Source organism: Schistocerca americana, chromosome X (genome assembly GCF_021461395.2).
Source record: "Schistocerca americana isolate TAMUIC-IGC-003095 chromosome X, iqSchAmer2.1, whole genome shotgun sequence".
Lineage (NCBI taxonomy): Eukaryota > Metazoa > Arthropoda > Insecta > Orthoptera > Acrididae > Schistocerca > Schistocerca americana.
The window spans coordinates 910378179-910450267 of NC_060130.1; the positions used below are offsets into that span (position 1 = coordinate 910378179).

Here is a 72089-nt window from a genome sequence, read left to right on the forward strand (position 1 = left end):
ACTGACCTCTCAGTTATGTTGCATAATTGTTCAATGGCATTTGTGTCAAGCAATCTGAGTTGCCAAATCATTTGCTCAAATTGCCCAGTATGTTTTTCAAACCAGTCACGAGCAATTGTGGCCCGGTGACATTGTACATTGTCATCCATAAAAATTCCATCATTGTTTCAGACTCAATGGTTGCAAATGATCTCCAAGTAGCTGAACATAACCATGTCCAGTCAATGATTGGTTCAGCTGGACCAGAAGACCCAGTCCATTCTGTGTAAACACAGCCAACACCATTATGGAGCCACCACCAGCCTGCAGTGCCTTGTTGATAACCTGGGTCCATAGGTCTGTGGGATCTGCACCACACTCAAACCCTACCATCAGCTCTTACCAACTGAAATTGGGACTCTGGTTTTCCAGTCGTCTGGGGTCCAACTGATATGATCACAAGCACCGGAGAGTCGCTGCAGGCAATGTAATGCTGTTAGCAAAGACACTGCTGCCACAGCCCATTAATGCCAAATTTTGCTACACCACGCTGATCTGATGGATACGTTCTTTGTACATCCCACATTGATTTCTGTGGTTATTTCATGCATTGTTGCTTGTATGCAAGCACTGACAACTCTATGCAAATGCCACTATTCTGTCATCAAGTGAAGGCTCTGTGCACTCTTGACACTGGGGATCTCTGAATATTGAATTCCCTAAAGATTTCCGGAACAGAATGTCCCATGAGTCTAGCTTCAACTATTATTCTTCGTTCAAAGTATGTTAACCCTTTCACACCAGCACCGTGATTGTTGCATCATGCGCTGTGGACGAGCGCCAATCCCACCCAGCTGTGACCGCTGTATGGTGCATTTTTCACGCTGCCCATGGTGCTACTCTGCCCTGCTTTCGCACTCTTACGAGTATCGCTATTATTGGACTTTATATTATATATTTATTCAGGAAAGTATTTACACAAATCAAACATGTTTTTGATATTGTGTCATGTCTGTGCACAAATCCGTCTGGAGATGTCAATGGAACAGCTGGAGTAGCATGTATACCTGATGCAGAAGCAGCTACAATAGGTGTTTCAAGTTCATCATCAGATTCGGATGATGATTCGCTTTCATCTTCAAAGTCATTATCCAGTATGAGAGAAAAACCTTCCTTCACAATATATTGCTTATCTGCCATATCACTTCTAGTACAAACTAATTGAGGTTAACAACACGTCACTTCAGATTCAAAATGAGGCGGGAAATGAGCAGCCAACTCAAGCCAATACTTTGAAATTGAATGCAACTGCCGTCTGGTGACTCCGTTGCTAACTACAGATGTTGAACAGTCACTAGATGATGCATAGGTCAAACTTCCACAGAAGTCGAGCGTAGTGAAGCAGAGAAATATGAAGTTAGGCGGAGCTGCTACAGCAGTTCACTAGTTGGGTGGCACGAGCTGCACTCGACTGCTGCAGTAGTCCACCGGCTGAGCAGCACATATGCTCCAGACTTCTACAGAAGTTCACCATAGTGAAAGGGTTAATTCAGGTCATGCAGCCTTAATCATGTGATAAACCTTGTCACGTGAACCCCCTGAGTACAAATGACAGCCCCACAAATGCACTGCCTTTTTATACCTTGTGTATTCAATACTGCTGCCATCTGTATATTTGCATATCACTATCCTTGGCTTGTGTCACCTCACTGTATATGTACCATTGTTCAGAATTGTAGTAGTTTAGATCACAATTGAGCAGCACCTGGCTATTGTCCCCATACTTCAGCACCAACTGCCCATTTGTACGATTGTCACATAGTGATACGTCATGCCGTTCTGCACCAGGGCTATGTTGTTGGTCATGACCATGATGTTGAGCTATTACAATAAATCTCAAAGAGGACACCAGTGTCATGTCTTAGAGGTAATCTCATATTGTAGGGGCAAATCAACACAGAAAAACATACAGAAGTACTGCATTTTATTTTGGTACTGAAATATTTACTTAGTGCATCTCCAGTATCATCTAAACCCACTGCTTTACCATTTAGTTCAACTTCTTAATGACTTTTCAGGGTTTTCTAGTAATATCAGTTGCAAGATCACTAGTTTCGGTGCTTGTTTGTCATTCTGGTTTTGCTCTATTTGTACAGACTCAAAAACTTTCATCTGAACAAGAGCTACTGTGCAATAGTATCTGGAGAAAAGTGAACATCTCCATGAGCTGCTTAGAGGCTTTTTGACTAGTTTGAGACATGTGCAACACTTCAAGGGTTGGGATTCAACAATTTTGTCTATCTAGCACTGGTGATCCTATTTGCAACATGCCTTCATCAAAGGGATCAGTGGTTATCCTGTCTGCAACATCCCTTTACCAAAGGAATTTAGATATAATGGAGAATTATATTCAAATAACAGAATCTTTTACTGCAACCAGGTTCATAATTGATGAGAAATGACAAGTTGAGGGGGTTGAGATGGGGCATTTGGTGGTGTGATAGTCTGTTACTCTTGTTTATCACCTCCACACTGAGGTGACCATCTGCTTCAGCAAGAATTAAGTCATCTGCAGAAAGATGCATCATAAGGCAATTTCCACAAATAACTAACACATGATTCTGGGTGTAGAAGTTAAATGTGCTTCACACATTTTTCAGCCATCCTTTCACTGGCAGAAATTAAGTGTGGGCTATAATCCACCTTACAACAACTGCTGTTATGGAATGATGATAATTTAGCATAATGAATTAATATCATGTCCATAGTTTCCACACATTCCAACTCAACTCCAATCTGAATCATCCTATTTGTATTTCCTAATGTTGTTGTGAGGCACTGGGCGTAAATACCACTCCAGATTAAAACCTTCCTTTTTTTTCATTTAAGGACTTGGTGTCATTGAGCTCTTCGGCAGAGTATGTTTCAAAATATTTCACTAATTACCATTTACTGCAGCAGTCTCTAATAGTAATTACTTCTCAATGACTCTCATATAAATATAATGGCTTTGATGTGTTGTTAACATGAAACCATCAGTCAAATTAAGAAAAAACTGGACTGGCTGTAATATTTTGCATTCTAAATGCACCCCACATTCAGCTAAAAGAACCTCTTACTGCTATTGCCGTGTCTCTCTGTCACAAACTTAATGCAAGTTGAACTATTTATTCATCAGAATATTTTTGTTTTTATAGGCAAAGCATCAAGCAAGGATTGTTTTGCAACAATTATGGATAGGAGCTACTTTTAGTTCTTGTGATTAATATAGACTACTGTTAGTGTATTGCGTTCCTGTTTAGATTCCCTACTTTCAGTTTTTTATGACTGGTGCTCTTTCTTGGTCACTGTGCACTGTTTTATCCCACAGTCCACTTGAATGATTTGAGACTTTAAATTAAATGTTACTCGTGAAACCTTCCTGTGGGCACTCACATTTTACACTCAGTACTCTGCTATTGTCTTCTCATTTGTACTTTTCTGTTTTCGGAGGGTAGTACAAATAGCAGCACTTTCAAGAAAACTGTTTTTAAGTCTATAAAGATGTGTTACTCATAGGTAATGCTTACACTGTATTACCCTATAAACAGCACAGATCCTACAAAAGAGTGGATTGTCTCTGCTGAATGAGTTTTCCAGTTTACAGTATGCTTAAGAAAGTAAAGCAATAATAATTGTGACAGCTATTGATTCATTCTGTTCAGCTTGTATTCAGTGGGTATGCATCACATTCACTCGTGACTCAGAAGTGATGTCAGAATAGAACAATGAACTATGACGAAATCGATATGGCATCTGCAAAGTTGTCAACTGCACGCTCAGCTTACTGTACACATTATTTTGACATTTGACAGCAAGCCATGACTATGTAGCGCATCCCACAGTTGGTGTAACTGAGTATTATTAGTATCTGTGCTGTATCCCATAAGTCTAGTTTCAGAACTAAGAGTTAAAGTAACTGGCTTCTCTTTTGGTATTTTGGTCCTCGGTTAACTTGGCAGCCCCATCTTTGAGATACAAGCTGCACCCCTCACTTCAAACCCTATTCAGGAAACTATTCACTGTGGTTAATATAATTGACATCACTGCAAAATGTATTTAGCAACCACATGATCAAATTACTTCATTAATATGCTAAATTTACACAATATTTTCTTGTCATTTACATTGAATAATCTGAGTGATTTTTATGTAGAATGTGACAATGGGGTATTAAAAAAGATCGTCCCATGCAGAACATAATACTAATCTCGTCTCATTAGGGCAGTGATAGACTGTAGATCACAGTAATGGCTCGCTAGTTGAATGGTTAAATGACTGTCTTCTGAAACGATGAGTGTATTAGCTGTAGGTTCCAATTTGGCTCGAGGACAGGTACACTGTGTCAGCATTTTCTTCTTCTTTAAACTGCCAAACCAAAATCAGCAAGGAAATCTTAAGAAACCCTTTACATTGTACATCTCATAAAACTGATTCAGTACCTCACAGATCTGAAGGTGAAAAACGTATTAAATTCTTGAATTACACACTTGTTAATGCCAGCATTCTTCTGCTTCAGATAAGAAAATTTAAAAAAATTGTGAATACATAATTTAATTAATTATTCAATGACATTGAACAGTTTGTTTAATAGGTACCGTTAGATAACTATCATCTGTTGCAGAGTGAGACCTTGCTGTGGAGGTGACAATAGTTACAGACAAATACCGCACTTTCAGCCTCCCAGCATTGTGTAGTGGGACATAAGCTAATGTTGTGCTCCATGAGTATTGCTCTCTGTTTCAGCTAAACCCTCCGATAACGAAAGGTAGTTGAATGCTTAATGGGAGATAAGCAAAATCATTTGATTTTGACTTATAAGTGTTCAGTATGTCCAAAACCAGTCGAAAAGCTTGGAGGCTATTGTAAAGTGGAATAATGCCTTTGAGGTAAGTCCTGGGAACATCAACTTGTCTCCTGTTGTGACTGCCCATCCATCAGCTCATGCTTAACGGAAAATTTGGAAGTCGCATAAATATAACATGAGGGAACAAAAAATAGATTCCGAGACTAGCAAACCCGTAGCGGGAAGTCAAAATTGCTCAAGCAAAATGAAAATGGCTCCAAGCACTATGGGACTTAACATCTGAGGTTATCAGTCCCCTAGATTTAGAACTACTTAAAGCTAATTAACCTAAGGACATCACACACATCCATGCCTGAGACAGGATTCACACATGTGACTGTAGCAGGTGCGCAGTTCTGGACTGAAGCGCCTAGAACTGCTGGGCCACAGCAGCCAGCTGCTCAAGCAAAGGTTAACAAAATATGACAGTGGAACAGACCAAACATTTAGGCACCAGAACATGTTCATTGTTTGTTAGTTTTCCTATGTTTAATTGCCTCTAAATGACAAATTTGTAACGTGTGTCACAGATATATTCTTACTTTGGTAGCTCATGGTCGCAATAGCGTCAACGCAGTTGCAGTGCGATAAGGTGTGCAGTTTTGTAAAAGGCAACACTTGTCTATTAACAAAACAGTTTAGACAAGGGTCACCAGCCCCCAGTGACCCTCGGAACAAGAACAAAAAATCACCACGACCTATATATTATCAGCTCTGTAGCAATCTGATTACATTCCATTAACTTAATATTTTCTATCACTGAACCAGAAAGATTCCTCACTACCATGTTCAATTTAACCACCAAATGGAACACTGCAGCACACTATATTGAATTACAAAATTAGCAATTAGTCATCACTACTGGAAACAAAATTAGCACATAGTCATCAGCACCAGAAGCTGCCAGCAGGAAAGCTTGTACCTCTGTACTAAACAACACTTGCTTTTGAGAATCTGAAATTGCTATTGAATCCCTATGACAGCACTCGAAAATAATTTTTATTTTCTGGAATCTGATTGTAGCTGAAACATGTGACCAATGTCCACAATTTTTAAATATATGTGTGTGTGTGTGTGTGTGTGTGTGTGTGTGTGTGTTGGTGGTGGTGGTGGTGGGAGATGCTGCCAAAATTAATCACTGTGAAGTAAAGTTCAGTTCTTTCAAAAATCACTCTCCAAAAATTTATTTCAATGTTTGAATACTTTTCTGAAGTAGGACTCCATATATTTTTAAAAAAAACTTTTTGCATTGATCTGCATTCCAAGATGTGCAAAGTTCTAACTTCAATTTCCAAAACTTGAAGATAGGCAATTTTAGACTGAAGCATGTTGGTATAGTAGGACATTTTATTTATTTCCAATATGGCAGTTAACCCTGAATGGTAGATAGTGATCTTACAAAAAAATTCTTGAAAGTTTTGTAGCCTTCATTTCATATAAGTTGGTATTCAATTGCTATCCCAGTTTTTGAATGTTCAGTCACATCCATAATCTGTCTTGTACCCAGCAGGCATTCTAAAGCATGCTCTTATAGTCAGTCAAGTAAGCAATACTTTCACATGTGAAATGCACAGGTAAGAAGTGAGTGTCAGATACCTCTTGTTTCCTGAACCACTGATTCATTTTAATGTCAGATCCTGAAACATTTTTCTGATGGTATTGCCAAATGGAGGGAATCTTCTGCTGTTTTGTCTACAGTGGCCGAATTTTCTTCCTGTCGGGTGTACTTCTCTAACAGGAGTAGCTTTTATTGCTGTTAATCATATTGGTACAGATCTTGTGGTTTTTGAGAATAATTTGGTGCTGCAAGTTATTCGGACATGACATGTTATCACATTTTATGATTACCTTTTGCATACTGCCTCTTTCAAGTGTGTGTGTGTGTGTGTGTGTGTGTGTGTGTGTGTGTGTGTAACAACAATCAAACATTACTGTATTTCTTTTGAATCATAGCTGTACTATCAAACAGTCTCCAATTCCTTCAGATTCATGACATATGAACTTAAAGTAATTTCTAGTTACTTTTTTTATTCCTGGAAATCCATATTCACATCTTGCCCTCAATGGAAAACAATCACTTGCTCACTATTTGAATGGCATATTTTTTCCTCCATGCTTCACTAGTCTTAAAGGACTTTTTATTTACATTAATTTCTTAAAAGACTCACATGCCATTTTCCTTTTCAGCCTGGAAATATTCTGAGAATAAAAAATATGTTTAACCGGAGTGTCTAACTTTGTGACTTTTTAAGTCAAGAATGTGCAGGATCTTGTAAAGAGTTTTTCTTCCTGAAGTACCTTACATCTCAATGCTGCAAGATAGAGAGTATCTTAATTTCAAATACATACAAAAACCAGACAGCTGTTCAGGCAAGCACAGAGCTGAACTATTACAAAGTTTATTATTTTATTCATACAGACAGCTTTATGTCAACAATTAAAATCCATGTACCAACATTTAATATTCACACATACAATGTAAAGTTTTGCAAGGTTTAACAAAATTTGCACATACACAAAAATCAACCATATACACAAACCAACAATAGCATATTGTGGCATAGACTGCACCCTTAAGGTTCGTTATCAATTCACATGGTACAGAGTTTATTTTTACACAGTTGGAAGACCAATACTGTGGAAACAGCTTTAACATGTATTTGCATGAATGACTAATGCCATAATAAAAAGAAAAGAAAATTTTAAATTCAGGTACATGAGAATGTAATGTTTGAAACGATTTTTTCTGGCCACTGTATCTTACATCAGTAGTTTGCTCACCCCTGTAAATATCAGGAATCTGGGAAGGAAGCACCCATAGCATGTATGAACTTCAGAAGCCTATTAAAACAGCTGCCACATCATAAATATTCATTATATTCCACACACACTAATTTTATTTGGGCAGCTTGATTTCAAGTTCCATAGAAACATCTACCACAGAAACAATCATGCTGACTATCACAATGCACAAGTAACAAATACCATGAGAACAATTACAAGCATGGTACAAGTGGTAGGAATGGATTACTCATCTGATCTGTATGTCTACAGATTTCCGTAACAGTCAGCTGTGCACTGACAATTTATACTTCATATTATTCAATAGTTTGTGTGTTACTATACTGTCTGCAAGTTGCAACTGTGCGTAAAAGCTGAGAACATTATTACAACAATTATGTACAGCTACCAGGCTACATAAATTCAACCCAGGTTCACTTTGTTGCCAAAATCTTTCATTACTGACACTGCTGACTTGCATTTATCTACGAGATATGTTTTCTAAACATCAACTACCATTAAATATGTCGGAAAGAAATGACCCTACATACATGTGTACTGAAGTCCATTAATAAACAGAACTATAATTAATTGTTGATGTAAATAAACTGCAATTTTTACTGAACAAGTATTTTAAAAACCCACATTTCTCCCACAGAATGCATAATTTTAATATCTGTTCTGCCAAGACGCAGGAAAGTCTACTTATGCCCCACACTATCTATCTACTCCATATCACTAAAATATTGAGTTTCTAATTTGATCCTGGGTGGAATATGAACAAACACTCACAGTACAGTGGAGGAACTGAGCAGTTGATAGGAAACAAGAAGTTTTTAACCTTACTTCAGATTATAAACTTCATAGTTTCAATGTTTAAAATGATCTTGTACAAGTTTTTCATAATATACATTACATACTTTAACAATGAATAGTACTCTCACCTTCGTTATGCTCATATGAAATGCTTGCAGGGTGTATCATGCGAACAGGCCATTAATCCAAAATCATGAATAGGCATTTCATCTGATTATGGGAACAAAATTACGGCTCAAGTCTTCGTCTGATGCCTTTCACAAAGGGCTGTAAGTACATAACCCAGGTGACAATCTCTCTCACCTCTTTTTAGCTAGTTGCACAATCAATGAAATTTAAAACAAAGTAAATGCATTCTTAGAAATGTACTCATGAGGAAAAAAAAAAAAAAAAAAAAAGAGGATCATGAATGTGGAAATCGAAACATTCATAAAGTTTAAAAACAATACAGGTTGTACAAATTATTTTCAAACAAAGATTAACTGTGTCCACAGAATCTGTAAGAGATCAGACTACATTTGTATCTTCATTTTCAATTGTAGTGTGATCCGACATGATTTAACTAGGAACAAACGAATAAAAACTTCAAAAAACTAACAGCACAAAAAAAACAGTACCCCGTACATTTTCTGATAAAAATCAACTGAAAATTGTGGGGTACTTCATCTTCTCTTGTAATTCATGATGACTACTGTATATCACCATTCTTCTCTCAAACTATTATTTCATTGTTCTTTTCTCATCTACAGTAATATTGTTTTTACTTAAAGGATTGTCCACATCTACAACTGTCTGCTGACAAATTATTGTACATCCAGCCAGCTATATTTTACTGGTAACACACTTACAATCTCATGTGACAAATTGTACAAAAATTAATTGGTAGTCATACTAAACATGCTCCCTGTCAAAATTGCAAAACATCATTCCAACAACTTAAATCTGCAGTTCATATATTGAGAGAGGAAAAATAAATAAATTTAAGATCAAAGGGGGGGGGGGGGGGGGGTGGAAGGGGGGGGGTTACAATATATGAAATCCAAAATGTGCACAATGAACACCCGTTTTACCCTTAAATGCCTCTTTTTAATACTGTTATAAGGCAAATATGCACTAAAACAGTACTTCAGACTACTCCACACCCTACATTTTATTTACAGTGTGTGTTCTTTAACTTGCATAAAAAATGTTAGCATTGTGTCTTATATGCTACAGTGCAGTCAACACACCGCTAGAATTTTCAGCATCTCCTCCCAAATTACTTCTACATAGAATTCATTCAACAGGTAGTTATCCGACTGCAGCAGAAGGCCTCTGCTCGAAATCTCAATTTTCAAATGACATTTCCTTTGTATCTGGACAGTTCAGTATATGTGGAAAATGTCAAGTTGTACTACTAAAAGTTGCTTTGTGGGTAAGATATGCCATTTATATATCTTTCAATTGTGTCTATAACACTTGAATGCACAGCTTGATGATGATGATAAAAGTAACTTGTCACATGAAGCACTTATATCAAATTAGAAACTCATTTACCACATCTTTTCAGATATAATTATTACATTGTTTGTTCAGTGTGGCAGTGCTTTTTTTAATACATCCTTATGGTTTCAGCATTCATGTTTTCAAAAGTGAACTGTCACTAGGTCCTATACTTAAAATTGCACTTCAATTTTTTTCCCCCAAAGCAATTTTCAATTTCAGCATAACTTTTTGGAACACAAGCTGAAGGCAAGAATTTCATTTGCTTCCTGATTATCTTCATCTGAAGCAGCAATCAAGTTACTTAGAAGCCTAAGATTAAACACAAAATTACTAATAGATGCAAAGCTCTGAGTTAAGCTTGGCAAAAATGGTTATTCTTACAATGTATGAGACAACATGCAACGTCAAATAACAAATTTCATTGATGACAATATTCTGTGGATGGCACCTACATGGTAGTACAGGAAAAAAAGATACACATAATCTTGACACCAAATACTGATATTGTAGTTTGAGAAATACATAATGGACAGTGAATCAGTACAACAAATAGTTCATGTATATGAGCACTATAAATAATATGCAGGTGACAAAACTTACAAAATAATGAATTCTGTGCAAGATAATATTTAACATCTGAATATGCAAGCAGGATAGAGGAGTGATTTGATAAAATTAATACAGGCGGACATTTGTAATGCCCTCTCATTCTCAACCCTGATGGAAATGAACTATATTAATTGTCCATTCCTCTATATCCCTACCACATCATCTTGTCATCAGCACACTGTGTAAAAAAACAATTTCATGTATGTCTTGTTTCCATTTACTTGTTTGCTCTAACAACCAAGAAAGTTACAGTTTGAAGAGCCTGGACAACAGTTTCTGCCTTAATTGTGATCACACCGCAAAATATTTAATACTGAATGATGCTCTAATTACAATGTGTATACTTCAACAATTATTCACACATTAACTATATTTCATTACCAAATCACCCCACATACTTCACAAGTATAAATTACACACACTATTCCGAGCTAGATTCATTAAATTAACACAAATTTATGAAATATTTCTGGTATAAACACTAGGTTCTTCTAAGCATAATTATGTATACAAAGTGAGACAGAGAGACTTCAAATTTGAAAACTATGTACATATGATACAGTTTATATCAGGAGTAACAATCACGCATCTATGTAATTGATTAAAATAATGTAATAACAAATAAATTTTCATTACATAATACTTATCTTCTCTACACCCACTTTATTTTTTACAAATATACAAAGCACATTCACACTTCTGTACACCAGCACCCCTAATTTATACATGAAGTCTCTGTACAATCCAAAAACAGCCATATTTCTTGTCTGCTGAAATGGATCACTTGTTTACTGCTTGTCCCCCATCTTTACTTTGGCAGTCTGAAATTAAAAATATACATAAATATATATTTTGAAATTCAAATTAGCTTTGAAGTGAGACAGATATACAGGTAGTAGAGCTTCAAAAAGGAATGCATTAAGTGAGACACTCTTCTGCATCTATATTCCAACTTATCACACAGACTGTGACAACACCTGGCACCAGTATTATTATCATCTTTTCTAGAAACATGTAATATTTACCCCTCTATTATTGGTGAAGTTGTGCACATGTGAAAATGCTTAAATGAAACACAGATTGGAGCAATATGTTCCTTTCTAATGAAAGTGTGCCTCAGATTTAGACTAATCTGCTTCCATGGTTTCACAAGTATTCCTGACATCTGAGCTACCTTAATGTATCAGGAAACTTTTAAGAGAAGATACATCCTCAGCTCAAAGACCATATCCAAAATAAACTACACATTGCACAATTCTCACATCACATAGGGAACCAGCCACAACCTCAAACAATACTGATCAGCTAAGCTACCCAGTTTAAATTTTTAATCAATCCCAGGTCTGTGTAACTATTCCTAACAATATTTTTATTCAAAATTAGCAGAAGAGCATCTTTGGAGTAGTAGTAGTAGCATTTGTTGACAAACTTTGACACCTTTCAGTCAAATGAGATGTGACAAGTATCATGAAACTACTACTACAACAATTTTATTCTTATAATCTTGTATGCACCACAAACACTAAGTCCACACAGAATTTCTGAACAAAGAGAGAGTGGAAAATGAAGACATTCAAGATTTACTTCAAACCTACACTATCATGTATAAGCAAGCAAAAATTTTCTATTATTGCTGGCAGTGTGTGTGTGTGTGTGTGTGTGTGTGTGTGTGTGTGTGTGTGTGTGTGTGTAGTGAGCACCTAAATGTTAATGCAACATGATCCTATGGAGTTAATCTTGTTTATACCACTATACAGTGGATTTTAACAGGAGTTGTTCATATTTGAGATCAATGCAACACTTACAGTATCATACTTTTAATGCCTGATTGTTGCAAAAAACTTAAGTCATTGTCCACATCAACTTCCTGAAGAAAATCATTTTCAGCAGTGGTATTCCCCTTCAAATGAATGGCTTCATCAGTTATGAGGAGAAACTCCCAACTGCTACAAAAAAATATTTGCACCTACAGAGGATGGCAATATACTGTAGACTATGGGTCAAAAGAGTTACTAAACTCCTATTTAATACAGATAAGTAGTGTGGCGACAAAAGGATGCTGCATCATGTTATGTAAAACTACTGAGGCATTACATGGGAGTTTCCTCAAACTTCCCACAAATCCTTACACCTAACAGTGAGAGCTTTATGGCCTCCTCCTACTTTCATAGGATTACCTGAAAGGGTAATACCGAAACTAAGAAAATTACGCGATATTTCCATTGTCAAGTTACCATGAGTTTGTAGTTTTGCACTGGTGGATCTGAAAGATGAAGTTTGTTCTAAACTTAGGAAAACCACTACAGAAATGAAGGAAATGTTGACACAAGATTTTGGAAGACACTTGCCTGGTATAACCATTTCAGAAATGTGTAAATATCAGCTTCTGATGACAATGCCTCTTGTCTACTTCATCAGGAGAATTGAACATGAGAAGGATTATGGCTCAAGTTTGTGCCACAACTACTTCAAGACAATCTGACGCAGCATTGTATGGAACTCTGCAGGGAACAAACAAGTACAAGACAATCCAAATTTACTTTGAAAGGTTCTAGAGGTGACAAAAGTTTGGTTTATGGCTATAGCCCTGAAACCAAGCAGCAGTCATCGTGAAGGAAGAGTCCTTCGCCATGACCAAAAAAGCTCAATATGTCAAGAGTAACAGAAAATCCTTGTTCATACACTGATGGGATTGTTCAGAGACAGATTGACACTAAAGCTCAAGAGAGTTCAATCATCATGTTCTTCCACAAATGGCTTGAAACATGAGAAGTAAAGTCCACAGACATCGTGGACAAATGACTGGTAGGCTTGTATGACATTATAGGACCACAAAGTCTAGCTTACTCAGGAATATTTGACAAAGAAAATCACCAGACTTAGCTCTGTGCGACTTTTTCCACTTCCACAAGATGAAAATTATGTTGAAGGGCTGAAGATTTAATACATTTTAGGAATGTCAAGCAGTCACACAGGGCACTAATCATAACAACATAAGCCTTTCAAAAGTGGCAGACTGCGACAAGTAGAACAGGCTATGGACTGCATTAATGTTGTTCATGTTTAGTGTTGCTGCAAGCCCTGGTAGCCTATATAAGGAGTGTGAACAGCATCAGATGTTGATTGATTACTGTGAAGGACGCAGATGCCTTGTATTGTGAGGTACAGTCTTATCAGCACCCATCAGTGTTGGAAAAGGGGGGGGGGGGCAGCAGCACATCACTGAATTTCCATTTGCACAGCTGGTCAAATCATGCAATATCCATGTTTGCAGGCCATTTGGATTTGACAGTGACTCAGTGTTGGACTCCATGTGAATGTGAGGGCATGCATACTCATCTAGGTTCCAGTCAACCACAACCACCGGAAGAGGGGTCACCATATTGTGCACCAAGCACATTGTAACCCCTTCATATTGGCAGCTGCCATCCGAGAACAAGTAATTGACTCCCTGTACCATCCCACACCATTGGTCAGAGACTAGCAGTAGCCAGACTAGGGAATTACCATCTTATGTGTAAGCTGTCGTTAACCAACCACAACACAAACAGCCAGGTTAGGAGTGATGCTGTGACCAGGGAGCATGGAATGCTGACGAGTGGCATTGCACTGTGTTCAGTGATTAACCACAGTTCTGCACTACCCCACATGACCATCATCTGGGAGTATGGCGACAAGCTGGGGAGAGGTCCCAATCTTCCTATGATTTGAAACAGCACAGCATCATTACTCCTGGCGTTGTGTGAGGAGCCATCAGGTATGGCTTTATGTCATGGCAGATACTGTCTGAGTGAACTCTGATGGCACAACAGTACATCAGAGACATTTGGCTTCCTCGTGTGTTGCATCTCGTGACAGGGTACAAAGTTTTAAGAGCAGCCTAGAAGAGGTAGAATGGGATGAAGTATACACAGAAAATGATGCTGATGACAAATTCAATTTATTCCACCATAAATTTGTCTCAATATTTGAGAGTCGCTTTCCTGAAATGTTATCCAAAAAAGTCATTACAAAGTCAAGTAAGCTATGGATTACTGAGGGAATTAAGATATCATGTAAGAGGAAGACAGAAATATATGGACAGGCCAGAATAAGTCAGGATCTGACATTACTTGCTTACTACAAAAGATACTGTAATGTTCTAAAGAAAGTCATTAAGAAGTCGAGAAGCTTGTGTGTTCTCACAGAAATTAATAATGCGGATGAAAGATTAAATCTATATGGAATATTATCAAACGGGAGATGGGGCAGCCTGACAGTACACAGAATACCACAGCAATAAAACTAAATGACGATGTTAGTGATAATTCACAAGTGGCAAGTATTTTTAACAATCACTTTCTGAATGTAGCAGCAAAAATAGGGTTAAAGGGTTCAGTTGAAGAAGCAAAAAATGTTAATGTCATTCCCCAGGATTTTAGGCCTTTAGAAATAGCACCAACATACCCCATTGAAATTAAGAGAATTATAAATACACTGAAAACAAGAGCTCATGTGGTGGTGATGGAGTCCAACAGAATTTTGAAGTGTTTTCTAATTCAATAAGGAGTCCTTAGTGATATATGTAATGCTTTGCTGGCAGAGGGAATTTTTCCAGACAGATTGAAATATGCAATTGTCAAACCTTCATAAGAAGGAGGAAAAGAGAGACTAAAATAATTGTAGACCAGTCTCATTGCCGACTTCATTTTCTAAAATATTCGAAAAAGTTATGTATTCAAGAGTAGTCTCACATTTAACTGAAAATAACTTACTCAGCCCGTCACAGTTCGGATTCGGCAAGGGTTACTCGACTGAGAATGCTATCTACACATTTAACCGTCAAACAGCACAAGCCCTAAATAACAAATTATCACCGGTTGGTATTTTTTGTGATCTTCCCAAGGAATTTGACTGTGTGGATCATGTCAATTTTAGAAAAACTCAGGTTTAATGGAATTGAAGGCTATACACACAGCTGGTTTGAATCATACTTAACGAACAGAAAGCAAGAAGTTGTGCTGAACAACAAAAATAATATTAGAAGGGTGGTAAATTCTAGTGAATGGGGAGTTATCACAAAGGGTCCTCTGCTGTTCCTTATTCGTGTGAATGACCTCTCACTTAACATTCAGCAAGCAGAACTAATACTTTTTGCAGGTGACACGAGTGTTATAATAAATCCCATTCCAGAAAAAGCAGCTGAAGATATTGTTAAGGATATCTTTCAAAGAATTATTAAGTGGTTCTCAGAAAATAGACTCCTTTAATTTTGAAAAAACTCACTATATCCAGTTCTGTACACCAAATAGTCATACTGACAATTGATGTAGCATATGAACAGGGCTCAGTTAACAGGGTAGATTTCTCCAAATTTTTGGGTGTTCACATTGACAACTTTAACTGGAAGAAGCATATTACAGAGCTTCTCAAACAATTAAGTTCAGCTTCTTTCGCTCTTTGTGTAATCGCTAGTCTTGGTAATAAACAGATCAGCCTCCTAACATACTTTGCATATTTCCACTCAATAATGTCTTATGGAATAGTTTTCTGGGCTAACTCACCACTTATAAGGGGAAGGCCTCAGACACGGCCAATCGATTCGGCTCAAATATGGCAGATCGCTTATGTACAACCTAAAACGAAGGAATCTAAGATATTTTGGGTCAATACCCCCGCGTTTTTGAGAAAACCACCACTAAAGGTTATGACGAGCAATCAACTCAAAATTGGCGGGATTGATAGATAATTGTAAATAGAGCATTTTCATCATCAGGTATGGGGTCCGCAAACGCAAACTTTTCCAGAAATCGAGGAAAGAAACTTTCACAACTGCCGCTTCTGTACCCCCATGGTAAACGCTTTTCGCCGACAGCAGCGATAGTCGCCGGCACGGTAGCTCGGCGTGTTTGGTCAGAGGGTTAGCTGCCCTCTCTAATAAAAAACTGAGTTAACGGCTCAACACTGAACTTGAATGGGTGTCATGCGACATCCGCACCTGCAAAAGTGAATCGAACAAAACAAGAACAATAAACAAAAAAAATAGCGCAATGGCCAAGGTAACTGTCTGGGATTCGGAGAACCCGGGTTTGAATCTCTAAGAAACCTAGCGGATGTTGTTCTTTTCCATTTGTATTTTTCCATATCTCAATTGATAGGGACAGGAGGGTCAATAAGATAAGTAAATCAATAAGGAATGATAATATTAAGGTAGGCAAATAAATTTCTCAAACGCCGAGAAACAGAGCTGCCTGCTTCCGGTAGTGTGCTGATAATGCATCTGTCTTGCAACACTTTTATAAACCAAAACACAGCATCGGTAACTTCCCGCTTGCCATCGTCTTTGACAGGCTCCCAACTACATATTACAGTGCTAGTCAAGTACATCCTCCATTATTCAGATTATGCACCTGAAAGATATGACACAACAAACAATAACTAGTTACTACAGCATAAACAGACGAGCTAATTACTACAAACTACATACAGTATTCGTCATATGTTACTTACGGAAGAACACTGTATTCATTCACAAAATGTATTTCATTTGGCGCATTAACGATGGAAAAATCACTACATGTATCCGCAAGGTTCGCGGCAGCCTAATGACTGAAAACAATTCTTTCCGATTGACCTCTATTATGCTCGTGCTGGACACCTTCACTCTTCCAGGTGCACAACTATGATATGACGAAGAGGCAACCGGGACAACTTAACTCTCCCCGCGTGCACTCTGTCCCGTGCCTAGCTGTAAACAAGCGTCGCGCAGTTGGCTATCTGTCATCCCTCGTGAAGAATTTGCAGCACTCTTACTTGGAGTTGTTTTCATGTGGCGAGGCTTAAAACTAATACTTTACTAACTCGTGGCGTTTGGTAAATTAATTTGTCTACCTTATCATCATTCCTTATTGATTTACTTACCTTATTAAGCCTCCTATCCCTATCAACTGAGATATGGAAAAATACAAACGAAAAGAATAACATCCGCTAGGTTTCTTCGAGATTCCAACCCAGGTTTTCCGATTCCCAGCCAGTTACCTTGGCCGCTGCGCTATCGGCACTGTTGGCGAAAAACGTTTACCATGTGGCTACAGAAGCAGCAGTTGTAAAAGTTTCTTTCCTCGATTTCTGGAAAAGTTTGCGTTTGCGGGCCCCATACCTGATGATGAAAAATGCTCTATTTACAATTATCTATCGATCCCGTCAATTTTGAGTCGATTGCTTGTCATAACTTTAAGGGGCGATTTTCTCAAAAACACGGGGGTATTGACCCAAAATATCTTAGATTCCTTCGTTTTAGGCTGTACACAAGCGACCTGCCAAATTTGAGCCGAATCGGTTGGCCGTGTCTGAGGCCTTCCGCTTGTTAGACACAAAGTATTGATTGCACAAAAGAGAGCAGAGAGAATAATTAGTGGTGTTCACCCAAGGACATTTTGTACGCACCTATTCAAGGATTTAGGTATTTTAACTGCACCATCAGAGAACATATATTCACTAATTAATATTATAAATATAAATCTGACTTATTCCACATCATATCGATAAAATAATCAGAAAAATGATATATAAAACATGACATAACTAAACTAAACAATATTTTGGTGCCATTTTTTAACGAGAATGTTGATCCACACACAGCTTGTGTCTAATGCAAGAATAAAGTTGGCAGGGATCAACTGTGTGTTATATACTCAACAGATAAGCATTTGTATCAGCAAAGCAACTTTTATTCATACTGAACTTTATAATAGGCTCCCACAACTTATACTCTGATAATCTGTGGACACACCTGCCATTAACTGAAAATTCTACAGTACATATGTACTAAGTTACTGACACTTAATTGCAAACCTACAAATCATCTTACATAAACCAGCCAGTCTCCACTTTACCAAACTGGTGCCTTACTAAGAACTGCAGCCTTTATCATGCCAGTTCAGGACTATTTTAATGAAATAAGAAAACTGTCAATATGGGCTGTTAAAGCACAGAACAATTATTTTGAGAAGAGGTTAATAATTATTAACTCACTAAACAATAAAAAAAGTAAAAACTATCAATGATTTTCATATGAGTGTTTGTGGCAGTATTCATGACTAGCATTTGTGACAACAGACACAAGACAGACAGGAATGTAGATTTTTGTGCAGCAAGTAAAATGAAAACTGCACATTAAGATGTGACATTAACTGTTTGAGATCCTGTCAGGACTTTAAAAACAACAGGGATTTTAAAAGCATATGAAGATTATGACATGGCATATTTCTTAAGATATTGTTTGGGCCCTACATCTACATACAGACTCCAAAAGCCACCATATGGTGTGCATGGGGGAGAGTACCCTATACCACTACTAGTCGTTTCCTTTCCTGTTCCTCTTGCAAATAGAGCAAGAGAGAGACGACTGTCTATGCGCCTCCATATAATCTCATATTCATGGTCCTTACGCAAAACGTATGTTGCCAACAGTAGTTTCAGTCTGCAGTCAGCTTCAAATGCCAGTTCTCTAAATTTTTTCAATAATGTTCCTCAGAAAGAACATCGCCTTCTCTCCAAGGATTTCCATTTGAGTTCCTGAAGCATCTCTGTAATACTGGCATGTCGTTCAAATCTATTGGTAACCTATCTAGCAGACTGCCTCTGTATTGCTTCGATGTGTTCCTTTAGTTCAACCTTGTATGGCTCTCAAAAACTAACAGTACTCAAGAATAGGTGACAAGCATTCTATATTTACAGATGAACCACACTAAACTGAAGTCTACCAATTGCCCTCCCTACCACTGGCCTCACATACTCATTCTATTTCATGTTTCTTTGCAATGTTACGCCCAGATATTCAAATGACTTGACTGTGTCAAACAGGACACTACTAAATGTTGTATCCAAACATTACATATTTGTTTTTCCTACTCATTCACATTCGCTTAAATTTTTCTACATTTAGAGCTAGGTGCCACACACTGCTGCCCACCCTGTCCACCAGATCATACATGTACATGAAAAATAACAGCAGTCTTTTCACACTTCCACAGGATACTCCTGATGATACCCTCGTCTCTGATGAATATTCACCACACCAGATTCTAAGGAGAGCATTCAGCAAGTAAAGCAACACTTTCTCAGCCAATTTTGTTTAAAAAATGGAATTTTTTGTGAGACATTGCACAATATTCTTGCTTCAGCCCCTATAGTTTCATGAAGTTCTGATAGATGGCAGCACTATATGTAGCCTTCAAAATGGCATCTGTAAGGGAAGTGCGTTCCAAGCAGAGAGCAGTCATTTGGGTTTCTTTTTGCAGAAAACCAGAGCATATCAGATATTCATAGACACTTACAGAGTGTCTATGGAGATATGGCAGTGAACAAAAGCACAGTGAGGCATTGGGCAAGGCATCTCATCACAAGAAGGTTGCATAAACCTGTCCAATGTCCCACGTGCCAAGCGACTGCATGCAGTTGCGACTCCTACAATGTTGGAACATGTCGACATCCATTCAAGATGACCAACAGATCACAATCAAATGCCTTCCTGTTCCACTGGACAACACTTTATTGATGCACCAAGACGTGGGTTCCAACATCAACCAGTAGAGTGGTACCATGCAGGCAATACAGGCCCTCCCCGTTAGGTGGCGTAATGTTGTCAGATTGAACAGCGATTATGCTGAAAATAGAGCTTCGTAGCCTAAAGAATGCAGAATAACGCGGTGATCGGAATCGTGAACAGAACCAACATGCTTTCAGAAAAAAATTTGTTGTTTCACTTATTGAACAGTTCAGAGTTGATCGTTGCACCATGAGGAAGGACATCAAACAGAATAACCCCTTGAAAGTCCTGGTACACCATCGCCATGACTTTACTGGCTTTTCCCTCGGAGAGAAGTGGTGTGGCACCACTCAATGGATAGCAGTAATCACAGCTGTGTGTTGCCCGCTAAATTGTTGCTATTATTACATTTCCTTCACTCCTAACCACCCATGCACAATTTCTTGCACGACTGACGTCTTGTTTAGATACGGTACGGTATTTCACAGCAGATACAAGTACTTTGCCAGAATGGTAAAACATTTCAATACAGGCTGTCAGCTTGAAACAAGGGTATAAACAAGGATGTCAGAATTTTAATTGTACCCAGACACGCACCTATTCGCCCAAAGCAAATCGACTGCCACAAATGTCTTGCTCCAGGACTCCAAAAAACACAGAAACTGCATGCGAAGAGATCAGGACTGTATGGAGGATGTGTATGGGCTCCCTAGCAGAAATTTTGCAGCAAAGTTTAAACAACTTTGGCAACATGTGAGCGCCCATTATCCTGCAACAGAATGCCACTGCCCGTCAACATTCCTGGGTATTTGGATGTAATGGCATGCTTCAGTTTTTGCAAAGAGTGTCCTGTGTGTGTGTGTGTGTGTGTGTCCGAGTAAACAACCAAAGTTTTCCTGACACATTCTCCATACAATCCCAATCTCTCCCCATGCAATCTCCACATTTCTGATGCAACCACCAACATCTTTCCACAAAGGTATTGAGCATCTTTTCTCACTGTGGGATAAATGTAGTAATGGTTATGGCGATTACTGTAGATGTGAAAAATGGTTTACTTTTTTTCCATGACTTATTTTCATTTGGCTGTCCCTTATATATTACAAAGTTACCAAAACTTATAAAGAACAAACATGTACAATTACTGGCATAAAATATATGCACAATGTCTGTCCCACATGAACAACATTAGTACTTGTTTGCAAATGTTGGTGAATGGTACTAACAGCAAAACATTTGACAGTTAACAAATCTCAGTTGATTAATACAGCTTTTAGAAAGCAAATTTCAAATTGACTCACCATATAAATTCCAACAATGAGTCCAAAAAGTCCAATAGCACTTCCAAAAATTTCTACGATCAAGATCTTGACAAATAATGCCGAGTTCGCAGCATCTGCTAGGGCCGCACCTGATCCTGTAAAATATTTGACACTCATATAGTAAGTAAACAACAAATGCAATGTGCTGAAAAGGTTTGACTTTGTGATCTTAAAAAGAGAAAATCATCATCAAAGTGAAGCTATGAACAAAATTTTGAATTATCTGAAATGTTTAGCCCATTAATCAGAATTTTACACACACTGTTTTATAGTGTTTTAGTTCTTTTCATGACAGTTCTGAAGTTCACGTATACAATGCAACCAAAACTTCATGCAGCTTTATCTGACAAGCAAACTTTATAGTAGTGCTCTCAGAGAAACCTGCCTACATTCAAGTGTTATCAGTGAGAAACTTAATCTGAATATGACACCTTATGTGCTAAACAGGTCACAGTTTTTTTGCAATATTAAAGATATTGGTGTATCACAGACAGAATAGTAAGACCTATTTTTACAATAAATAAGACACTCAAACGAAATCATTCACATCTATTCATCAATGTCCCCACATTCTGATGGTTGGTTGGTTTAAAGGCGGGAGAAGGGACCAAACTACGAGGTCATCGGTTCCTTCTTCCTAATAAAACAATGCCACAAGTGTGAGAATAAAATGGATGAAACATTTAACACAAAACAGAAAGAAAGGAAAAGCCACAAGAACAAAGGGAAAGGCAACGAACACTAAAAGAAACAAAAGAGGACAAGAAAACAATGGAGAGATGCTAGAAATAGAAGAGTAAAACATAACAGCAGATTACAGTGGCTGGCCAACCACGAGAATAAAAAGGGAAAGCCAGCCACTCTGCAACACATTAAAACCACCACACTAAAAGCACTAGGGTCAATGACACAGAGGGGACAAAGGACATGCACTAAAACCTACATACAAGTATAAAACTCACTCTCACGGATAAAACGTAAAACTAAAACTGATGTGGAGGCATTGTCGCCCAACACCGAAGGCAGGGTGCTGGGAAAGTGAAAAGTCTGCCACAGAGCAGCTAAAAGTGGGCAGTCCAGCAAGAGGTGGATGACTGTCATTTGGGAGCCACAGCGACACTGAGGTGGATCCTTGCGACTGAGTAGGTAACCATGCGTTAGCCACAATTGGCCAATGCAGAGCCGGCAGGAGAAATGACTCACCAGGGCATGACCGGATGTACTCAAGAGCACGAGATATGGCCACCAGCTCTGCAGTAAAAACACTGCAGCCAACTGGCAAGGAGTGCTGCTCAATATGTCCTCCATGAACATATGCAAAGCCTACGTGACCATCAGCCATTGAGCTGTCAGTGTAAGCCTCTTCAGAGCCCCGGAACATGTCAAGAATCGAGAGAAAGTGACAGTGGAGAGCTGCATGGTTAACGGAGTCCTCAGTGCCATGCAAAAGGTCCAGTCGAAGCTGTGGCTGAGGCATACACCATGGAGGCGTACGTGAATGGACCACAAGTAGAGATGGTATGGAGAAGGACTCCAGTTCAGAGAGTAGGGACTGCACGTGAACCGCAATCGTTAGCCCTGATCTGGGCCGCCGATGCGGGAGATGCACTGCCGTGGGCGGGAAAAGGAGACGGTAATTTGGATGTTAAGGGGAACTATGAATGTGTGCTGTGTAACTGACAAGCAGTTGCGCACGTCTGATCTGCAGAGGAGGGAAATCAGCCTCCGCCAGTACACTGGTCACCGGACTCGTCCTAAAAGCTCCTGTCACTAATTGAACCCCACAGTGGTGCACAGGGTAAAGTAAATGCAATGCTGAAGGCACTGCCAAACCATAAACCACACTCCCATAGTCAATTCAGGATTGGACAAGGGCTCTGTAGAGCTGCAACAGCGTACAGCGATCTGGACCCCAATTGGTGTTGCTCAGGCAATAGAGGGCATTGAGGTGCTGCCAGCACTTCTGCTTAAGCTGATGAAGATGAGGGAGCCAAGTCAATTGAGCATCAAAAACCAGTCCTAGGAATTGATATGTCTCCACTACTGTGAGTGGATCGTCATGAAGGTAAAGTGCGGGTTTCAGACGAACAGTACGACGCCGACAGAAGTGCACGACACACGACTTTGCAGCTGAAAACTGGAAGCCGTGGGCTAGAGCCCATGACTGCGCATTGTGGATGGCTCCCTGGAGGTGCTGCTCAGCAACTACAGTACTGGAGCAGGAGTACGAAATGCAGAATTCGTCTGCATACAGAGAAGGTGAGACTGAGCCCAACAACTGCTGCTAGACCATTAATGGCCACTAAAAATAGAGACACACTCAATACAGAGCCCTGTGGGACTCCATTCTCCTGGTTATGGATGGAACTATGGGAGTCACCAACTTAGACATGGAAAGTACGGAGCGACTGGAAGTTTTGGATAAAAACCGGGAGTGGTCGCCGGAGACCCCACTCATACAATGTGGCAAGGATATGATGTCGCCAAGTCATGTCGTATGCTTTACGTTAGTCAAAAAAGATGGCAATCAAGTGCTGCCATCTGGAAAAGTCTGTTTGGATGGTAGACTCCATGGAGCCAAGATTATCAGTGGTAGAGCGACCCTGGCAGACGTTGCCCTGTCATGGGCCCAGCAAGCCGCGTGACTCCAGGACCCAATCCTACCGCCAACATACCACACGTTCCAGCAGCTTACAAAGAATGTTGGTGAGCCTGATGGGCTGTTAGCTATCCACATCAAGTGGGCTTCTACTGGGTTTGAGCACCAGGACGATGGTGCTCTCCCGCCATTGTGATGGAAAGTTGCCATTGCACCAGATCTGCTTGAAGATGACAAGATGATGGTGCTTGTAGTCAGATGACAGATGTTTAATAATCTGGCTGTGGATGCGATCAGGCCCAAGAGCTGTGTTGGGGTAATGTGCAAGGACACTAAGGAGCTCCCACTCTGTAAATGGGGCATTATAGGATTCACTGCAGCGTGTAGTGAATGAAAGGACGTTCCCTTCCAGCCGCCGTTTGAGTGTGCAAAAGGCTGGGGAGTAATTTTCCAACACAGAGGCTCGAGCAAAGTGCTCGGCAATCACGTTTTCATCGGTACATAGCTTTCCATTTATGGTAACACTGGTGACAGCCGTTGAGGTCTGGTACCCGAAAAGACGTTTCATCTTTGCCCAGACTTGGAAAGGTGACGTGTGGCACCCAATGGTGGAGACCTATCTCACTTATGACACTGTAGAGCTCGCCAACACTCCTTAATTGCTTCAGCAGCTTCCGGAGACCACCAAGGGACTGCCTTACGCCTCAGGCACCCTAAAGAGCGAGGGATCACGTTTTCTGCTGCAGAAACAATTGTACTAGTCTCCTGCTCAACCATCACATTGATGTTACTGTGTGGGGGAGATTCAGTGGTGACAGCAGAGGTGAAAGTTCCCCAGTCTGCCTTGTTCAAAGCCCATTTGGGCAGGCGTCCGTGTGCCTGACGCTGCTGCAGTGACAGGAAGATGGGTAAGTGGTCACTACCACACAGGTCACCATGGCTCTCCAGTGGATAGATGGGAGAAGTCCTGGGCTGCAAATTGATAAATCAATGGCTGAGTTACTACCATGAGCCACACTGAAATGTGTCGCAGCCCCAATATTTAAGAGGCAGAGGTCGAACTGAGACAGTAAAGTCTCGACATCTCTGCCTCGGCCAGTAAGCATGCTCTCCGCAGTTGACACAGATGGGAAGCGGGGCACATGGAGTATTGGGATGTGATGGACATCCGCAATCTCAGCATGTGACGCTGGATGTACAGTGGGAAGACATATGGCCGAACTTCCAGCACTTGAAGCACTGCATCAGGGGATGGATATAGGGCTTTACGTCACAGCAGTACACCATCACCTTTACCTTGGGCAATGTCTCTCCCTCAAAGGCCAAGATGAAGGCACGCGTGGCAACCTGATTATCCTTTGGACCCCGGTGGACATGCCGGACGAAATTTACACCTCCCGCTCTAAATTAGCGCGCAGCTTATCGCTGGACTGCAAAAAAAGGACTCTGTGAAATATGATACCCTGGACCATATTTAAGCTGTTATGGGGCGTGATTGTTACAGAAACATCCTCCAGCTTGGCACAAGCGAGTAACTCCCGTGACTGGGCAGAGGATGCTGTTTTGATCAAGACTGACCCAGATCTCATTTTGAACAAGCCCTCCACCTCCCTGAACTTGTCCTCTAAATGCTCAACAAAATACTGAGGCTTCATCGTCATGAAAGATTCCCCATCAGCTCTCGAACATACAAGGTACCGGGGTGAATAAGATCCGCTGCCATCCTTAGCCTGATGTTCCTCCCATGGTGAGGCCAGGGACGGGAACGATTTGGGGCCATACTTCTGTGCGTTGAATTGATCACTTACAGACTACTGGTGTTTCACCTCCATCGAGAGATGATGGACTATGCTTCATCACGTGTCATCCACCCTGATGCCACCCACTCCGAACAAGGGGCCCTCCCCACGGGTGCCACCCAGCCGCAGCAAAGGTCACTTGGCAGGATGGCCATTGCCGGGAGGCCTGATGCCCCAGGGGGATTGGCATCTACCCTTTGGCATACGTGGGGAGTTAATGGCGCAGGCATCAGCAGAGTGATCCCTGTGTGGTCAGGGGGCTACAACCAACAGGGTACATGGCGGCCCCACCACAACGGACTGGCTACGGTGCTGGATATCAAGTGCATCAAATAAAGACCGAAACGAGTGAAGCTCCTTTTAGTCGCCTCATACGACAGGCAGGAATATCTCAGGCCTATTCTAACCCCTGGACCCGCAGGGGGGTCCCCACATTCTGATGATGAGATAGGACTTCTATGAAGTGTTACAGTAACTGATTGACAGCAAATTCCACTAGAAGATGATAATTGATGGTTTTAATGCAAAAATGGGATAACTAAACAATAATTCTTTGGTAGGAGGCTTGAGATATAACAACAAATGACAAAGGCATTACTTTGATATAATCTGCAAAGAAGAATAGCTAAATGTTTGATTCATTCTTCCAGACAAAACTACAAAATGGACATGGAAAGAACCAAATGGAATTAACCACATTTGTGCCATCACAAGACATCACACAGCTGCCACATGTTAAAACCTGGGGAATTGCATGGTATACATGATGAAACAGCTCGGTGGCGGCACTGTGCCATATGACACAGCTGCCTCCGAGTGAACCTTCACAGAACAGCTAGCAGTACGAGGTGTCTGGTTTTGGATGGTGAGCGAGTATCTGTCAGGGCCAGAGCTCAGCAGTGGAAGCAGCCACTAGATTTAACTGCATGCCATGGTGGACGATAACAACGAAGAAGGTCTTGGCCGATACTTGTGATATGGCAAGACTGGGAGAAGTATACTTCTTCAGGGCTATCTGGCGGGCTGTTACCAAAGCAGAACCTGGAGACAGCAGAATTGAATGTGTGAGTATGTTATTGGACAGGGCTGTTCTCTCATGTTGGAGGTCTGCAGATGTTATTACATGGTGTGCGCTGTGGTGTGTACCGACTGAATTCAGCTCAATAAGCACACATTATTAAACCAGTACTTTTCTTCGAAGCTATGCATCTCTGTCAATTCTTGATTCCCTTTTTTCAGATGTGTATTCTTTTGGCCACTGAATTTGATGTCACTTGATTTTGTTCAATGCAATCAACCTGCTCCTTATTTAACTGTCACGTTGCAGGTGATGCTTATTTGGATTTTTTTTATGATAAAAATTCTATTAAAGATTTGAAGTAGAATTTGCTCCTTGAGTAATGGTTTGGAGTGTAATTTAATATGTATGTATTTTAAATCAATTTTTTATTACGAAGCAGCACTGATGCTTCATGTGTGTTCACTGCAGTGGAATTTCATACTGTTACATGAGCATTTTGGTGTTGAGTAAATTCTTGTTGAGTAGCTACACAGTTGATTTGTTTGCCCATATTGTGACAGTTTTGGTCTGAAAAAGTAATTATCTTTTAAATTTCTAAATTGTTCTATTTTTATGACAAAATAAATATTCAGAACTTGTTTAAATAAAATAAAAATTACTTTAGCAAGGAGCAAGAACCACCCACAGTTCAACCCAGTCCTACCATTCCCCCTAGCAGCGTAACATTTTATTAAATAATAAAGAGATTATACAGGATGTGTCAGTGCTGATATACTTTCTAACAAATACTTAAGAAACAGGGTGGAAAATGGGGAGGGGTGGAGGTTGTAGAAAGAGAAAGGAGATACACGGAGATAGAAATCACATAGAATCAAAGTAGAAGTTGGCAATGCAGAAGATGATGATGATTATTTAGGAATGGGGAGATGAGTCACATGAAATTAAGCAAGGTATTACAGAACTAAAGATGTCAGGGCAGTTATTAATGAAGAAGCAAAAATCCCAAGCAAGCAATAATAAAAGCATGACCCAGTATGTTTAGTTTAAAAAACTATTCAAAAATGTCTTCAAGAGTACAATGAACATATGGTGAATGCAACAACTGATAACAAGGGAAGTATGAAGAAAACAAAACAGAATCTTATAATGGGCAGACACCACATTTCATCAGTTAAGAGGGCATATAGGGCACACATCTGGAGGTGGTGTTTCAATAGAATTTATGAAAGCTTGAGGGAAAGTAATACAAATGGAATTTTTAAAACAACTTACAGAATTTTTTTGAAATCTTATTTACCTCACAAGAAAGAAGAAATTGAACTATATGCATACCAGTCTCTTACTGTAATTTAAAATATATTTACAAAAATATTATACTGAAAAAACATTAGTTGTAATCGAGCAGAAGGTCAAGCTGGTATCAGATGTACATATTTTACAGGCAAGATGCTCCACATCAAGGGAGCTTTTCTCTACAGTCCTACAGGTAGTTTTTAGATGCTTAAACAGTGAAAACAAAGGAGACTTAAGTTTTAAAGGAAAATATCTGAACTACCTTCATTTTGCACACAACACTGAACTTTGTGTCAGTTCAGCAGATAACTTCAACAAAGAATGCAAGATCTTAATAGAATAAGAGTGGCAACACACTCAAAAATTAATTGTATGACTAAAATGACATACTATGAACTCCTAGAAACAAAAATCGTACAAATTTATCAAGTTCCAGTCCCAATATTTTTTGCCATCAATGCATTTGATTTGCTTGGTTCAGAAATTCAAGACAATATGCATACTATCGATAATCAGTTTTCCCATGCTAGCATTCAAAAACTGTGTGAAAAATAAGGACACTTGCTCAATGGTTCACTGGGGCTTCAAAAGAATTTTGAAGCATACATTACACTCAACAAACCAAAAGTTTTACAGTGTACATCCAGTAGCTCATCCTATTCACAATGAAGTTGCTTCTGAACTCTACAGACTGGAACAAATCTGTGTATGGAAACCCAATTCACTATGACTGGGTATCTCTAACACAAGAAAATTGGACAGGGAAGTCAGACTTCACGCAGATTTTAAGGCCATAGTTAGCACTCAAGACAGTTATTGATTCTTTCTTGCTTCGCTGCATCATGGAGCTTACAAACTGCATACAGGTGGACGATCCTTTTCCAAAATTTATTTAGCCAAAGCTTGCTCTCAGCTCCCCTCGGGTGATGGAACATGAAAGATTTGTGGTGGTCAATCTGTGTGTGTACTTGTATCAAACTAACATCTTCCCTTCGGATGCACATCTGCCCTCACATTGTTTCAACACTTTCTCCAACACGTGACATCCAAAGTTCCATGTGTTCCTAATTATTTGAATGACATCTTTGTGTTTCCCCAGACACCAAACAGCATCTCCAAAATTTAAACACTTTTTCAAGTTTTAACTGATGTGACTGAAGCAAAATCTGCAAACAAAAATTCATTTTTCAATAACAAAACTGAATATTTGGGTCATTTAAATGACGCTCATGTCACTCATCCTTCAACTAAGAATTTAAAGGCTATTCTAAGAACACTTTCACCTAAACATGTACAGGAACTACAGGCAGTTTATGAAAAACAAACCACATTAAATTCATTCGAAACCCAGCACACACTGCAACTCCTCTTCATCGCCTCAGGCATAAAAACATTAGTTTCCAATGGAATGGAGAATGAACAATCATTTCATAGGTTGGAAAATGCACTATTTAGCCACTTAGGTCTTCTTCACTACAATCTGCATAAACAGGTAATGTTTGCAGTTGATACATGATCACACGTAATAGGCGGAGTTTTATCTCTCAACATTGTAAACACTGAACACTCCACAGTTTTCATGTCTATGATGTTGAACAAGGTCCAAATCAACTACCGTCAGCTGTAAAATGAAGCCTTAGCCATCATATATGGCATCACAAAATTGCATCAGTGTCTGCAAGACAGAAAATTCTCTTATGACAGATCACAAGCTTTTGACTGCTCTTTTTTATCCGACAAAGGATTTGACTGATTGTACAGTGCAGAACCGAAAAATTGGTCTTTAGTTCTTTCAATTTACCAGTATGAAATATATTGCTCTATGGTGCAGCATGCAAACACAGACAAAATGTCACACTTGCCTATGGGATGTGACCTATGGGAAGTGATCCAAATTCAAGACATCAGAAATCTATCTTCAAACCTATCAATCTAACTGAGAACTGCTGCAGGCTTTTCCCATTGTCAGCAGGTCGCACAAGTTATTTAACAGGATCAATCACTACAAGTGTTCCAGTATTACATCTACACGGGCTGGCATCTTAATTCGAAATCTATTTCAGAAGCAGTAGCATACAAATATTATGCGCATTGCAACAGCCTCTCTTTGGAATGGTGTAATTTTATTGCATATTCCTAATGAACAAAGATGGGTCATGATTCCCACATCACTGCAGCAATGCGTTTTAGAACTTTTACCTAGAGGACATTGGGGAATCATTGAAGCTAAGCACCTAGCACATCAGCATTGTACATGGTTCTGTCTTGATAAGCAGACTGAGCAAATGATTGCCCAATCCAATGCATGTGTGGGCAACCAGGCAGCTCCACATCAAGAACTTTTCTCTTGGCCTCGATCTGATGCTCCTCAGCAATGCACCCACATTGACTCTTCTGGCACACATGGTGGCTGATGATCATTGGTGAAATCAGTAGATACCCATTTGTCATTTCAATGAATTCTACAACTAGCATTAGTATTATCAACACACTTGCTTCTGTCTAGTTTAGGAAGCTCACCACTATCATTTCAGACAGTGTGCCACAGTTTTCTCCGTTGGAATTGCAACACTTGTCAACAAAATGGGATTCAACATATCCAAATAGTTCTGTTCTCTCTACAATCTGAGGGTGAAACCAAAAGTTTAATTCACACTTTCAAGGCTCACATGTCCAACCTTCATGCTTCACACTCTAAGGAAAGTTTCTCAACAGTTATCACACTCTGCCTTTGCATGATGCTTTTATGGCAGAATTATCACACGATGGTCTTCACCACAGTTTCTTCCATCTCTTCCACCCTTGACAATCTGCTTCAGATGCAAACTTCACAATGAAATTCTGCGCAAGTGGGACCAAAACCAACTTTATTTTCGTGATTATTGTGATCCTGCCATAGACTTTTCAGAAAAGGTGCCTGCAACCTCCAGACTACTGCCCTTTAACAGTCTTTGCCACCGGAGCCTGACATTCGGAAACATGGATCAACACAAGACTGTCATGCAGGTTGACCCTTTCCATTTACACAGCCATGATCATGGTCATGGTCACAGGCACCACATCAATTACCATTCACAGTAACATCCATCATAAACACCAAGCCTGCATCAATCTCACCATCTATGGCATCCTCAGCAGTGCAAAAATGTTGCACCCATTTTTGCTGTTAGATGGACATCCTACCTCGAGTTTTCTGCTACATCCAACTCCATCAGCTGCACCATGGCAAACACCTTCCCCACAGTATCAATCATACCCACACTATGTGAAGATACTGTATTCCTTCCTCCCCAAAATTGCACTATCAGTGGTGTCTCTTTCAACCATACAGGATGTACCACATGCCACTCACATCTCCATGGAAGAAACGCATAGCATCACCGCAATCCAAGCTCTCTCCAGGACTTTTAACCTTCCAATGGATGCCATCAGAGGTTGCCGTCTTTGCCTCAATTCACTGCATGTAAATTTAACCCTCTACATATCTTTTTTAAGATTCTGCACACACCAAGCTCTGCCCCAGTTGTCTGAACACACACAGTGAAAACAGAAGGACATAGCATGACACTACTAATATTGTAATGGCTACAAAGTACTCAAATTAGACACATTGCTGGAACAGAGAATTAAATGATCCAATGATATGTATTTCATTCTTTACTCTATAAATAGTGTAAATAAATGTTTTATTCACTTATTCACTTTTTAGTTTTCTACACCACCTTTTACAACTACAGACAAGTGTGACAGAATCAACCACCACATGAATTGTACAAATGATGGTAGTGAAAGTCTGAATGATTTTACTGCCAATTTGTTGCTCTGCGAAAGACAAAGAAAGTAGAAAATTTCCTGCAGGGCTTTTGACAAACTAAACAGACTTTTCAAATGAAATTTCTGACTTGCGTGCAAAGGAAAGTTCACATTCACTGTGTATAACTAGTTTTGACCTAATGACAGAAGGGAACAATCTTTCAATTCAAAAACCATTCAAAAACTGAGGGTTGTTCAGAGAGCAACAGCGAGGTGCACAATGGTAATTACTAAGAGAGAAAAATAAATGGGTCACGAAACAGACTGGAGCAGAAGGCTATTATGACCACTATGAAATTCAAATGTATATGGCAGGACATTCAGCCAGGTAAAGGGGTAATAGAAGGGCTGCATAAGTGTACTTGATTTCAGGAGATAAGGAACGGCCAAGAATGTGACCTACATGAAGAAGGGAAGACACCATTCGAAAACATGTAGGAACAACATTGATTACATATTAGCTGAAGACCCTAATACACAGTATACTAGTACAGTTATAATTTTCAGGCTATTCTGTGAAAATATCTAACATGCCCAACTAGCCATATCTTAAGTGCAAGGTCACACTGTCTCCATAGAACAGAACTACTCGAGTACTGGTTATTCTTCATGATTTTCTGTTAACATACATCATTCAACTGAACACCACACTGGACTAATTTGGGAACACTTTATTTAATGGGCACAAAAGCTTTCACTTTAAAAAAAAAAATTCCCTTGAAAGGGAAACAAACTATCTTTTTCCTTTGAAATGGGGAGTTGCTTGACTTCATCTGAATATCAAAGAAACAAAATTGCAAATATCTACCGAAATACCAGAAAAAAATTTTGTGTGTGTGTGTCAAATATTTTAGTACATGGTTCTGTTCAGTGCTTACCCACAATTCCAACTGCAATTCCACAGAAAAGGTTAACCAAACCAACACTTAATCCAGCACCAAACATTATGTAGCCAGAAAGCCAATTCTGGCCCTTCAGATCAATATTACTTTGAACGGCATCCCAACTGAAACTCTGAAACAAATTAGTTGTAATTAGTTATAAATAGTACTAAATCTGCACAAGCACATGATCTGTATGGTTAAAGTAAGTGTGTGTAATATTTCACATACAAGTTAAATATATTAGGGCCAGTCAAGAAAGGATTTAAACATTTTAAAAGAAATGAATTTCCTGAAAATACATACTGCTGCCACTACTCAAATTATTGATTCTGATCTTCAACATAATTGTGTCAGGCCCAAAACAACTTTTCATTCATTCCCAGTAACAAGAATCAGTTCTTTATTGCAAACAGTAATGGTTCCTTCCGATGCTTCAAATCATCCTTTAAACTGCTGATATTCTTTGGACACTACAAATATGATGGGAGTGATGTTGGACCTTTCCCTTTTTTGCAAAATTCTGAAGTGTGTAGTGCCTCATGGTTTTGTGTACTGTAATAAAAATAGCTTAGACAGTGGGATGTCAGGTTCAGTAGTGTTTATAATGGTACATTATTTTTTAATGTGATGCTGGAATGGAAGATGAAGCTGCCTGGTAGAATTTTGCACAGAGAATAACTTAATCATAGCTAACACTTGTTTAGGAATCTTTAAAGAAGGCTGTACATGTGGAAGAGACCTGCAGACACTGGAAGGTTTCAGACAGAGATTTCAGAACCAGATTTTAAATTGTAAGACATTTCCAGGGCAGATGCAGACTCTGGCCACAATTTGTTGGTTATCCCAATAGACTAAAACTGAAGAAATTACAAAAGGTAGGAATTTAGGGAGATGGGTATTGGATAAACTGAAAGAACCAGAGGTCGTAGATAGTTTCAGAGGGAGCATTAGGGAACAATTGACAAGAACGGGGGAAAGAAATACAGTAGTATAAGAAGAATAGGTAGCTTTGGGAGATAAAATAGTGAATACAGCAGAGGATCAAGTAGGTAAAAAGACATGGGCTTGTAGAAATCTTTGGGTAACAGAAGAGATATTGAATTTAATTGATGAAAGGAGAAAATATAAAAATGCAGTGAACAAAGCAGGTAAGAAGGAATACAAACGTCTAAAATATGAGATTGTCAGGAAGTGCAAAATGGCTAAGCAGGGATGGCTAGAGGGCAGATGTAAGGATGTAGAGGCATATATCACTATGAGTAAGATAGATACTTCCTACAGAAAAATTAAAGAGACCTTTGGAGAAGAGACAACCACCTGTGTGAATTTCACGATCTCAGATGCAAAACCAGTTCTAAGCAAAGAAGGGAAGGCAGAAAGGGGGAAGGAGTATATTGTGGGCCTATACAAGGCCAATGTACTTGAGTGCAGTATTATTGAAATGGAAGACGATGTAGATCAAGAAGAGATGGGAGATATGATACTGTGTGAAAAATTTGACAGACCACTGAAAGACCCAAGTCGAAACAAGGCCCTGGGAGTAGACAACATTCCATTAGAAATACTGATAGCCTTGGGAGAGCCAGCCCTGACAAAACTCTACCATCTGGTGAGCAAGATGTATGAGACAGGCGAAATACCCTCCAACATCAAGAAGAATATAATAATTCCAGTCCCAAAGAAAGCATATGTTAACAGGTGTGAAAATTACCAGACTATCAGTTTAATAAGTCACGGCTGCAAAATACTAACATGAGTTCTTTACAGACGAATGGAAAAACTGGTAGACGCCAATCTTGGGGAAGATCAGTTTGGATTCTGTAAAAATGTTGGAACACATGGGCACGAGTCAAATACAGGGAGCAAAAGGCTATTTATGATTTGTACAGAAACCAGATGGCAGAGTCTAGGGGCATGAAAGGGAAGCTGTTGTTGAGAAGGGAGTGAGACAGGGTTGTAACCTATCCCTAGTTTTATTCAATCTGTATTTTGAGGAAACAGAAGAAAAATTTGGAGTAGGAATTAAAATCCATGGAGGAGAAATAAAAAATTTGACATTGTAATTCTGATTGTAATTCTGTCAGAGACAGCAAATGACCTAGAAGAGCAGTTGAACGGAATGGACAGTGTCTTGAAAGGAGGATCCGAGATGATCAACAAAAGCAAAACGAGGATAATGGAATGTAGCTGAATTAAATCAGGTGATGCTGAGGGAATTAGATTAGAAAATGAGACACTTAAAGTAGTAGATGAGTTTTGCTACTTGGAGAGCAAAATAACTGCTGATGGTCGAAGTAGAGAGGATATAAAATGTAGACTGGCAATGGCAAGGAAAGCGTGTCTGAAGAAGAGAAATTTGTTAACATCGAGTATTTATTTAAGTGTCAGGAAGTCTTTTCTGAATGTATTTGTATGGGGTGTAGCCATGTATGAAAGTGAAACATGGATGATAAACAGTGTAGACAAGAAGAGAATAGAAGCTTTCAAAATGTGGTGCTAGAGATGAATGCTGAAGATTAGATGGGTAGATCACATACCTAATGACGAGGTACTTAATAGAATTAGGGAGAAGAGGAATTTGTGGCACAACTTGACTAGAAGAAGGGATCGGATGGTAGGACATTCTGAGGCATCAAGGGTTTATCAATTTAGTACTGGAGGGAAGCACAGAGGGTAAAGATCGTAGAGGTAGACCAAGACAAACACACTAAACAGATTCATAAGGATGTAGTTTGTAGTAGTTACTCAGAGATGAAGCTTGCACATGATAGAGTAGCATGCAGAGTTGCATCAAACCAGTCTCTGGATTGAGAACAACAACGCATAATGTGATACTCTGCAAATTTCTTCCATGCCAGTTGTTACAGAAGTTGATCTTTCTACCTTTTTACTGCCTATATTGCACTTATGTTAAAAGCTCAATTCGAAACACTATACAAGACTGCTGCATTGTTTCTGTATTGCAGTCACATACAGATGACTTCAAGACGGGGAAAAAATGAACAAAATCTTTATTTTCCACTTATCTAATATTTATTTATAAATAAATTTATTTATTTGCAGAATATAATGACATTCATCCATCAAGTGGTTGTAATATCTTTGTAAATAATGTGATAGAATCATAATGCTGATTTAAATTATCTCAATGAAACTGAAGATGAGAATAGAAACTTGTGGAAGTGTATAGCGGACAGAGTACAGATTATGTGATACAAAAATGAAGCACTGAATGTGAAGCTTTCAAAAACTTAAGAATGAACTTTAGTGCACGAGAAACTGAAAGCTCCTTTCAAAAATAACATCCATCAGTTTTTCAAAATAATTTTTTTAGGAACCACCTGACATACCATACAAAAATAAAAATACTGGTATAAATCAATTCTGAAGACTTTTCTAATACTAGATGTAGAAAAATTTAAGTTAATGTGGATTAGTAAGAAAAACAAACCAGTAATATTCGGATACTGCATTAGTACCGTCCTGCTTCACACAGTCATGTCATTTAAATACCTGGGCATAACATTGCAAAGCAATACAAAACGGAATGAGCATGTGAGGATTGTAATAGGAATGGTGAATGGTCAACTTTGGTCTACTGGAAGAATTTTAGGAAAGTGTGGTTCATCTGTAAAGGAGACAAATAGGACACTACAGCAACCTGTTCTTGAGTACTGCTCAAGTGCTTGGTATCCGTACCAGGTTGGATTAAAGGAAGACATCGAAGCAATTCAGAGACAGGCTGCTAGATTTGTTACTGGTAGGTCCAAAAAATACGCAAGTGTTATGGAGATGCTTCATGAGCTGAAATGGGAATCGCTGAAGGGAAGGTGACATTGTTTTTGAGGAACACTGTTGAGAAAATTTAGAGAACCGGCATTTGAAGCCAATTGCAGAATGACTCTACTGCCGCCAACATAGTAGCACAAAGATAAGATACGAGAAATTAGGACTCGTATGGTGCAAATACACAGTAGTTTTTCCCTCGTTCTATTTGCATGTGGAACAGGAAAGAAAATGACTAGTATTGGTATGAGGTACCCTCTGTCACGTGCCATGAGGTGGATTGCGGAGTGTACATGTAACTGTAGCTTTCAGCAAACTCTACACTACAGGAACAACAGTAAAAGCAAAGTTCATCGGCATAGAAGAAGGGTGATACTAAAGACGCTACAGCTGTTGCTAGATCATTTATGACCACTAAACAGAGAGGGACACTTAATTAATACAAAGCCCTGCCGGACCCCATCCTCTTGGATGTAGGGGATACTGTGGGAAGCACCAACTCCAACATGGGAAGTATGGTGCTACACGAAGTTCGGCACGGAAGTCTTAAGTGGGTCCAGAGACCCCACTAATATAAGGTAGTGTGGATGTAGTGTTGTCATGTGGTGATATAAGCCTTTTGTAGGTCAAAGAAGGCAGCAATAAGGTGTTCACATCAGTTAAAAACCCGTCTGGGTGGCAGACTCCAGGTGAACGAAATTATAAGCAGTGGAATGGCCTTGGCAGAGACTAGCTGGGCAAATAGCTGTCAATCTCTAGGGGATACTTGCCCAGTTTCACTAACAGTACGATGATGCTCTCTCACCATTGAGATGGGAGTTCACCCTCAGTTCACATATGGTTTAAGATGGTAAGGCGACGATGCTGACAACCCACTGATACATGTCCGAGCATTGGTTGTGGATGTGGTATAGTCCTAGAGCTGTATCAGGGCAAAGGCCTAAGGTACTGAAGAATTCTCACTCACTGAATGGAGCAGTATAGGGCTCCAGGTAGTGTGTAGTGAAAAATAAGTGCAATTGCTCAATCCACTGTTTAAAGCCATGAAAGGCAGATTGCTAGTTCTCAGATGCACATGCTAGAGCATTATGCAGAGCAAAATGTTCAGCTACGGTGACTAGGTCAGTGAAAACAGCATCATTCAAGGAAATACCAAGTGCACATGCAGAGGACTGGTATACATAGAGGCGCCTGACCTTCACCCAAACCTGCGAAGGACATGCATGTGGTCCAACGGTAGAAACATAACGTTGTCAGCATTCTTGCTTCTGTCACTTTTTTAAGTGGCAGACCTGGACATGGAGCCATTTAAAGGCAATGATGTGCCCTCTATTGATGTATGCTGCTTATGGCATTGGAGAGCTTGTCTATGCTCTCTAATGGACTTGGCAACTTCTGAGGTCTACTCAGGTACTGTCTTCCCACAGAGGGATCCTTAAGAATAGGGAATTGCTAAGTCGGCTACTGACAGAATGGCTGCTGTTGAATTATGGAAAGTCTCGTCGCTGCTTCGATTTGGTGGGGAGCTCAGAATGACAACGGCCTGATGAAGGGCATACAGCTCCATGGTAAAAATCTAGCACTGGTCAAGAAACCGATACTGAAAAGGAACATCGCCAAGTACAAAGGCAAACCCGACATCATAGTAGTCTTGGGACTGTCAGTGTAGATGAAAACACTGTCTGCAAGCCACTTGCAAAGAGCGAGAAACTCTATGCAATGCACCAGACCAGAAGTAGTGTCCTTAGGGAGCAAATGGAGTCTGAAATGAACCCATATGTCGGCATGAAGCCAGAGCAGTGAAGAGCTTGCACTCATGGGGAACATGGCAGGGAGTGTACAGCAAAGCTGTCTAAGCAGCAAACAAAAGTGAACTCCAGAAGGCAACAGAAGACAGGTGCAGCCCATACTGGCGGTCAATGGGATCTTCAAAAGAAAGGGAGCATAGGATGTGTGACCTGGCACAGAAGACAGATGGCTGCTGCAACAACTGAGAATGTCCCACCAGTAGGACAATGGTAAGTCAGCAACCTCAGCATAAAGACTCAACAGGACTAGTATAGAAGGCACCAGTGGCTAAACATATCATACAATGGTGGACTGTGTTGAGACGACTAAAGACAGACGGACATGCGGATGAATATATGATACTTTCATAGTCCAGTTTTGAATGGACAAAGGACCAGTACAAACAGAGGAGGATGGTCCAATCTGCTCCCCACGAGGTGCTGCATAGGACACACAGAACATTGAGGCAGTGAGTACAATGAGCTGCCAGGTAGGACATGGGAAGACCAACTAAGTTTCCTATCAAATGTGAGTCCCAAGAATTTAATCATGTCAATGAACAGAAAAAGGAATGGGTCAAGACATAGGGATAGGGGAAGAAACTCCTGGCACCACCAGAAGTTCATACAGACAGTCTGGTCAGCAGAAAAGTGGAAGCCACTGTTCATGCTGTACACAAAGAGCATAAAGACATAGCTGAAGATGCTGCTCAAGTAGACAGGTTCATTGAGAGATGTAATAGTACCTGGCAGGAGACAATCCATAATAGGGCACATAAGATGATGCTGAGCACAGAACTGTGAAGCACCCAGTTCTCTTGAATAAGTGTCCAAAAGAGCCAAGCCTCAGTGTAACTTAAAAACATTGTCTTAAAAATTCTTGGGTAAAAAGGGGAAAAGGCACAGGCAACCCCAGAAGCCATGCTCTTACATACTACAGAGAATACCCATCCTCCAGCAGGTGTCATACACCTTCTCCAAATCAAAAAATATGGCCACCGTTTTGCACTTCCACAAAAAATTGTTCATAATATGAGTTGACAAGGTGATGAGATCAATAGCAGAGTGGTGCCTACTGAATCTGTGCTGGCGTAAGCTGTTGCCAGTACACCAGTCAGCAAAGAGGTTGCAAGATCAATAACAGGCACTGAATCAAGTGTGCTTATCAGAAGACAGGCCAATGACAGACACAAAAGCAATGTGCCACCAGTATTTAGATAACCACCACGGATTGGAGGGCTCAGTCAGTCACAGTTCCAGGCAGTTGGAGTCACAGTCTCTAGCTCAGAGTGACCAGAGTAGTGTTTATAGCGAGACTTTTACGTGGACTATTACGGAAAAGCTAGTACGACAACAACTAGTTTAAAGATAAGTAGCATTCTGTTCCAATAAATAAAGAATCCTGTTAATACAGTGCAGTTTTGTTGTAGAGAGGATACTGGCCACCAAAAAACCATCCTCTCCCTCAATTATCCTCGTACAAGACTCGACAGTTTCATCAACGACAAAAGAATCCACACTGGGCGTTAGTGAGGAGATTCCGAAACTAGCCACCACAACAGCCAACCATTACTCATATGTAACATCACTTTGTAGATGCTACTGGTGAGAGAAACCGTATGGCAGCTGGAAGGAAGGTGTTTGTCCTTACCAGGTTTAGGTACAGAAATGACAATGGTCTCTCACCAGGGACTGGAAAATGTGGCATCTATTTAAATGCAGTTATATGTAAGGAGAAGAAAGCATAAACCTTCAGGAGAGAGGTGTTGCATCATCAGAATGTACATGACATCCATTCCTGGAGCGGATGAGCCAGATAAAAAGAGTGCATGTTTAAGCTCCCTGACAGTAAAAGCAGTATTGCAACAATCACAATTCTGGGAGGAAAAGGATGATATCCTTGCCTCCACTGCCTGTTGCAGAAGGAGGAAGGTAGGATGGTAGTGGATGAAATTAAGTGCCTGCAAAATATCAGTCCAAGGTGTTTGAGATACCAAGAGGTCTACAACGACACTGTTCGCCATAGACCAGGAACTGTGGAATGAACTGTGGTTCATGAAAGCTAACAGATTACGCCAAACAGAAGATGGAGTAAAAAAGAGCTTTGAAAAGAAAGCCAACTAGTTTTTGCTATCCCTGAAAACACAGCAGCACTGCACACATAGCTATTTAAAATGGATACAGTTTGAAATAGTGGGACAACATTTAAAACCACAGGGAACTCCTATCAGCACACAGATTGCACTGCGGCATGTCTCAGTCCACCAGGGAACAGGGGCGGGTCACTGCAAGGAAGAGGTGCGAGGTAAGGAAAATTCTGCAGCATTAAGGATAGCATTTGTAAGGAATTCTACCTGGTCATCAATGCAGGGGAAATGGTGTTCATCGAAAGAGGCCAGTGAGGAGTAGAATGCCAGTAAGCTTTGTAAAGCTGCCAGTTGGTTGGCTTCACAGATGGGATAGAGGTATGCAAACTAATGATACAGATAGAATGGTCACTGAGTGTGTGTCATAGAGAATGGACCACTCGAGACAACAAACAAGCTGAGCAGTACAAATTGAAAGGTCCAAGTGGGAAAAGGAGTGTATGGAATCAAAGAAATGTGGGTGTACACATGTTGAAACAGTTTAGATTGAGCTGGTTGAAGATACCTACTAAGAGAGAGCCTCTCAGACAGAGGAGTGGAGAGCCGCGAAGGGGATGGTGGGCACTGAAGTAGGCAAGCAGCAAGGGAGGAGGAAGTTGAGCAATACACTGAAATGTCTGCCTCGGTGACAGCAGAAGACAAGGGTGAGTAGACATTTCAAAGAGAGAAAGTCAAACCAGAAAGGGAAAGACTGAAAGCAACAGCTTGATGATGATGAGTGTTTTTTTGGGGGTGAGGGGGGGAGGGGGGATTCAACTACGCAGTCATCAGCACCCGTACAAATGTCCAATTTTTTCCCACAGTCCAATTTTTTCCCACAGTCCAATTTTTTCCCACAGTCCAATTTTTTCCCACAGTCCAATTTTTTCCCACAGTCCAATTTTTTCCCACAGTCCAATTTTTTCCCACAGTCCAATTTTTTCCCACAGTCCAATTTTTTCCCACAGTCCAATTTTTTCCCACAGTCCAATTTTTTCCCACAGTCCAATTTTTTCCCACAGTCCAATTTTTTCCCACAGTCCAATTTTTTCCCACAGTCCAATTTTTTCCCACAGTCCAATTTTTTCCCACAGTCCAATTTTTTCCCACAGTCCAATTTTTTCCCACAGTCCAATTTTTTCCCACAGTCCAATTTTTTCCCACAGTCCAATTTTTTCCCACAGTCCAATTTTTTCCCACAGTCCAATTTTTTCCCACAGTCCAATTTTTTCCCACAGTCCAATTTTTTCCCACAGTCCAATTTTTTCCCACAGTCCAATTTTTTCCCACAGTCCAATTTTTTCCCACAGTCCAATTTTTTCCCACAGTCCAATTTTTTCCCACAGTCCAATTTTTTCCCACAGTCCAATTTTTTCCCACAGTCTAGTCCAGCCACTGTCACAAATGATGATGACACAAACACCCAGTCCTTGGGCAGAGAAAATCCCCACATCAACTGGGAATTGAACCCGGGACCCCATGATCCAGAAGCAGTAACGCTAGCCACCAGACCACAAGGTCCCCACCTCAGGTGGGAAAGTTACAGCGGACTGAGGTGAAGTGTGGGAGATGATAATTTTGTTCCTGGGGGTAGAAAACAACAGTATGATCACAACCCTATTGGATCTGATGCCACAAATGTTCCACTGGAAAATAGCCACATCTGATGAGAGAGAGGAGATAGGAAAAACGAGGGGACAGTCACCTCAGTGGCTCTCAAGTGCCAGGAAGAAGAAAAGGAAGAGACTTCAAACACCAAAGCAGAGGAAGGGTAAGAACAGGATGGACGGGGGAGAGGACGAACTCATACGCAGTTTTACCAAGAAATGTGTTTTCCGAAGAAAGTATGACTCAGTCTTCAAGGGACAGGAAAAGAATAGCAGGAGGATACACATGCCGCACTGAAAGGGAAGCAGCACTGCAAGGCTGGGCCCCATGTAGCCAAGCATATACTCACCAAATAGTAGTAAGCCCCTCAGGGAAGGGGGTGGAGGGGGGGAGTGGGGGGGGGGGGGAGGAGGAGGTTGAGGCAAGTGAGACACACAAGCACACTGCACAAAATATTGTTTCAAATGTGGTACAACAAAAATACATGAAACTTTATAAAACAAAGATAAGTTACAGGATGAAGTGATAAAAGGGAATAGGAAAATGAAAAGAAAGGGAAAGATGGGAAAGGAAATGGGAAAAAAAAGGGAAAGGGAATAGAAAATGAAGGAATTAACGAGACTGTGTGGGAATAGTTCATACGTGTATGGGCAAAAACTTATCTTTGTCTGGACCCACATTACAGAGTGAAGCTCTGAAGGTCGCTGAAGAGCTTAGGAAACTGTATGGCTGAAAATTTCAAAGCTACACACAACATTGTGTGGAATGAAGTGTGTGGGGAAGCTAAGAATGTGCAGGAAAATGTAACTGAATGGAAGACAATATTGCACAATCTAATTGCAAATTATGATACAAAAGAGACATTCAGTGCCGATTAAACAGGACCTTTTATCATACACTGCCTTAGACTCTAGCAATTCAAAGTGAAAAGTACACTAGTGGAAAAATGCTCAACAAAAGATTCACAATACTGCTGTGTGGAAACATGTTAGGTGAAATGGAGAAGCCACTAGTGACTGAACAGGTGGCAAATCCTTGTTGTTTCAGAAACATGAACATCAGTAAGCTTCCAGTCACATGGGAAAGTGATAAAAAGGCACAGATGGTGAGTGGTCTTAGAGAAAAGCAGCTAGGCCCTTTGAATGCCAAAATAAAAAAGGAAAATCACAAAGTCCTCCATTTCCTAGATAATGCAACCTGCCACCCAACGTCAAGTTATCTAATGTGAAACTGGCTTCATTCCAGCCAGGTTCAACCAACCTCACACAACCAATGGCCAAGGGACTTACTTCCACATTTAAATCCTGTCATAGGCAGTTATTGATGTAGTCTCATTTTTAGCATTTAAGAAGTTGAAAATACACTTGCACATTCAGTTTCTGTTCTGGATGCAGTAAATTGAATTTGTTTGGCAGTATGAGAAACAAAACCCGAAACTGCCACCAAGTGCTTCAACAAAGCAAGGTTTGGAGGTTATGAACAACATACTTCAGTACTCGTCAAACCTCTCAAAAATGCAGCAGCAAATTGCTGAATCAATTCAAATGCAGAACATTTTATGTAGTCAAGATGACTACATTCAAAGTAATGACTATCAACTCACTCTAGTTTTACTTTGGCAACAGATATAAAAGAAATTCTTAACACAGAAGACTGTGAGGAGGAAATAGTGGTAGATGAAGAGGAACAAAATAAGCTCTTGAAAAATAAATATTCCTGAAGAAGCTACTGAATATATAAATGATGTTATTCAGCACACTCAGTCTCTCAAGCTGTTGGAACTATAGTATAGCCCAAAAAATTGTACAATTTTGAACAGGAAATTGAAGCAGGTTTCCCTCTCTGATATGTGGCAAAAATTGAACTGCAAAGCACATGAATACCCAAATGATATTGCATGTACAACAATAAAATTACAGTAAAACTACAGACACGCCATATTACGTATCAGTGCATGTAAACTTTTTACACTGTAGCACAGTGGTATAGAAGTAGTCAAGACAATCAAATTGATATGACATTTGTGCTCTATCAAGCCAGGAAACTACCTCAAATTGGTATACAAGAACCACCCAAGCTACAGTGCATGCACATTGTGCAAGATTTCCAATATTCACCCACTCTCTACATGCAAACTATTAGTCCTACAGAAAAAGGGACTAGGACCTTTTTTTTTTTGCAGGAAATGTAATGTAGTGAAATTTTGTACTGGGACACATTTTCACCAGACACCACAGTGAGTTATTCAATCAAAACATACGAAAGTGACCTTCAAATGCACCCCTGCCCTATATTCAACCACCAGGGTTTTTGGTACATTGTCAATTGCACTCCTTCCTACCACTATAAAAGATTGTGTACATGAATTATTTCCCCACCTTTGACCTCCTTTGGTCTTCACTCATCTTAATATTTCATTAACATCATTAATTTGAACTTCCCCGTAAGGGTAACGAAACAGACTTTCAAATGTTATGGACAAATTAACTATATTTACAATGCGATTCAAACTTAACAAGCACAGTAGTTTCTTGGTAATAAGGCCAAACAAACAAAATGTGAATTTTAACAGCATAAAATAATAAAGTTTTGAGGTAAAACTGACACAAATGTCACTTTTACAATTTGTAAGTGCACGACTACACCAGTGCCATAACACACCAATTAACATAGACCGAAAAACATTGAATACGGGAAACAATTCATGTAGTCACTAATTTTTGAACAGCTGTAGGAGGGAGTGCTACAAACAACATATTACAAGTCCTGACTGGTCAATACACGTGCACGCTGTAGCTTAGGTGGTTTTTGCAAGCCAATTTGACAGTTTTCCAACCTGATAGATGGCATGTGTTCTATATCAAACTGTTATCTATACTTCCTCTACATCACTACAGTTTATACCCTGTACACATAAATACATAAAAGCTCAAAGACCACCACCTGGTCCAACAAGACAAGCTGACAAAAATATTGAACAAAAGCTGTTATGTAATTACCTCTATCAGCCCAGAAAGAACAATTGCAGTAATGAGACCATAGATTGCAACCGCTTCACAGAAAATGACTGATATCAAGTTCTTTGTTTTTATTCGGGGTGCTTTTACACCACCACCAATAATACTGACTCCTGTTGTATGAATGCCTCTGTAAGGAAAAAGAAAAATAAAGCTGAATCACTTTATTACAATAAAAACCACAGTATCTAGAAAAATCTTGTGCACAACTATGACTAATATATATCAATATGAACAGTGCAGCACCTAGTAAAGACTCTACAAAGCATAATCAGAATGCCAAACTCATGTGGCCCAGCAAAGTGTCTTGTCCATAAGTTTAATTAATTTACTCACATTGACAGAAAAACTGTTTGCATGCAGTAAAACACACAGTTAAATATTTGCACTACTTCACTAATAGTGAGTTGTGTTTCACAATTACAGCTATTTTATTGGCAAATTATACAAAAGTTGGACAAATATACAGAAACACAAGAAATGCATGCTTGAACATAAATGCATATGCTAGCCAAACCTGCGGGTCGTGTTGGATTTGATCATGAACGGCATGTGTGCAATTCCCTCAAACAATGCAAGCATCATTCATGGTTTGAACCGTGTTCTGTGGAGTTGTGTGTGCGCATTACTCAGAGGTAAGTGACTTTGAATGTAGGGAAATTGTTACTGCTCATATTGTGGGTGCTTCCATAACCAAGGTAGCCAAAGTGTGTGGCATTTCACAGTACAACATATCAAAAATTTACCCCACATATAGGATAAGCAGAAAAATATCACCCATCGCATCTCAACATGACAAAAGTTTGTGTTAAGTGATGATAGACTCATTGAAGAGGATTATGACAAAAAATAAAATGACAGCTGCAAAATATGCTGCAGAGCTGAATGTCATGCCCACAAATCCTGTCAGCATCTAAACAACATGGATAGAACTCCATAAGTAGCAAATTGCAGGGTGACCTGGAATTCCAAAACCACTCATCAGGGACGCAAATGCCCATAACAGGAAAATGCCATGTCAAAGCCATAAATCTGAACTAGATAACAATGGAAGAAAGTCATTTGGTTGTGCAAGTCTTTTTACACACTGTCTCCAACTCCTAGCCATGTTTACATCCCAAGAGTGAACAATGACGAGGATTCAGTAATGATAAGGGCAGCTGTATTTTGGTATTCCTTGGACCCTACGGTCACTCTGTATGGTTGTTTTACTATCAGCATTGTGTGACCATTTTGGCTGATCAGGTCCTTCTCATGGAACAATGGTTCCCAATGATGATGCTGTGTTCCAAGATGACAGGGTCCGTGTTCACACAGCCCACATCACACAGGAGTGGTTTTGTGAGCAAGAATATGAACTGTTGCATTCTCCTGACCACCAAAGTCACCAGGTCTCAATATTATTGAGCCTTTGTGGTCTACTTTAGAGAGAAGGATGCATGGTCGCTATCCACCTCTATCATTACCTGATCTTTCCATTATTCAGCAGGAAGAATGGTGTAAAATACCCTCGAAAAACCATACAGGACATGTATTTATCCATTCCAAGACAGCTGGAAGCTGTTTTCAATGTAAATGGTTTTCCTACACCAAATTAGGCATGACAATGGGTTGTGACTGCAGTGTTTCCTCTGAAAATTCACATACATTAATTTATTATGCCTAACTATAAAGATGTCAACCCCAAAGAAAATTAGTTACAATTCACAAGTTGTATTGATGACATTATAATTCAGAAGACAAAGGCTCATATCTGTGGAAATTTCAGGCAGAAGTTCTATTGGCAGCAATGGAGAAATGTACAAAATTGAGAGAAACCAAGTCAACAATACGTACCAACCAATACCACAAAATCCTACAGTTCCCCAGCATGCAAATTAACCACTATAACCAGAAATAGATCACACAAGACCTACACTAAAAAGCCAAAGAAACTCTTATATCTGCATAACATCATGTAGAGTCCCCACGATCATGCAGAAGTGCCACAACACAATGTGGCACCGACTCTACTAATGCCTGGAGTCGTGCAGGAGGCAATTGACAGCATGAGTCCTGCAGGGCTGTCCACAAATCTGTAAGAGTATGGGGGGTGGAGATCTCTGAAAAGCACGTTGGAAGGCATCAAAGATATGCTCAATAATCCAGAACGAGATTTCCACTCTGCAGGGAATAATGTTTGTGTCTGGGGAGTTTGGTGCCCATTGAAAGTGTTTAAACTCAGACGAGTTCCTGGAGCCACTCTGTAGCAGTACTGGATGTGGGGTCTCTCATTGTCCCACTGGAATTGCCCAAGTGCGTCAGAATGCACAATGGACATGAATGGATGCAGGTAATCAGGCAGAATGCTTATGTATGTGTCACCTGTCATAGTTGTATCTAGACATATCAGGAGTCAGTCCCATATCACTCCAATTGCACATGCCCCACATTATTGCAGAGCCTTCACCACCTTGAACAGTCCCCTGCTGACATGCAAGGTCCATGGATTCATGAGGTTGTCTCCATACCCGTACACATTCATCTGCTTGTTACAATTTGAAGAGAGACTCGTCTGACCAGGTAGCATGTTTCTAGTCATCAACAGTCCAATGTGGGTGTTGACGGGCCCTGGCAACACTTAAGGCCTTGGGTTGTACAGTCGTCAAGGATACACAGGTGGGCCTCCGTCTCAAAAAGCCCATATCACTGATGATTCGTTGAATGGTTCACACGTTGACAGTCTGATGGCTCAGCACTGCAATTTGCAGCAATCTGCGGAAGGGTTGCAGTTCTGTCACACTGAACGATTCTGTTCAGTCATCGTCAGTCCCGTTCTTGCAGGATATTTTTCCAGACGCAGCAGTGTTTGAGACTTGATGTTTTACTGGATTCCTGATATTCACGGTACACTCTTGAAATAGTTGTATGGGAAAAATCCCCACTTCATCGCTACCTCAAAGATGCTGTGTCCCATCACTCATTTGCCGACATTGAAGTTCACTTAAATCGTGGTAACCTGCCATTGTAGCAGCAGTGACCGATCTAATAACTGCACCAGACACTATGTTTTATAAAGGTATTGCCAATCGCAGTGCCATATTCTGTCTGTTTACATGTCTCTGTATTTGAATACGCATGCTTATACCAGTTTATTTGGCACTTCAGTATATAATACACTGAGTGGCCACTGTGCTGATAAAACCTGCAACTTTACAATGAAAGAAACAATAACAAGAGCTTTGGAAGAAAATAAGGGGGGGGGGGGACCCAAGTTGGATTACTTAGTAATTCCCAGAGCTTCCATGCAGCGAAAGTTCTTTCGGGTGCTTATGATGGTCTGTTAGAAGAGAGGGGCAGGATTAATGTATGATAAATAGTCCAGGAGGCATATGTGAAGTGAACATCATGGTGTTGGTGGTGAAAACAACAAAAATTCAGGGCACAGGGAAAAAGATATTGTTTGGGTTGACTATGCAGTAGTATACCATTTGTGGACACAGGTAGGTAGGTTAACAGGGGAAGATAGTCCTCATACCAAAGGTTTCAAAGATTTTCATCATATGAAGTGGTCTTCGTGGTTTAGTATACAGAACTGGTATACTGTACACTTACGGATGTATACTGTACAGTATTACACAAATTAACAATGTTAGGAACAATAAGTTCACATGTAGCTAGAAAAATGAAGTAGAAAGTAATATTTGTTCTTGTATTGTTCAAAAGACAGAACAACAGTTCAGTTTCATAGTTGTTTCAGTTATTCACTGATTAATGTCTACAACAGTGCTTTAATTTTATGAACTAAATCAAAATACTTTAAAACTTTTTTTGCATACACATACTATTTTATGGAAATTATACTATATCACAAACAATAACTCATGAATTTTCTGTGAAGAATGACTTTCATCATTATGTCAGAACCATTACTATGCCATAACTACTACACTGATATGAACTGCACTCTTTAACAATGAACTAATAAAGAATAAACAGTTACAAGTATTGTTATCCATTTACTTTTGATTATGGACAAAATAATTTCAGCTTTCTAAAAGAATGTTGCCATGTATATGTGCCATCTTTCTCCAAGAGTCTCATTCTAAATTGTTGAGATACTAGAATTTATAATCATTTGTAAGACAAGAGGTTCCACTCACAGTGCAGCTCCAACCACAGACAGAGAAACAGCCAATCCAACACCAACTGTTGCCCACATGTATGGGCTAGTCTCCGTTAGGAACCTGCAAAGGAAAGTTTTTCCAACCAAGGTGCACAAAGTAGCAGTTGTGCAACAAAAATCAACTGAAATATCCTAACGAAAATATTTAGCAATGTTCACAACTGAAACTAGTCTGACCATGGAAGAGAGAAATCTTTACACATGTCGAATAGGAGGATAAATTAAAGTCTACATATACAGAAAAAATTCGACACATGCAATTTACTCTAATGTGAATGAAGTATCAGGCTATTAGAGGGGTTAAAAAGGAACCAAACATTCACTGAATATATATGTGGAAACGGATCACCTTTGAGAACTATTTCTCTCGCTTGTTGTTCTATGCTTGCTTGGTTCAAATGGCTCTGACCACTATGGGACTTAACATCTATGGTCATCAGTCCCCTAGAACTTAGAACTACTTACACCTAACTAACCTAAGGACATCACACAACACCCAGTCATCACGAGGCACAGAAAATCACTGATCCAGCCGGGAATCGAACCCGGGCATGGGAAGCGAGAACGCTACCGCACGACCACGAGTTGCGGACTGTTCTGCTATGGATCATGCGACTTGACTATTCGAAGCTTATTATTTTATACTTGTATGGTTAACAGCCAACACTAATGACAGTAGTAATGAGTATTTTGAGTGGTCAACAGCACAGTTATTGATGAAATCTTCTCGGGTTTCCATCCGGGTAGCTGTGTCAAAAATCCGCGACATTTCGATGAGTGTCATTCATATCTTCACTTTGCCAGAAGATAATGAGAATGACACTCATCAAAACATTGTGGATTTTCAATACAGCTACCTGTAGTCCGAGAAGATTTCATCAGCAGTATATACCACGAGAGCCTACATTCACATATGAAGCACAATTTCGTCCTTTTTCAGTATTCTCGAGCACATATGCAGGAAAGTTCTCCAACGAACAGTCCCATTGTCGTGCCACACACACACAATTCTGCCATTCCTTCAGCACAGTCATTAGTGCTCTAACTAAAGCACCGGCACAAAAGGTGGCCTTAATATTTTAAAGCCAACTGTTCTAGAACAACAACTTATTTAAAATAGGGCTCATTCCCAGTGACACAAATGTTCATATATTTATTCACTTTCAAATAAACATAAGTAAAACTTTATAACTTTAAGAATATAATGATAGAAAAACACACACTCACACTCTCTCTCTCTCTCTCCAATTGATTAATATTTCTTTATAAAATGACAGGGAGATCTCCATAACTATGATTATCAAAAATCTGGGTAGGTACTCAGTAAACATTCTTACACCCAAAATTGGAAGGTACTTGTTCCCATTAACAATTTTACAAGTACTCCCAACATACATCATCATTCGTCTCAGTCTACATCAAATCATCCAACGTATCTTAACATAATTAACAGAAGTTCTATGGATCCTGTTGTTGCAAACAAAATTTTACAAATAATTTTCCAAATTCCTAAGAAGTAATTTATGATTTCATGTTATGACCAATTACTACAATGAATGGAAATCTTACAATCCCATTAATAAAAGGAAGTGAAGTGTGTATAGCAAGAACTGTAAGAAACAACTACATTTTCTCACACAAACCCTGTGTGAATGCTATATGAAAGGGAATCACATCTACAGCAAAAATACAATAATCACACAAAGAGAAAATGTGACTGTATCACAGGTCTTGAAATTTTGAAAATATAAAATTTCAGTCAACATTATTCTTTCAGCCACACCCTTTGAATTGCACCAACAGTTTCAACTGTAGTATGACAGAACTGATTTAAGGCAAACAATGACAACTGCTTGTTATCACATTAACCATTTTATTCTGATCATTGTTTCCATATACATTTACTAACGTACACCAGAGATCTTACCAATTCAGTTTAAAGTGTCACTCTTAGACCTTATTTCCTTTGACACTTGAGCAAAGGATCTTACTTTCAAAAGCCTAAAATCAATGTTATCCTTAAATTGTTCCCATTGATGCACTATGTTCCCAACATTTAGCAATCTCTATTCCTCTTTAAACTTTTATATGGCAATTCAAGCGATTTCTGCAAATCAAGAACAAGAAAATGCTATGTACAAAGCAACCATTGAAAGGAAATCACTATCCAACACAGAAATCTCAGAAATGTTTATTTTAGAAACTCAAGAGGTACAGCCAAGAATCATTTTCATAATACTCTGAAAACTACAACTTCCCCATCATCTTCAGTGCATTCCTTTATTCACACTAAAAAGCACATACCGCAAGTGCAAAACCATTGTTGCTTTTATGAAAAGCAATGAAAAGCAACTACATTTCTGCTGAAGGGACATGCTACCAATCGCGCAATAGAACCACACGAAAATAGTTTTCTTAGTAAATTCCACTACGATGCTTCATCTGAGAAAATCAGAGTACAGACTAGGTGCCCTTATTTTGTTCTTGGGTCAAACAAAAAGGCTCAGATATAAAAACTTTGGAAAAAATTGTGTATGTCTAATTATAGTCCAATTACAACTATTTGCTAGGTGGTGTCTAAAATATGCTACTACAACATGGCCCTGACAGCTTTCTACTGCCTTTCACTTAGCACATGGTCAAATCCAGTGGCTACTACAGGTAAAATTTACTGCTGCTGTTGATGAAAGTTAAACAGATTGTGGCTTGCATGTGCCAGCTATTTTAACACTGCAAGTGAACTGACACTTTACTATTGCATATTAGCAACAGTAGGGAGTATACAACTACATGCCTAGTCTGCAAGCCACCACATGGTTCAGAGTAGAGGGTAACGTGTACCACAACTAGTCATTCCCTTCCCTTTTCCATTTCCAAATGGCGGGAAGGTAAAAGTCTGGTGTGCATATGTGCGTACATATGAGCCCCAACTTCCCTCGTCTTGTCTTCACATCCCTTGCACGAAATTTATGTCCAGGGGGGGGGGGGGGGGGGGGCAGTAGAATCTCTCTGCAGTCAACAGTAATTTTCTCAATAGCATTCCGTGAAAAGAATGTCATCCCTCTCCACCAGGATCCCCATTTGATTTCACAGAGCATTTCCGTAATACTCTTGTTATGTACAACATTTTCAGCTCTGACTGGAGAGCCTGAGTTTCAGTAAGTGACATGTTAACTAAAAAGTAATTTTAATTACTCTACACACAGTACAGTATACGTACAGTCATTACACGACAATTTTCAGACACAGCTTAAACAGTAACATTTTAATAATGAGCTAAATTCACACACACTGAGGAGAAAAGATTTGTGTAAAGCAATAACAAGCAATTGAAAAAAATTGCAACAGCTGTGATTCTGTTCATCACATACAGGCAGTCAAAATACAGATTTGGTTCTTTCCACATGGTACTTAAATTTTCATTAATATTTGTAGATCTACAACATCGTTAAATTATGCAGCACAGCAATTTAAGTTGTTGAAAGTTGAATCCACCAGATCAGTGCATATTCCAACTTATGTAAATAACCTGTTCATCTACGGCTACAGTATGATTAATTCTTATGCTCTTTTGCCCCTGTGCACCATATGACACCCATGCACTACAATCTTAACTTTAGTACCATCTGCTGTTTTTATAAATTTCATTAACCATCATTTATTTCAGTTGGGCATATTTTTACAGGAAGACTTATTTAAAAATTTACAGCACACCATTTGCTGCAGGATCCCTTTTTTCAGTTACATGCTACAAGGAAACATTGATGCACTACCATGTACCGGTCAAGATAAGTCACCCAAGAACCAAGAATGTGTGTCATAAGAACAATTACAATGGCCCAAGACGCAAGGTCACTATCAGTCAATGTCATCTGTGTTCTTTATTGCAAATCTAGATTTCAACTGACAGTGCAGCTATCATCAGTGCATTATAAGTAGTCCTGTAGACTCAATGTAGTTATAACACACATTTCAATCCAACTTATGCATATACAAGCATTAGTCCAACTAATTGGGTCTAGTGTAGCAGGGGATACAACCCGTAGGCTTTGGACAATGACGTCACAAGTCGCCGAAGAGCAGTTTACCATTTTCGCTTTTGCTGTTATGTTTCAGTTTCGTTTTTTTTTTTACTGATTGCTTAATAAAGTGGATCTGTTTATTCTATCTCGTGAGATTTTTTTTTAAAAAGCCAAAAAACACTTATCAGCTACTGAAGGGAGCTACAACACTAAGAAGAATCGCTTCTCGTTTGGCGACTTGTAACATTGTCCAAAGCCGACGGGTTGTATCGCCTGCTACACTAGTCCCAACTAATTCGTTAGAATTACATTAGTCTACTTGGATAATGGCTACACAACACACTGACGACAGCTGCGCTGTAAGTTGAAATTTAGATTTTTAAGAACTCACCAGGTGACATTACAACCAGCGCTGCCATATCAGTCATGGGGCACAATCATTCCAATGGAATCTAGCATGCTGAATTACAATGACCACAGCAAAACTAATGTTTTGTATGTATCACAGTTTCCTTCAGTGAAAGTGACACCCACACACATCAACTTAAGTTACATCTGAAGTGCTTCTTTTAAGTTTTATGAGACTTAACTGAATTTACAGAACATAATTTAATATTTCAACTTACCAGCCAAAACTAATCCTCTCTCCTTTCCCAGTAAGTACATAATACAGCACTGAAACAGAAAAAAATAATTACTGAAAAAAAAAAAACCACAGTGACTGAACTCAAAATGTTATGAGTTGGCAATAAAATAATTAAATTTGTTAAGTGACCAGTACTAAACCTGTAACAGCAATTCAAACTAATTATGAGACAAAAGAAACCTTGGGATTAGTGTGGCTTGGTTAGCTGCACATATAGTCTGTGCGTGTTCATGGACAGTGAATATAACTTTTAATGGTTACTTGTTATACGCACTAGTAAGAAAATAATTTGAAGCTTACGTAAGGCAAAGTCCTGGTTTTTAAATAGCACATTTCTGCTATGTATTTTCTGTTCTAATAAGGTCGCTTAATAGTTTACACCAGTAAACACTGTACAGGGACATGGATGCTGACATGAACGAACCTTATTGATATAAATATTCGCAGTCCACAAAGCTTATGTAATTTCCTCTAGGCCATCATACGAACTTCTAGCAATGTCCATACATACAAATCACAAACGTCGAAGGCTCTCTCTTCATTACATTTTGTACCCTTACAAGAGAGCTCCAACACCTACCAAAGTGACAACACAGTACGCATCTGTCAGGTGTACATTTTTTGTAACTTGTGTCCTACCGTACACGCATCAACGCCTATTTCTTACTGAAAATAAATACCGAAGCTAAACATACACCGTGCACTACATACACATAAAATACAAAACGGCAGCTAAATATAATACCAGCTGTTAATACTTACCTATTATAGTCACCGCAGACGAAAGCGTCGCTAAAAAAGTATATCCCAGCCCGTACCTCATTTTCAGGAAAATAAATAGCCACCTCCCCGTTGGAATTCTCACCTAACCAACACCCCTAACTTGTCAGCTGATCGATGAATATCATGTGACACGGGCAACAAAGAGTATCAAAACAAGATAAAGCAGTTCGTTCCAATGGCATAGTATATGAAACAAGAAACTTTGGCTCTTTCGATAAATCGAATTCTTAAATGTAGCAAAGTTGTAAAATACAGTGTTATTTAAAACGTTTGGAGAGCCCGTGACTAGTACCTACGTTGAGCCTAGCTTTGGCGGGATGTACGAATATCAGTTATTTACGTGGCGTGCAACAGTAAGGTAGTCCTATTGTACTACCATAGCCTGTAAAGCCAGCTGTACTACTACACTGTATTGTCATTAAAAAACTATGTAAACAAACTGTAACAAAACAATAGTAGCTCATCAATCAGGCCTAAAGGAAAATTAGGTATAAACTGCATTTTCGGGTTGCAGAAAAAAGCAATCAGATGCGTACAATGATAGGGTCCCAGAGAATCCTCTAAGAAACACTTCAGTCACCTCTATATGACACTCCCAAGTCTTTATACGCATAACTGCTTAATACACACAAAGAAAATATGCAGAAATTTTCCCCGAGAATGAACGTACATATTCACAGTACCAGAAATAACGGCATGCTAGACATGTGGTATTCAAGGCTATCCACTGATACATAATAGCCAGAAATACCTAAGTCTGAAGATGTATAATAAACTATCACAATCAGTAAATATCCTCATTCTAAGTAAATTTAAGATAATATTAGAGGTATAGTTTTAAAATGTGACATATTATTCAGTGGAAACATACCTTCAAAGTAATCTGAAGGACACATATAATGAGGGAAAACCCTGATTTCTAGTATATAAAGGCCAGTTCACACTAGCCGTTGTGTTACATCAGTTGCGTAACGTCAAAACATTCCGCAATGCATTTCAAATGGCGGGATCCATACTGGCTCTCACGTCACGTCACGTCACGTCACACCACGCCACCACCAAAGTTTCATGGGAAGAAAGTTTTGACGGCTGACGTCATCATCAGTTGTCAGCGACATGAACCTGAATCTCATTTATTTACCGTTAGTCACATATGCCGTCCTGGGGCTCGAATCCCAAACTGCACTGATTAGTTGATGATATTAAGTTCCTAGCAATATATCTGCAGAGTGATCTCAAGTGGAATACACACATTAAAGCTCTTACAATCAAGCTATCGTCAATCTGTTACATGCTACGGATACTAAGCACAAGCTGAAATAGAGAAACAGTAATACAGACATATCACGCACATTTCCAGTCAGCAATCCGATATAGAATAATATTTTGGGGGAATGCACCCTGTAGTCAATGTGTTTTCAAAACACAGAAACGAGGTATCAAATGGTTCAAATGGCTCTGAGCACTATTCGAACCTGCGACCGTGGCGGTCGCTCGGTTCCAGACTGTAGTGCCTAGAACCGCACGGCCACTCTGGCCGGCAACGAGCTATCACAATCTTCTGCAGCATAAAGAGGCAAGGTTCATGTCGCTCTCTTTTTCCTACTCTAAAGATACTGAACCTTCCGTGCCTATATATATTTGAAACAATAGTCTTTGTAAGAGAATATTTACGAGCCTCCAATGCCTATCAGCTGAACAGCTCTGTGCACAATTACACAACATGAAATGGCAATAACATTCATGTCTCATATGCCAGGACATCAGCCTACCAGAAGAGTGTCCTTCATAGAGGCACACAATTATATAACCACCTTCCTAACAACATCAAGTTGGTAAAGCAAGACAGCTTGTTCAAAAAAAGCTGAAGTCATTTCTGATGGACCGCAGTTTCTCCTCTGTAATTGAATACCTCTCAGAATGAAAAAGAATTTTATAATCTTAAATTAATAAACAATTTATGGCAATTATTTGTTTATTAATGTGTACTAGTTGTGTATCTAACGTTGTATTAATGTATATATTTGTAGTCCACAGCATATATATATATATATATATATATATATATATATATATATATATATATATATATATAATGTAATTTTTAACTTTCTGTATCATTTAATGACCTGTTCTATATCTGTACAAGATGTCACAGGACCAAAACTAAATAAATAAATAAAATAAATAAAGCTGAAGAGTTGCAAGTTGCACAGTTTCAGCAGACAGAATGCACACAAGGTGACGTGATCGTGGTTTCCACACTATATTCTAAATAATATGAAACTAAAATAGAAAACGCTTGATAATACTGTTTATAACTGACTTTGTATTTTTCAAGAATCTTGTTTCGGCGACTATCCATTTTCTCACGAACTTCAGTCATCGATTCAGTGTTGTAATCTGACGGAACATCAATTCCTTCATTCTGATCTTTCAACAAAGACACCGCCATTCTATTGCTCTCTGTTGGTTCAGGATTTGAGAATGGGATGGACTGGGTAGCTCTTGCCCTGTTCGCTGTAAACAGTCTCTGTTGTTGAACTATTTTTCTCTTATGGCATGTGCAGTGTCAGTTTTCGTTCCATTTTACACTCGAAGCGACATATGAGCATGAATACCTGCATATGATAGTTTTGTAGTCAGAACACATCAGTCTGCAGCTGCATTCCACCTTATTGTCTTTGATCAAATAAATTTCCATGACAGCTGAGTCAGATGCACTTTCGAATCACTATCTTCCCCTATATTGTGGTCCTTCCTTACTTCTGCACTCGAATTATGCCTGTGACAAATACCTTTCGTCTTGCTGATGAGCTTTCCTTTCATCATCACCATTATCTGGTCTCATAATTTATTTTTGAAAAAAGATGTTAGTACAAAAAGAGCATTATCAAGACACCTAACATGCTTTTCCTCCAGATAGATGTATATCAAAGTGCCATGCATTCTTTCGATTTGAATATTGTGTTCAGTCTGGCATATAGTCTATGGCAATACACCCAGAAGTGCATGTTGCAGACATAGTTCACCAGAAAGTAGGTTCCATATTCTGCTTTATCAGAATGATACTCTAAGTTTGCTATTACAGCAGGTAGCATAATTTCAAATGCAGCAATATCTATGTCCTGTAACATCGTCCTCAGAATCTCATACACCTCCTCTTGTTTTTCTCGGCCCCTTAATTTAGTGTTTATGTTTTTCCTCCAGGCCTTGTCTAGGTGCCACATGCAATAGTGTCTCCTCTTTGCAGCTTCGTTTGAAACCTTCCACCCATTAAAGAAAGTTTCTGCCATGTCTGACATGATAATTTTTGGTAGAATGACTCCAATCGCAGATTCTGTGTACTCGAAGAATACAGACAGTGCTTGTTGATTGCTTCTGTTTGATGTGAGGAGGACACATGGGAATCCTTACCTCATATCATCCAACACCAGTCATATCCTCAAAATCACAATTACTGCACATTTTTCATTGTAATTAACAGAAAATCTGTGCTTTTCAGCTTTGGGTGTGACTGCAGTTTATAAAATAATTCACACAGGCTTTGCCCTTCATTAACTTTATGCGCCACACATCTACGCTGGTAGCATTATTATGATGCCTAGCCATTGCAGAGCACACAGGTTGTAGTAATGCTCAGTGTTACATAAGGCTTGCCTCGTTAACAGGTGAATTCTTTCAAGTTGAGGGTCAGAAACCGAGTCTCAAACTTTATTTGGTATAGTGCGGAAAGGGACTTTACATCTACTCTACATCTACATTTATACTCCGCAAGCCACCCAACGGTGTGTGGCGGAGGGCACTTTACGTGCCACTGTCATTACCTCCCTTTCCTGTTCCAGTCGCGTATGGTTCGCGGGAAGAACGACTGTCTGAAAGCCTCCGTGCGCGCTCTAATCTCTCTAATTTTACATTCGTGATCTCCTCGGGAGGTATAAGTAGGGGGAAGCAATATATTCGATACCTCATCCAGAAACGCACCCTCTCGAAACCTGACGAGCAAGCTACACCGTGATGCAGAGCGCCTCTCTTGCAGAGTCTGCCACTTGAGTTTGTTGAACATCTCCGTAACGCTATCACGGTTACCAAATAACCCTGTGACGAAACGCGCCGCTCTTCTCTGGATCTTCTCTATCTCCTCCGTCAACCCTTTTGTGATATCCACAGTTACACTTTTCTTTTCAGTTTCAGTAAATCGCAAGTGATTTTATTTGTGTGTGTGGTCAACGTTAGTAGACACAAATTTGACATGGCATGATTTACCTATGACCTGAGTGACTTTACGTTTGCAGAACATTCACAAATTTTATGGCTGCCTTGTAATTTGAGCAGTCTGATGCCTTTGCTCAACACAAAATTCTGTGAGCTATAACATGCATAATAATGTGATACTGTTGTCAGCGGGAGAATGTGAGCAAGATATTTTACAAACATCACTTGTGCAGACTTCTCAGTTCAAATGGCTTTGAGTCCATCTATGGTCATCAGTCCCCTAGAACTTAGAACTAATTAAACCTAACTAACCTAAGGACATCATACAACACCCAGTCATCATGAGGAGACTTCTCAGTTTCCACTTTCCGTTCAAATGATGAAAATGTAGCTCTTCAGACTTTATACTCATACATCATGTGCCAATCCTGAGTGTTCAAAATAATGATGCTCTGTAAGAACTTCATAATTACATATTCTAGACTTCACTGATCTTGTCTCACAAGGAACTCCTTGAGTGTGAGTTCGCAAAAGGCCAATGATGTTTACAGCATTCGATGCCCCGTATATTGTCTACCAAGCAATCACAATTTTGGCTGCTAATGGCAACAAGGGGCGGGATTGGAGGTATCCAATGGTGAGTACAAAAAATGGTTCAAATGGCTCTAAGCACTATGTTACTTAACATCTGAGGTCATCAGTCTCCGAGACTTAGAACTACTTAAACCTAATAACCTAACTCATCCATGCCTGAGACAGGATTCGAACCTGCGATCGTACCAGCAGGGCAGTTCCGAACTGAAGCGCCTAGAACCGCTCGGTCACAACAGCCAGCTAGTGAGTACAGTATGAAGCTATAGAGTGTAGTTGAATTGCTTAGTTGTCGAGTAATTGACAACAGTGTTACAGTGCTAATGGTGTCGATACAAAGCAGAGCAATGGAAACGATGAAAAAAAAGCAAACATTGCATTATATCTACAATAACAGTTGCCAAAGTTGAAATTTCGTCAGAAAGGGACCCAAGGAATTTCGCAGAGTGAGAAAGAAGCGGTAGATGAAATAATAGCGTTTCTGCAAGCTGAGTTAGTGGAATGAGTGGCGTTGTATATGCTCGACTGTGTGAACTACATACATGAGGAGTGCAATGATGACAATATGTGCTTAATAAGTGAAAGTGATATTGAAATAGGTGTTGAGTGATGTAGTTCATCATCCTTGTTAGACAGGGAGCCACAGATCCCATCTCCAGTGAAACACAGTAAAGGACAATCATTATCCAAGGAGCAAATACTAAATACAATTACGCATATGGAAGATCATCTGCAGCACAGTAAAAAAAAAAGTGATGAACAGAATTCGAATAAGTCCGCAGCAATACGACCATGTAGTTCATAAGAAAAGCTACGGATATTCAAGGGAGGACAATGCTGACTTGGTATAAAAAGTGGTGTTTGTGTGTTTCAAGGATGGTCGATACAATTTACAGGATGTGCATGATAGTGACAAACTATGTTATGCACATAAAATTGCGTGCAACATAGATTATAGTTATTTCAAGGGAAGCAGTGGATGCATGCATAACTTCAAACAGTGCTACACAATTAAAAGACATAAGATAACGAAATTTCATACAAAGCATCAACTTGAAAACGCACAGAAAACTTGTGAAATCAGACTGAAAATTTGTAGGTAAGACAACCAAATTGATCCTATCGTTCAGTTTTGTTTTCAACTCCAACCAGTAGAAATATGAAGAAGAAATGCATATGAAAGGAATCCTGAAAATTAGGGGTACCTAGAGAGTTAAATAACGTTAATGCCTTAAAACATTCGTAAACCATTACGCTGACTGTTAATCTGGATGGTAAATTGGCTTGAAATTTATTTATTGTGCTGCAAGAAATTGTAGGTGCTCTGTCCCCTACGATTCTTTCTCATATGTGTGATCTTGAAGAGGCAGTAGGTAATATTTATGTTACAGAGTGGGAAAATGGGAGTAAGAGAACTACAACTATGGTGTAAGCACTGCTTTTGGCCAATAGCTGATGAAAATAACTTGCTTTTGCTTGATACCATACTCCTTCAGAGCAAACTGCCCCTCCTGAGAAGTGGTGACATTGCAGATCATACCACATGGAATCACTGGACACATTCAGCCTCTGGATACTTGTTGCTTCCATGTCTATAAAACATATAATCGCACTATCTGCTATGCCTTACGCCTTAAAGGATAGCTTGTTTCATGTTAAGCTCCACAACAGACTGTGTTGCATTCAGTTGCATGCCATTACATTCCATCAGTTCTCATCACTCCATTCCACCAGTCTGATTCTATAAGCATTTTTTGAGAGTGGATACCTAGCTGAATGTCTTGTTTGGTTTGTAAGTCTCCAGGAGTTTACCTTCGATCTTGATGCCATGAGGCTTTGTAATCGCTGTAGCACGCCATTTTTCAGTCGGTGTTCGTGGCGCAAGTTAATGGCTTGTTTCGAAGATTTCTTGACTGTTAACGATGTCCATTTTGTGAAGTGTAATACATACATCCCATAGGAAGCTGATCTCTACAACTTCAAACACCCATTTTCTGTCGCCCTCCTGATGCACAAAAAATGGCTCTGAGCACTATGGGACTTATCATCTATGGTCATCAGTCCCCTAGAACTTAGAACTACTTAAACCTAACTAACCTAAGGACATCACACAACACCCAGTCATCACGAGGCAGAGAAAATCCCTGACCCCGCCGGGAATCGAACCCGGGAACCCGGGCGCGGGAAGCGAGAACGCTACCGCACGACCACGAGCTGCGGACCCTGATGCACATGGTGAGTCATTAGCAACTAATATTTTTCCTGTCATAATTGTTAACATAACACTCTCAAATGAGCCTTACTAAATACTGAACTTGCGACCTCATACTCAAGGAATTCGTTGTCAGTCAGTGATTCATCGTCATGATCTCGCTGACTTCGTTTCAAATTGTACTCATAACTGAAACTCTTGCCACAGATTTGACAGCTATATGCAAAAGATACCTGTCGCTTTATTCATGACGTGATTCATTAAGTTTCTCTTGGTGAGCATTAGAAACATGCTTCTGCAGATTTTTGTTGCGTTTGTATCTAATCCCACATTCTGAGAACGACATATTCGTGTTGAATAGACAACACCACCGAATACAATAACGAAGAGCTACTGCTTTCTTCACAGACTGCACTACCAAATGCAATAAGAGAAAGCTACTGGCACTTCTTTTGAGAGCATGGATTGCAGCGTCGCTTCGTAAACTATGTAAGTTCGTCTCTTCCAGCTAGCGTTCAGCCCGAAGCTCTAGGATGGCGTCTGGCGCTAATATCTAAGTGCTCGTTTCCTCCCGATTCGCTGCCGTTCGCTCATCTCCATACTTTGTTTCGTCGTACTTTTCGTTGTTGATATAACCTGTTATTCTAAATCTTTGTTATTCGTCATTTTTATTGTTTGTTATAAACTGTTTTGTTTCGTTATTTCTTTTGTTAAAATTCGTGATTTCATACTGAATGACGAAAGATTAATTGAAGCTGTGAGGCAGCAGTCTGAACTGTGCGACACAAACATGCTAAAATTCTTGCGCTCTACTACATTTATGAAGTGGATTTTTATACATGCCGGTGCGGTATTTAATATTTTGCAATTAAATGCATTGCAATATGACTGCAACTTGAAGTGAAAGAAGTAGTGTGGGAAGAATCAAATAGATTGTGAAGTGAAATTTAAGTAGCTCCCTGTATTGTTTGTGAAACAGTTTTGCCAGCATCTATAGTCAGTATTTATATGGTTTCACTAGCTATCCTCAGTACAAATAAGGCACTGGAACTATTAACAGCCAAATATAAGATGCAAAGATATCCTATAAATCTTGAAGGGAAATGTATTGAGGGAGATACGACTATTACATGAAAATTTGCACTGGTATGCAAACTAAAATTAACCCTAAAGCGACCAATTTCAGCTGGGGTGTTACAGCAGCTAATAATACTGCGTTTCTTTTAGTAATTTTGTGTGATTTGATGTAACAAATGAAAAAATTGGTGCTTCGACGTTCTAAAAATCTATAAAATGCAGATTTCTCTTCTTCAGACTCCTTGTAGAGAGCATGAAATTCCCCTTCCATTCCACATAATGCCATTTTTTGGAACCACACTCTTTTTTTTGCATTGTTTCACTCTTCTGTTTGCCTTCTCTAATATACAAGGAATCTGCACAAGCTGCAAACCATGTGTGTCCAATAAAAGTAATTTTCGTATATAAGTGGATTCCAACATCTACGTAGATATGCTATCGCATTGTCTATGAGCACTTTGCTCATAAAAACAGTTAAGAATTATCTTGCAAAGACCACAATTCCCGCGAAAAAACTGTTGAGGACAACCATGAGAGTTGAGATCACATGACTTGACTTGATGTTATGGACAGTGTGAATAAACCCCGATGTGATAGTGCCGTGAGATGATGGCCAATGTGAATTGGTCTTAAGAGTCTCATAGCTGTGTAATAATAATATACTTTTCCATTCATGTGGAACGTAGATATATCATACACATAATGTGAAACTGGAAGAAATTTTATGTACGTTTGTAATTAATATGCAGGTACACAATGGAATAGATGGAGTATTTATTTATATTTGAATGTGCAGATGTGTAATAAGATACATTAGAATGTAAATTATGTAATGAGAATCATCAATTTGTAAACGTGCTAAAACTGTATGTATTTAACTAAAAAGTATATATATATATATATATATATATATATATATATATATATATATATATATTCAATTAACAAAGCTAACTGCATGGTAAACATGCTAAAAGGCTTATAAATAAACATGTAACCATGTGCTACTGACTTGCTGGGATGTGGTTCACTGTAATATAACGTCATTTGGAGGGGCATGAGGTCATTAGAGGACTCTCTCCATTACTGTCAGGTTTTCAGTCTTTAGAGTCACAATTTCTTATTCAAATAGCTCCTCAGTTGGCCTCATGACGCTGAATACACTCCATTCTAGTTCTCACAACCAAGGAAACATTCTTGGCATGTTGTGAACTGAATGTAGGTCCTCCACATCACAGTTATACATGCTGACCAATAAGCTACAGTAGTATAAACACTAAAAACAAATACACTTGCTAAAGGAATGCCTTCTACTTGTTGTATTACATGTACATTCTCTACTGGTGAGAGCAGCTGCTTCGAAAGTCGTGCTACAAAATGTTGTCTTTTTTTGTATACCCCCGGTCTTCGCGTCACTTAAGACCAGTTTTTATTGTTTTATGAATAGCCTATATCTATCAGAAAATACAACTCCCAAGAAACAAGAAGAAACACAGCACTGAGCTGCAGAGCTCAAAGCACAAATTAAAACTTCTTCAGATACATTAAGGACAACTATTTATGCATTATTTCACTGACTGAAACGTAGTGGCGAGAGTAGAATTACGGTATGAATTACGAAACACTAACAAATGCTACAATTAAAATGTAAATAAATATCTCACCCTTAGTAAAACTCAGTATATCGATTCACTATCTTGTAAAAAACGTAGTAATGTCTTGTACCTCAAATGCATATGATTTCTTGAAGTGCACAGATCAACAAAAGTGTTGCATCACCCCGATATGTATTGTTGATGTGATGGTATTGTGACTCTTCCTGTACCAATTAGAAAGTCACTCTGACGTTGTTTGTAATTATAGAAGTACACACAATTACCATGAGCGTAATCTACAGGTAGAACGCCGTACTCCAGTGGACTGCAGCATTTCAGCTGAAAGTGAAGCACCAGTATTGACTCTTTAGAGACGCATATGGAACCATAGACTAAATATCCATCATGCCACGAAGGACAGTTGAGGCCAATAATCGGATCTATATAATGACGTTATGCGCAGAAGGCTTGCCAACTAGCCACTGGGGAAGTGTGCCAGAGTCAGAGTGATGTAGGCTACTGCGGACATGGAATCGGCTTCAATTGACAGTTAGTGTTGAGGTCTTCTCAGCACAGGCTATCTACTGTTGACACGCGCGCAGGATGATCGATATCCACGATGTTTGACTCAAAGGAAGCATGAGCTGAGTGTTACAGAACTGAATTCGGCGATCGAAGAGGCCTCAGGACTTCGTGCATCGAATCAAACTGTAAGGAGACGATTCATGCAAATCTCCATTTCTAAAGACCATAACAAGCACCGTCATACACTATAACACCACAGAACCCGTTATAGATGAGCAAGAACTCATACAGAATGGACGCTCCAGAATTGGTGCTGGGTGATATTTAGAGACGAAACTCGGATCTCTCTGCACCCTGATAATCACAGACAATGTGTCTAGAGACAACCCAGTAATATCGAACTCCTGCTACGCTGTGTCCCACATGTGCAACAAGATGGTGGTGGAATGATGTTCTGCAGAACAGTTTTTATTGTTTTATGAATAGCCTATATCTATAAGAAAATACAATTGTCCACTATACACATCTCATGGTTATTGAGGGAAATTTCACTGCTCTACAGTAGAGGGGAGAGATTCTACAACAAATAGTGGGGCAACATCGTCTAAATTTTGGTGACAATTTCATCATCATCATCATTTAAGATTGATTATGCCTTTCAGCGATCAGTCTGGAGCATAGTCCCCCTTATAAAACTCCTCCATGATCCCCTATTCAGTGCTAACATTGGTGCCTCTTCTGATGTTAAGCCGGCAATTTCATCTTGATGGATAATTATTTCCATGCTCATTGTGCTATTCTCGTGAACAAGTTCCTACAGTATGCTTGGATCACCATAACGGGGTGGCCTGTCTGTTCCCTGGACATTAACCCAATCGAACAAGCGTAGAATAGATTGAAACGAGCTGTTTTCCAACGTCGAGAATGACCACATACTCTGTGCAACTTACACAGAATCGTAATTGAAGATTGGGACAGTCTGGGCGAAGGCTGGCCTGATGATCTTGTCGATGATATGTCATAGGGGATGCAGGTCTGCATCCGAGCAAGACGACGGTCGGCCATAGACTGACATTGTTCATGAATGCTGTAAAACCCACACGCTCATGGGAAACAGGTTATTTTGTCGTCACACAAATGTTCGTTTTTTTTTATTTGGTGAATTGGGCATATTGCAGATGAATATGTATCCATTCCTCAGACCCAATTTTTATTTTCTGTGCCATGAATTTCGAAATAAAGAAGTAATGCAAAACTTTTGTTGATGTGTATAATATGTGGCACCACTTTTCTCCATTCATAGAACAGAAAACAAAAATTATCTCTGAGGCACTCGTACATATTCATTTGCAATGTGTCCATTTCACCAGGTCAAAAAAAAAAGTTGTGCAACGACAAATAGTCTGTTTCCCATGTGGGGGAGGGGAAGAGGAGGAGGTGAATTTCACAGCCCTCATGACGAATGTCAGTCCATGGTGGAATGTTCCCTTGTTAGCATGCAGGCTTGAATCCATAGTGGCATACCACTGATGAGATCATCAAGTCAGCACTGGTGCCACTCTTCAGAGACGATTATGCATAAGTCATGCAGAATACATGGTCGTTGTTGACATCCAAAAACAGCTCGTTTCAATGGATCCCACACACTCTCAATAGGGTTCATATCCGGAGAAGAGGCAGGCCATTCTGTTCTGGTGATCCAAGTATGCTGAAGGAACATGTTCACGAGAACACCGTGGTGAGCACGCGAGGTATCATCCATAAAGATGAAATTGTTGGCGATACAGTCCTGCTACTGGGTACAGACTCTCGTCCCTGTACTGTAGAGAAGCGACTCTGCCTTCAACCACCACGAAATGTGTAGGGTGGTGCTATGCCATACCACCGCAGAACTTTGCTCCACATGGGGACCACAGTGATGGAGGTGCTCGATATTACTGGGATGTCTCCAGACACATTTTCTGCAATTATCAGGGTACAGAGAGATCCGAGTTTCGTCGCTAAGGAACATACAGCACCAATCCTGGAGCGTCCATTCTGTATGAATTCTTGCGCATCTATAACGGGCTCTGTGGTGTTATGGTGAATGATATGGCGCTCGCTACGGTCGTTAGGAGTGGAGATTTGCATGAATCACTCCTTACAGTTTGATGCGATACATGATGTCGTCCTGTAGCCTCTTCGATCGCCAAATTCAGTTCTGGAACACTCAGCTCATGGTTCGTTTGAGTCAATAGTCGTAGATGTCGATCCTCCTGTGCACCTGTCGAAAGTGGACGGTCTGTGTGGTGTACGTCCCAAAAACTGTCAACTGGAAGAAAATACGTCTCCATACCACATCACTTTGACTCTAGTGCACATGTCAAGCAACTTCCCTGATTGACAAGCCTTCTGTCTGTAACATGATGATGTGGACTCTATCATCAGTCGCGATAGTCCTTCGTGGCGTGACGGATGTTCACGCTACTGTTCCCCAGACGTCTCTAAAAGCGTCCCCACTGGTGCTTTGCTTTCAACTGAAATGCTGCAGTCTCTTTTAGTGCGACGTTCTACATGTAGGTAGCGCTCGTGATAACAGTGTGAATGTTTACGAATAATGTCAGGAGTGACACTCGGATCGGTACAGGAATAATTACAATAGCAATACACCAGCATGCCATATCAGGGTGGTGGAAAACTTTTGTTCATGTGTTTGTTTTTATTTCAGTTTTTGGTTCCCTTTCTTCATACGTGCGTAATATATCTCCATTGATGTGACCATTAACAGCTCGAAAATTATTGACGTTTACTGAACTGAATGACTGGCTTTATTTGTCATGGCAGACGAAATGAGTAGGCTACACATTCCTCCTGATTCTGGAGTCTGTGAATGAACATGGGCCGCGCGGGATTAGCCGTGCGGTCTTAGGCGCTGCAGTCATGGACTGTGCGGCTGGTCCCGGCGGAGGTTCGAGTCCTCCCTCGGCCATGGGTGTGTGTGTTTGTCCTTAGGATAATTTAGGTTAAGTAGTGTGTAAGCTTAGGGACTGATGACCTTAGCAGGTAAGTCCCATAAGACTTCACACACAATTGAACATTTTTTGATGAACATGTGCATTGATGGATGCAGCAGACTCGACATGCAGTACAAATGAATTTGCACCTGCAGTCATGCAAATTTTCCTGACAAAAATTAGCTACCTTCACCTTGGGTGCATATAGAACAAGCTGGTTGCTTCCTCCATTAATTATTCATTCATGATCCACCTCTGCTTCTTTCTAATATTCTGGAGTTTGCTTGCGACTTTTCCCTCTGTCAGAATAATGAGCCTTTGAAACGATTTCTTTCTGTCGAAGGTTACACGTGAGTGAATGGCTTTGTTCAGATGTTTCAAATTTCTGCAATGTAAAGATAGACAGCGTGATTCTTATTAACGTTTAAAATCCCGTGGAGCGACATAGATGACGCTGAGGCAAGTAATTTAAGACACTTGGGGTCGCAAATATCGGGATATACCCAAAAAGTGGATGACAGATTTTGATCATTTTTCGTCACCAGATGTACCTCGCCACAAGTGCAGTGGTTGAGCCTCTCAGTCAGTGTGGCTCCGGGGCTACGAGCGCGGCTTAAGGGAATTGGGCTCAGGGATCGAGGCTTCGCCTGTCAGGCAGTACTTTTCTCATAGCAATAGACAATTATTTGTGTACGCTTAGGTAAGATTCATTGTTTTGTTTATCGGTCTCGCGTTCTACGATGGCTAATTGCTAAGTACAGTACAACAAAGGCCTTCTGTATTGCGTCACAAGTAAATAAAAATAAGCTTCCGAATTGTATCACTATCAGTAAATGACTTACAAGATCTTTCCTAATTGAAGTCCGTAAACAAAAAAAGACTGGACAAAAGGGAAGAAGCACGAAATTAGAACAGCTTTTGCTTGGTTACAGCGAGGACAATAATTTTGCACTTCGAGGTTTACAACAGATCATATTTACAAAAGGTTTCGTCAAAAACAGAGTAGCCTAGTGGGAACGATGTGTACCACTGCCCCCTATCGGCGAGGGTAGGATCGACAAGCTCAATCGCTGCACGTTCGATGAGGTACGTCATCTGGTGACGTCACATGTTCAACATTTGTCAGCCACTTTTGGGGTGTTTCCCGACATTTGTTACCCCATGTGCCTTATATTAAGTTTCTTGTCTCAGCTTTATCTACGTCGCTTTAAGGTTTTTTAAACGTTAGTAAGAATCATCCTGTATATTTCATTGTTGGGCGCTTTTTTTCTAGATCAGTGCTTGCATCTAAATCCCACTACTGGTTCAGTAAAAATTGTTCAAAACCTTGTATTTTGAGACTAATGTTCTTGGAGTTCAAAATTAAAATGTTGTTGTAATAGCATGTGTAGTCAGTTACTATACATATGTTACAGAGATAATAACTTCTGCTTCTTGCATCAGACTTCTCATCAGCCTAAGCACTTCAGCTTTTCTTTCCCTCGATTTAATTTTCGTTCATCTGAGGTGAACCAGAACTGTACCAACAAACTTTTCAAATGTGGCAGTATTGAGCAAAACACGAAAAAAATGTAAAGTAAACATGGTCTCTAAAATGGACACCTTAAGAGCTACGAGCGCTTGCTCGTCATCGCTACTGTGAAACACATCTCTTCCACTCAACAACCGCTCATAGCTTTTAAGGTATGAATTTTAGAGTCCATGTTTCCCAGACAATTTTCACTTGTTTTGCCCTTACTACTTCCTTCCAGGACATGGAACTGGACGTTATACCCTGAGCTTTGTGGGGTTGCAAGTGCTGGTGCTAGATGTGACACCCAACGAGTCGTCTTTAGAGAGCCGATATACAGAGAGAGAGTGTACAACGCCGCTGTGGCAGCCATGTTTCTGCCAAGCTGTGACGGCACTTCCATGAGATGACGATAGCTGAGTAGAAAGTCCTCTGTTTTACCTCTGGCACTGAGGCCAATATATAAGATGAAATTGCGGAAAATACACTAGTAAACTTTTTCGAACTATTATATTCTTACCGCCAACGGCCTTGTCGCAGTGGTAACACCGGTTCCCATCAGATCACCGAAGTTAAGCGCTGTCGAGATTGGCTAGCACTTGGATGGGTCTTCCGAGGCAAATTGAGGAGCTACTTGATCGAGAAGTAGCGGATCCGGTCACGAAAACTTACAACGGCCTGGAGAGCGGTGTGTTGAGCACATGCCCCTCCATATCCGCATCCAGTGATGCCTGTCGGCAGAGGATGACACGGCGGTCGGTCAGTACCATTGGGCCTTCCGAAGTCTGTTCTGCCGGAGAGAGAGTATTCTTACTAGATGAATAAACAGTATATGGGGTTTTATACAGTGAATGTAAAAGATATTTATGCAGCTACATATTTTTTCTTTGAAGCTTGTTCAGCAAACAAATCACTGGACTAATGAGAATGTATATTACAAATTTAGGTGTTTTCAGATTTTTTCCTTGAATGCAATGTGACTTGCTAGTCAGTTAGTGTGTGACAGTCCAAGCAGTATGCTATGAGTGGACGATAGCATTTATCAATGCAGAAAAAGCTGACATGCTCATGGTGTACGGAAAGTGCAGGAAGAATGCAGTCCATTGTTGTACAGTGTATGTGACAAGATATCTCAATAGACATCAACCCCTTCAACTAGTTATGTGAAAGTGGTAATGTAATGTGCAGACAATGTAATAGAAGAAAACAAGTGATGACAGAACAGGGGGAAGTTAACGTTCTTGCTGCTGTTGCAGCTGATCCACACATTAGCTTCCCCACAGTAGCACGAGGAAGTGGCATCAATCAGGCAAGGGTCCTACTCACTCTCCATCGGCATTGGTTCCATCTTTATCACATCTCTCTCCATCAAGAGCTACATGGAAATGATTATGAGAAGCATGCTAACTTCTGTACATGGGCATTAACACAGGATACTTCAGATGTATCATGTATCTTGTTTAGAGATGAAGCCACATTTACCAATCATGACCAAATAAACTGCTGAACCATGCACTGTTGTTCTGTTGACACTCCCTGGTGGCTTCATCAGATGGAAAATCAGTGTCCATGGAGTACAAACTATGGAGTGGATAGCGAATCATCAGCTCATAGGCCCATTTTTTGTAGACAGAACAATGAATGTGCACAAATATCACAGCCTGCTAACAGACCATCTTCCATGGATGTTAGAAGACCTTCCTTCGCCTTCAAGGAGGAACCTGTGGTACAAACATGACTGACAAGTTCATAGTGCAGTAAGTATTACAGCATGTCTTCACCGATTGTTTCCAAATCTTGGACTGGATGCAGAGGACCTGCACCTTGGCTGGCCTGTTCCCTGCATTTGACGCCTGTAGACTTTTTTCTGTGGGGAAAGCTGAACGATGCTGTCAAAAAGAACATACCAACTACATCTGATGATATGCAACGATGTATTACTGCAACCTGTCCGGACGTCGCCCCTGAAATGCTAGCATGTGTGCAGCAGTTGTTCCGTAGCAAACGAAGTGTGTATTGCCGCTGCCCGTGATCATTTTGAACACAACCTACGATAGTCAATTGTTGCTGCTCAGAATCCATGTAACTAGTGTATGCAATTGTGTTGTTCTGTAGTGTGTGCTATCACAGGTATTGTAGAGGTGTCGATGTGGGAATTTTTTTAAATATGATGCCTCGTAAATGACTCACACTAGAATCTTGCAACAAACACCACTGGCATTCTAATTTATCCTACCTTCAGTCAGTTAACATCAATAGGCATTGTTCCGTTTAAAGAAGTGAATGTTTGCATAAAAATACACTTTCTAAGTATTGTTACAATCTGTTGATTGGTTAACAATACGAGCCCCAGATTACCAATCCATTCTGTGAAAAACATACATTAATAGCACTTTCCACTTCTGCAGTATTTGTGGTGCAGGTTTTAGGTAATTCACCACATATATGCCCCTCACTTCTCTTGATAGGTATGAACTCAGAATTTTAACAGTTTTAGGTAATTCACCCTGTATATGCCTCTCACTTCTCTTGATAGATATGAACTCAGAATTTTAACAGTAAATTTCTCTATGATGCAAAATGCCTGTCTTGTAGCCACTGAAGATTGATGTATAT

The 72089-nt window shown here is 39.8% G+C and overlaps 1 protein-coding gene across 1 annotated transcript; it reads right to left on the reverse strand.

Annotated features, from left to right (window-relative positions):
- Positions 1-10431: 10431 nt before the first annotated feature.
- On the reverse strand, positions 10432-54874 carry LOC124555315 (V-type proton ATPase 21 kDa proteolipid subunit-like). The gene is made up of 7 exons (XM_047129190.1): positions 54735-54874; positions 53953-54001; positions 49282-49365; positions 45122-45269; positions 32810-32945; positions 21386-21501; positions 10432-11376 (listed from the first exon to the last, which is right to left on the reverse strand). Exons 1-7 carry the CDS (start codon positions 54793-54795, stop codon positions 11344-11346), a joined length of 627 nt encoding a protein of 208 aa, XP_046985146.1. The 5' UTR covers positions 54796-54874; the 3' UTR covers positions 10432-11343.
- Positions 54875-72089: the final 17215 nt, after the last annotated feature.

Coding starts and splice junctions, on each gene's coding strand:
- LOC124555315 (XM_047129190.1), bottom strand. CDS start 54,795: ATGAGGTACGGGCTGGGATATACTTTTTTAGCGACGCTTTCGTCTGCG. Junction 45,270..49,281: donor TCTGTGGTTGGAGCTGCACT/GTGAGTGGAACC, acceptor TTTTCCTTACAG/AGGCATTCATACAACAGGAG. Junction 11,377..21,385: donor TCATTGTTGGAATTTATATG/GTGAGTCAATTT, acceptor TTTTAATTTCAG/ACTGCCAAAGTAAAGATGGG.